The following is a 70,449-nucleotide window of genomic DNA, read 5'->3' on the forward strand; positions in this document are numbered from 1 at the left end:
CCCTTCCCCTCCTCCCTACTCCCTTCCCCTCCTCCCTACTCCCTCCTCCTCCTCCCTCCTCCCTCCCCTCCTCCCTCCTCCCTCCCCCTCCTCCCTCCTCCCTCCCCCTTCCCCTTCCCTCCTTCCTCCCCCTCCTCCCTCCACCCCCCTTCTTCCCTCCTCCTCCCTCCCCTTCTCCCTCCTCCCTCCCCCCTCCTCCCTCCCCCTCCCCCTTCCCTCCTCCCTCCCCCTCCTCCCTCCACCCCCCTTCTTCCCTCCTCCTCCCTCCCCCTTCTCCCTCCTCCCTCCCCCCTCCTCCCTCCCCCTCCCCCTTCCCTCCTCCCTCCCCCTCCTCCCTCCACCCCCCTTCTCCCTCCCCCTTCTCCCTCCTCCCTACCCCTCCTCCCTCCCTCCCCACTCCTCCCTCCCCCTCCTCCCTCCCCCTCCTCCCTCCTCCCTCCTCTCTCCCCCCTCCTCCCTCCTCCCTCCCCCTCCTCTCTCCCCCCTCCTCCCTCCTCCCTCCTCCCTCCCCCCTCCTCCCTCCTTCCCTCCTCCCTCCCCCTCCTCCTTCCACCCCCCTTCTTCCCTCCTCCTCCCTCCCCCTTCTCCCTCCTCCCTCCCCCCTCCTCCCTCCCCCTCCCCCTTCCCTCCTCCCTCCCCCTCCTCCCTCCACCCCCCTTCTCCCTCCCCCTTCTCCCTCCTCCCTACCCCTCCTCCCTCCCTCCCCACTCCTCCCTCCCCCTCCTCCCTCCCCCTCCTCCCTCCTCCCTCCTCTCTCCCCCCTCCTCCCTCCTCCCTCCCCCTCCTCTCTCCCCCTCCTCCCTCCTCCCTCCTCCCTCCCTCCTCCTCCCTCCTCTCCCAACACTTTCTCCTTCAAGCAGCTCCTCACAGGAGCCTGCAGGATGCGTCCTGGGTCCTCCTGGTGTTCATACACTAAACAAACAAGTGTGTTGCGTCTGTGGCGTCAGCAGCCTCGCGGCCATCACAGCCGTGGAAATGTGTCTTGCGCATCCTCAATGTTCAGCGAAAAATCAATAAAAATCCATTATCTAATATTTTAACTGTCACACACTAGAGAGACATTGGAAGTAAATCTCGCCAACAGGAAAACAGAAGCGTCCTCCACAGTCACTCATTGTCGGCGTTGGCTGCTTGTGACGCTGCGCCTGGTGGGCCACTGTCAGCAGTGGAGTGTGCAGCAGATCAGCCCCAGCGGAAAAGAATGTTAACCTGCTGGATGAGGCTTTCGTGGGGGGCCGTTCCGGGAACGTGGCCGAAAGAGGCTGCGCTGGCGCGATGGTCTCGGTCACGCTGGTGAGCGTCGATTTAGCCTCAAATGTGCAGACATCACAGATAATTAACACCCGGTTAAGAGAAGTACAACACTTCCTGCAACCACCTGGAGGATGCAGCGAGGCAAGAAGAGAGGTGCAGAGACGCCGCGGTATGAAGAGCACCCAGAAAACACCCGACACAGGAGGGGGGAGTTGAAATCAACGAGCCATGTTGGGAGCGTGAAGCTCCGAGCAGGGAGTGGCTGTGCCTGGGCGCTGGAGTCTTCCCAGCCTCTCCCTGCGCCCAGAGACGCCGGCAGGGCCTGCAGTGGGCGGTGCCCGGCCTGCTGCGGAGGGGAGACAGGGGCCCCGGGCTCAGGAAGACCGTCGGGGTCCTCTGCATCCCCCCTTATGTTACGCCAGGACCCTGCTTTCCCCCTCCGCGGAGCGTCCCACGCTGTCTGCGCCGCCATGCCAAAGCGCACTGGGGGAGCCTCTGTCCCTGCGCTGCCTGCGGGGTCGGCCACCAGGAATCCCCCCCTCACAGATGAGAACTGGCGTTAGCCTCATCTTGGGGCCCCATCCTACCCGTGCCTGGGGGCTCCCTGGGGTCTGTCTTATCACAGGGGAGTTGAGGGGCGCTGGGAGCCAGCAGTATCAGCCCGTGCACGTGAGATGCACAACAGAGGCGCTGGGCCTCGGGAGATCTGGGTTCCAGTCCGGCTCTCCCTGCCGGCCCCCCATCTCAGAAATGAGGGGCTGTGGGGGGGACAGGAGGGGGACAGGAGGGGGGTGGGGCCTGTTCTCTGCCCCCAGCAAGGCACAGCCTCTCAGGGGCGACTAAACACAGTTTGTTTAGGAGTTTAAAATACAGCAGTTCACTGTTCAAATCTGGAAACTATGAAGCCTCAGGCAAGAATGGCCCCAGGGCCCGCCCCCGCCAGCCCCACCGACGCTCGCGCCTTGGGGAGCCCAGCAGGCCAGGCCAGGCCCGGTCCCCATCCCTGGCGCTCTCAGCGTGCAGGAGAACCGTCCCCGGTGCTGGCGGGGCGGCGCGGGCGGCGTTCCCAGGCCACGCTGAGCCGCGCGTTTCCCGTGCTGAGAAGGAAAACGGCCGAGGACATCAGCGCCTGTTTCCACCTCGCAAGAAAAATGTTTCTAAACACATGCAGTGAAGAACTCGGAGTGAGGTTCCGTAGACTGAAATTCAGACACCTGCGCGCAGCTTTTCTAATCCCGCCGTGACCTTTTTCAGCTTTAAGCCCGTGCTTGGACAACGGTGTCTGGCGGTGGAGCGGGGTCTGGGCCACGGGCCTCACGGTGACCGCCTGTCCTCGGCCCACGTCCCCCCGAGCGGGCGTTTCCCAAGGACAGTCTAGCTGCGCCCAGCAGGCTGGGACGCGCTGGCCCGCACAGTCTGGGGAATGGACCCCGAGCTTCGCGCCGTCCGCTCTGGCCCTTGGCCACGGCAGCAGGGGGCGCCCGGTCCCTGGCTTCTCCTGGGCTGACTCCGAGGCTGGGTGAAATCCAGCCGTGTAGACAGAAGCTCGGGGTGCAGACCCTGGGGCACAGCAGCCAAGAGGACCCCGCGGCAGGGGTGCAGGGACTGGGGCAGGACGGGCGTCACTGGCTAGGGACCGCCCGGCAGCAGCCTCTGACAGGTGTGTGGTGCCCGTCTCACCTTCCCAGCTCTCGCTCCTGCAGCACCCCAAGAGCCCTGGGGCTGGCGGAGCAAACCCCCTCGTGGACTGCCTTTGCCAGGGACTGAAGGCCAGGCCCCCCAAGTCCCCTCTGACCACCATCTCCACAGTTGGCACTGCCCGGCCTACCCGAGCTGAGTCTGCCCTCACCTAGGACGCCAGGACCACAGGACCAAGGTGCACCCCCTCCCCAGCCGCTCCCACCAGGCTCCGGCCCTGTACACCCAGCATGGGGCACCGTCCATTCCTCCTCACGCTGCCCCTGGCCAGCAGGAAACAAGGAAAGCTCCTAGGAGAATTCTAGAAAGGTCACCTGCCGCCGAGTTGGGAGATCATCCTGGTTATTTCGGCCGCTGGTACAGGGACACCCCTACATCTCCCCATTGGGCAAATGGACCAATAAAACGTGGTGCCGCACACCGTGGAGTGTCTCCAGCCAGGAGCAAAGATGAAACGCAGCCATTCTCAGCGAACTGGAGGGAATCTGAAAAAATCATGCAGCAAAACAAGTCAGAGTGATTAAAAACAAGTATTAGACATTCAGATAAGACCGTTCAAGAAGGAAAAACACTTTCAAAACGACTGACATCAGCAAGCATCGTAGTCTGGGGTCTGCTGGCCCTGACCACTGCTGGGGTGACCGATGGGGCCAGTTCCACCTGCAGTCAGCGTGGCCAGGGTCCCCCGAGGAGCCAGTGTGTAAACATGAAGTTTGTTTTGTAAATGTGGAATTCAGCAAGTCATGATTGAAAATCCACTTCCTAACAACACTTGTTCTTAATCACGTTTGCACAAACTCCCAGGAAGCTTTAAGATGTTGCTACATAATTGCGGAATTTTGAGTTTTTGAAATATAGTTTGAAATTGATTTTAGACTAAAATATGAAGACAGAATTTTGTTCTCCTCCTAAGCAATCTCGTAAATCGCTCTGGGGTGCACCATTTCACACTGCCTGGGGATCTGACACCACGAGCTGCCTGTGTCTCAATTTGTGTGCGAAAATGTGAATCTCACATAGAGAATGACACACACACACTCAATGCACACACACTGACTCACACATGCAGATGTGCACACATATGTATGCACACACAGAGATGCAGATGCACAGATCCACCCATGCACACACTCATCCATAGACACACTGACACACTCACATGCATGCACATGCACACACTGACTCACACCTGCACACAGAGATGCACACGTGCAGAAGCACACCCACAAATGTACACACGTGGGTACAGACATGCAGGCACACACATGCACGCAGAGCCATGTGCACATGCACTCGGCACAGGTGCACACATATGTACACGTGTGCACACACTGCTCAGGCCCACTGACCACCCTGTAGGCACTGCAGTTGTTCCCGTCCGGCTCCTAGCTCAGCACTGGGCGCTGGTCTCGCACTACGGGGCTCCAGGCCTCTGGCCGGGGCGGTGCCGTCTGTCTGGACAGGGAGAGGCCTGTTTGGGTGTTATTGTCAGCTCCGAACGCCCTTTGTCTGGGCTTCCTTTAAAGATGCTGCGGTGCCAAGACCGCTCACATTAGGGACCATGAGCTCAGCGCCGGCCTCCGCCCCCCTGGGCCGCCTCTGCAGGGCTCAGCGCTGGGGCACAGGCGCCTCCCACCCTGCAGGCGGCCCTGAGACCCATCAGGGTGAAGAGCCTCAGGCTCTGCAGAGACAGGTTAACCCGCCGGCCTCCTCGTGGGCACGGGCTTTCTGGGCAAATGGCTCAGCCTGGCCGCGCAATGGTTCCGAGCTCCAAACCTCGCGCGGTGCTGCCGTTGTGGCCCCGTGGAAGCGACATCTGGTCCCCCGCGGAGCGCACATCTGCTGTGCCCTCTGCTGCCGCGAGAGATCTGCCAGCCCTAAGATGCCCGTGGTGGGCAGATTTTCCAGATCAGACCCCATGGGGCAAATAACTGAACTTTTTTTGATTGTACATAGTCAAAGAAGTTTTATTTTGGTTTTTATTCCATTGGACAAAAACCCAGAACTGTATGTTTCCCCAATATTTTAAAGGATCTCCCAGGAGAAAGAAACTAGCTTATTCACTTGGAACTAGCATAAATTCCCACTTCAAAGAACTAACTAGTATCTCCTGAAAGGTTACATCTTGGGATATTATTATAGCCCATATGGACTTAAAACCCTACTACCTAGAACTCATTTATTCTCTCAGGGTATAAATTTAAAAGAGCTTTTTTTTTTTAATTTAAGAAAGAATCCCCTAAGCCCCTCTGTGCCAAGAAAGGACGAAGCGATGGCCTGACCTGATCCAGCCGACCTTCTTCCTTACTGATATTTGCAAAAAATCAATTTTGAAAATTCAGACATATTCAGACTCGCCCTGGGGACGAGTTTCAGTCCCTAACTGCTCCTCAGTAGTATGTGGCACCTGCTACCAGCCCTGAACTCTCTCATCTTCTCTGCCCGTCCCCTTCATACAGGTAAGTATGGCCCAGAAGTTTCACCAAAGTCTACATGTAGTAAAAACTCAGTCCTTGCAGACACGGAATTGAAGCAATTTGATACTTTGGCTTCCAACACACTGTGGTTGTCATTATCACCATCCCCGCCATCATCACCACCATCATCACCACCATCATCACCACCATCATCACCACCATCATCACCACCATCATCATCACATCATCATCACCACCATCATCACCACCATCATCACCACCATCATCACCACCATCATCACCATCATCATCACCACCATCATCATCACATCATCATCACCACCATCATCACCACCATCATCACCACCATCATCACCACCATCATCACCATCATCATCACCACCATCATCATCACATCATCATCACCACCATCATCACCACCATCATCACCACCATCATCACCACCATCACCATCACCATCACCATCCAGAGAAATATGTAACTGGTACTCAAAATCAGGCAGCATATTAGAAATAATAGGGAAAATTTTAACTTTTTTTGTCCAGACCCTAAGCTTACATCCCAGTTTCTATAAAATCTGAATGATAGGTGTATTAGTGTCATTCGTATTCTGCATAATGCCTCCCCATTGGTGACATTAAATGTCATTAAATGTGTGTGGAGTGTGTGTGTGTGTGTGCACGTGCACGCACGCGTGCGTGAAGGATGGAAGGGAGGGAGAGATGGACAGAAGAACAAACAAAATTTAACAATTGCTGGCCAGGCCACTCTGTTCTTCCAAGGAGTGAGTTCTTGGACACTTGCCGAAATTCCCATGTACAAAATGAAAACTCAAGGACACGGAGTGTTTCTTGCCAAAACTGTCTTTCAGTGTAACACCTGTTATTGTCTCAGAACAAATATCCACGCAACAGACAGTGTTTGAAATCATAATAGTTTTAATTTTCAATTAGCCCTTGGTTATGTATTCAACCCAATCTTGCATACTGAAAAACTGAGGCAAGAAGGGAGCTTGAATAATGTGCATAAAAGCAAGGAAACCCCAGAAGTCCTCCAGAGCCGCAGGGTAGCGGACGGACTAGGGCTCAGTCACGCCTCACACGCCCCGTGCCCAGTTTACCCTGGGGTTTTCTTCTTTCTCCTGTTTTAATAATAAATTTCCCAGGAAACTGCCCCATAACTGCCACATAAGGGAGACAGATATTCCAAAGAAAAGAGCAATTTTACCTTATAAGATACCTTTTAACATATGCACGCGAATCTCATAAATTGTCACAGTAGCAACATCGAATAAAACGTAAGACCGAATTCGGAAAATGCGATTTTGCAAAAATCCAATATAATAAAATTAGGTGTGTGCCTCTACAGAGCAGAACCTGTCAAGGAGAAGAGAGTCCGCGCGCCTGCGGACGTGACGGGTCCTGGGCGCTCCCAGATCTGCCTCATTGCCCCGCTGTACCTCATTCTCTCTGGGCGCGCTCCCCGGCGCGACCCTGCGCACTCCGACTATAAAAGTCAGTGATATTCCTTGTGAAAATTTTGGGAAAAGAGAGGAAAGTATGAAAGAAGAAAGTAAGATTTTCTGGCACTGTCACCACGTGAGTAGAGCAAATAATCAGTTTGCATTTCTGCTTGCGGAGTTTGTTTTCTGTGGAGAGCGCGAGAAATAGTTTGAGGACCCAGGAATAGGAACACGATGGTTTCTGTCACTTTTGTTGATAAACTAGGAGATTAGGATTTGACATCAAAGAGGTCCGGAAAGGGGGGGCAGGTGCCGGGACCCCCCTCTTAGGCTTGGGGGTCAGTTGCTCTGAGCACCTAGTTTCTCTGCTCGGGGCCATTTTTGTCACTGGGCTGCCCTGGGAAGGGTGTCCACCCCCCCCCCCCACAACTCGCGGGGTGCCCGACCAGCGGGGCGAGCGGAAGGCACGGAGCAGGCGCATGCAAAGCCAAGCCTGTCTCTCCTGACAGGTGTGAGCGGAACAGAAAAGAGTGGGATTCAGAAGCGGGGGGCTGGAGGCCTCCCCACACACCCCGCCCTGCTCTGGGCGGCAGCGGACATGGATGGAGCTGTCAGCCCCTGAATCAGCGGAGGGAGGGAATGAAGGGGGGGAGTCGGGGTCTTTGCTGGGGCGCCCTATGCCCACCTGCCAGGCATCCCTGCAGACCGGGGCTCCCGGGGGCTGTGTCCAGCTCCCTCCAGCCGCTGGTCGCCAGCGCTCCCCGCAGCCCACCCACCCGGGGCCTGCAGGGCCTTCGGAAGAGGCTGGCCCAGACTGGCTTCCCATGCTTCGGCGAGCTCCCTCAGCCAGTGTGTCCCCACAGCCGCTCCCTCGCGCTGTCTGCCCCTTGGCTACCTGAGGAGCGGCTGTGGCAGGGAGGGTCTTGACCCACCCAGAGCAGTTTCCTCTACAAACCCTCGGAGGGGCACGAAGATGGGGAGTCTGGGGGCATCAAGGGCAGACCGGCCCTGGCGCACCCCTCTGAGCGAGCCTCTGCTGCGGCAGGGACGGCGGCGGAACCTCCACAGGCACGAGACCCAGCCAAGGAGTCAAAGAGCTGGTCTCAGACCACCGTGGGGTTCGGTTTTCCCTTCCAAGCCTCCCTGGGTCCCCAGTCTCCTCTGTGGTGTGATAGGACGTCCCCCTTATCTGCATTCTACCGTCATCCATCTACCTGTCTGTCTGTCCGTCTACCCCTCCGTCATCATCCAGCCAGCCAGCCGTCCAGGCACCCACCTCGCTGTCACCCATTTCTCCCCCTCCTCCCCTCGCCCCTTCCGTCCCTGTGTCCACCCCAGACAGCCCGGTGAGCGGCGCGTGGCAGGTGTCCCGGGCGCTCACCTGCTTCTGGTTCTCGTGCAGCTCCTCTGCCTAGAAACTATTCGTGGAGAAGTGTGTGTGCGCGCGTGTGCATGTGCTCGTGTGTGCAGGCGTGTGCCTTTCATCAGTCTTCGGAACACTTGCAGGAGTCCCAGAGCTGCTGACCGGCTCCCCGCGCGTTTATCTTCGGAGGAGCCTTCTCTTGGGCTCTGGGTCCGGCTGGGCTTTCCCTGTGGATGAACCCCCCACCGAGCTCCCAAACGTCGTGCCATCGGCGAGTAGGCAGACATACTTCTTCTTGCTCCCCTGGCGCTCCTTATATAAATGTGCCCCGTTTGTATAAATATTAAAACGGGGTGATGGGTGCGAGCGCCTGCCTCCGGCTCCCCCTGGGGACGGGTGTCCAGAGGGATGCAGGGCAGGCGCGGCCGGCAGGGGCCCCGGGCGGGCACCGGTGACTGTTCTCAGGGAGTTTCTATGGCTGCAAAGGCCTCGCCGCCACCGTGCGCGTCCCTTCCCGCCTGGAGCCAGCAGCATCTCCCTCGGACGTCACTGCTCAGCTTGAAAGGTCACAAACATGCTCCAGAGAACCCCGCGCGCCCCGCCTGGGCATGGTGATGGCTCAGCGGCTGCGGGACAGCGGGGCGAGTGGCCCGGGGCGCCTGCACACGCTCAGTCACCCCCGTCGCCGCAAGCCCGCTCTCTGGTCCAGGAGAAAGCCCGGAGCAGGCGCCGGCGTCCCTCAGGACCCGTGGCTTGCTCGCCGCCTTCCAGCCGGCCCTTCCCTGCTTCGTCTCTGGCCCCGGGCGCTGCGCACGGTTGCTCCCGAGCACGCCCTCCAGCCCCTCCAGCCTCCTCCCGGCCCGGACAGGAGCGCGGCGGCGCCGCACGGCACGGCCCCTGGTCATCGCTGGGAAACGTGGCTGCCACCTGCCTCCTGCGCGGAAGGGAAAATCTGTCTTCTCAGTAGAATCCCAATGAATAGGCGTAAAAGGAATCAGAAATAGCAAACGCCATTTGGCAGACACCGTGGGTGGCAGCGCCGCCCGGTCTCTCTCTCCATCAGCGGAGAGGCCTGACCTTTCTGTAGAATTCCGGTGGGTAAATATAGAAGCCGGAGGCACAGAGGACGCCCGCTCGGGCACCCCGCAGAGAACACTGCGCAGGAGGCATCCCTGGGGAGCCAGCGCCCAGGACACCACGAGAAATGGGGTGTGCACTTGGTCTCACATGATCTCCTACTGACCTTGAGCCAGCAGAGGAGGCCGGCTCCTGGCAGCGGCCCCGGAGCAGCCCAGGGGAGCTCCTACCATGTTCCCGGGCATCCCCAGCCACTGGGCGCCAATCCGCTCCCCGGCCCTGCGCCCCCCGAGCGCCCCTCTGCGAGACAGGGGCTCTCTCCGCCCCGGGGTAGCCCTGATTTTAGGCAGGAAGCATATTCCCCTACTTTCGCCTGTTAGTGGCAGGGCTGTCTCCTGATGCCTCGCACTGATTTGGGTGCTGGGGAAGGCCCTGAGCTGTCTGCTGAGGCAGGGCTGGCTCTCCCGTGGCTGTGTGGGTACGAACCCTCCTGTGTCACGAACAGAGAGCAGCCCCCCCACCCCGCGTTTTCCAGGCTCTGTAGTCATAGACGGTGATTTGCTTTGTTTTTCCTCAAGGATAATGCCTTGTTTCAGAAAAAACTTGATACATAAGCCTCTGTCTAGCATGACTTTTTAATTTTGTGTTGTTTGCTGTTTCTGCGCATGTCAGGTGCTTCTGACTCACCCACGTAGCCCGGCTTCCCCTCACCAGGCCCAAGGGGCTTGTCCCCCTCCCGGTCTCCAGTCCAAACAGAAATGCTCCTCACTCCTCTTTTCTCAGCAGGTGGCTCTTCCACGTCAGGTGTCTGAGCCCCTGATAAACTGCAGAATCATTGGTCAATAACTTCCACCCCCCAAAAAAATGTCCCATGGGAATTTAGACTGGAAAACCTACAACATAGGCGAATGTTGAGAGAAAAAAGACCTGTAGTCTGCTTTCTGAAGGTTTAGCTATTATTTAAAGTTGTTTTATGTCTCTTTGGGGAGATGGAGGTTTTGTGATACTGAATGTCGTAGCACCTGTTACGCTAACAGAAAGCAGACGCGCGCCAGTCAACCTCTGAGGCAAAAGTAAAACTACACCCGCCTTTGTCCACCAGCTGCCTGAATTACATGACATGGGCCTCTTAGATGTCCACCACGCGGCTCACCCAGCATCCCCTCACCAGCCCCCGACTTCATAGTTCCCCTGGTCGTCTGGGGTGGCTTCCGGCAGCCCCCGACACAGCAGCAGGCGAGAGTGGCCCCCTGTGCCAACACTGGACACGGACACTCGCGCCAGAGACTCCCGAGGCCACTCTGCTGACGGCCGAGGCAGCGACCTGTGGGCAGAGGGTCCCAGCACCGCCCACGTGGCCTGCCCCACAGCCAGATGCCGGGCAGGGTCTCTGCACCAATAACAGCTAGACTCAGACCATCTCCAGCCTCCACGACGTAGCCTGAGGTCTGTATATTTAAATATCTGTTATCAAAGCCACACGTATCATTTCTTGGGCTGTGTTGTTCACTTGTTGACTTGATTTTATTAATTACATCACTTTCAACCAAGGAGACTTGCAGGAAGACCAACCTAAAGCTGAAAACGTGTCTCTGTGGCCAAGTCAAAGAGTCACATCTTTCCAGTGTTTTCTTAGAATCCAATCTCAAAAAGTTGTTTCCATCTTCAATTCCTATTAAGCAGCGTCATGTTAAATGTGAAACTTTCCACTGTCAATTAAAGTGAATATGAATTTTGATGTATTTTCAAAGTATCTTTGCAACTCTAGAGTCATTACACTTCCGTTGACTTGCAGATATTCTTTCCAGTTTTCTCTCTTCGGGCAGGTCATTTAATTTTCTCTGGTGTTTATTTGGCACATACCAATACGAGATTTATCAGAACTGGTGGTTAATTGACTTAATTTGTATCTTTTATCCACTCCCACCCATTTAAATGTGACAAATACTTCTTAATGTTGACTAAAACGCTGGATTTTTCTCTACAGGTTTATCTTGATAGCACCTAGACAAAATCCCGTAAGGTTTTATGGTAAATCTTTCTCTTTAAATGATTTACCTCATGCCCCAAGAAGAAGATTTGTTTAAGAAGACATTCCTCACAGTTCCCCAAGTCACCAGCAAACATGACTTTTCCCAGCACCGCGTGTCGTGGAAGTATCAGCACGGGTATGTGACGCCTGTGAACAATCACGATTGAACTTTTGCTGCCTTGAGTGTTATGATTTTTTCAAAAGGAGCAAACTTTCCTCGATTAAAAAGAGGCTTCCCACACTTTCAACAAACACTCCTTTGATAGCAGGTTTTATTTAATGCGTAGTGTCTAAAATACTCAGTAACTGCTAACTACTAAACGTCCCGGTGGTGGGTCCTGAATAGCTTCGTCTGCTTTATCAACAACTTTGATCAGAATGTTTCCAGGCTAAGGAAGCTGAGCGCCCTGGTGCACCTGCCTCTCCGAGGCCCCGCCCCTTCCCTGCCGGCTTGTGGCAAACAGGTGAGGGTGGTTTGGGAGGACAGAAGGGACGGGCTCCCGGTGCACCCAGGCTGAATCCCGGGTCCACCCAGGGGTCCACCCGGATGCTTTCTGTGGCCCCAGCTCCGCTCGTGTGTGCTGTGTCCACTCCAGGCCCTGGGCTCGCTTCTGTGGCATAAACACAGTCCCACGAGCAGCTCGTTCGTGGTCACACCAGGAGAGCGCCCAGGTAAACGCTCTGAGCTCCAGGCCCGGCACCAGGTCCGAGCCTCCCCCCCGCAGGGTCACTGGGCCCGTCCACCTCCAGTCAGGGCGCATTTTCAAGCACAGCTGGCGATCTTCGTGAGGCCGCAGGGCTGAGTGAGGGGCTGGCGCAGCGCCCCATGGATGGTGGCTGCCATGGTGCAGGCGGCTCCCAGGTATACCCTCTGCGCCTTCTCCTGCCCCCTGCTCTCTCCGCTCCCTCCTGCCCTCTGGGCAGAGCCTGTGCCAGGTGGGGATGAACATCGCTGCTGAAAGCCAAGCGCAGCTCCTCAGCACTGCCGGCTCCGACACCGCCCGCTTCCCGGCGGGAGGGCCCCTGAGGACGCTCCCCCGGGCAGGCGCCCTGCACCCTGGGGCCTCCCCCGGCTCGCACCCTTGCTGCTCCCGGCCCCCTGCGCTGGTCCTTCGTCCTCTCTGGACACCAGCGTCCTGTGACGAGGCCTTCCCAGGAGCAGGAGGCGCAGAGGCCTGTCCTGGGCTGGGCTCCGGGCAGGCACCCCATCTGTGTCTGACACCCCTTGGTGCATCCTGGCCTCGCCCACGCCTGACCCTCCTCCTCGCCCTCCCTGCCCTTGTCCCGCCGCAGCAGCGTCCACCCACCTCTCACTGCTGCCACCCAAGGGCAGATGAGAGAAGACAAGCCGTGTGAGTGACCGCGGACCCGGCAGGGCGCAGCTGGGAGCCCCACAGCACGCACAGGCTCGGCAGAGGAGGGCGGGCGGCACTGCCCGGAGAAGCCAGCCTGGGCCACTGACCACGGCCATGAGCCCCCCGGCCAGGACACCGCGGCAGAGCAGGGCTCCCGGGGTGCAGGCTGGCCCAGAGGGCCACAGGGCGCAGGAGGGAGTGTCAGAGGAGGGGTGGGGGAGGCGCGGGGGGAACCCGGCACCCGTGGCCCTCAGGGCCGTGGTCACCGCTGCTGGCACCCTTTCCCCAGCCTACACCCACGCCTCACACCCGGCCAGGGGTCTCCTCTGGAACCAAGGCCCTTTTTTATTTTTCTGTTTCTTTTCAGTGGCTTGGCAGCCCCTGACAGGACACGTTTGTCCGCCACGCAAGTACAGGGGCTGAGGAACAGCCCAGGAGGCCTGTCCAGCAGGCACGGGACCCAGGCGCGGCAGCCGATGGAGAGCCCAGCATGGCCCGGCACTCTGGCCTTGAGGACGGCCGCCTGGGAGCCGTGAGTTTGTGCTCAGAACAGCCAGGAGGCCTCAAAGTGTGCGTGCAGCGCGCAGCTCCCCCCTGGATTTAGGGTAAAGTAACAAAAACATGTAGAACAAGGGTCGGGGGTGGGCTGTCCTGTGAGACAGGGAGCCGAGCCCACGGCCAGCCCGGGGCCCTGGCGAGCAGCTGCCCTTGCAAGGGCACCTGCGATGGCCGCAAGGTGGCCACGCTGTGGCCCACAACAGTGCCGGGTCGATGGCTGGCCAGGTCCTCGGATGCCCAGCCGTGCGTGGGAGTCTCATTTTTCTTGGGGAAGTGCAAGGGAGACACTGGGGCGAGGGGACACACCGCCGGGTGGAGCCGCAGGCAGGGACGGCTGGGAGGCCGCGCGCCCAGCCAAACGCCAGCGTTGGGAGATTAGCTGCGGCTGGGGAGGGGCCTCTTTGTCAGTGTTGGAGGCTGAATAGCAATAAGATTGTAAACTACAGAGCCCCATAATGGAAGGCGGCCCCGCATAATGAGGTGCGCCGTGAGTGACATGCATAATTCCAGCCGCTGCGTGCGCACCGTCTTTGCTGCCGCCACAGGCTGCCCTCCCGGTCGAGCACCCGCGCCGCCCTTAGAACACACTTGGAGCTATTTTTCAGGGTTGCTTCGAGTTGTTGCCTTTTTCAACCGTCAGGAGACACTTTCTTTGGACAAGCGCATCCTTCTGGACGCAGCGTCTTTGTGTAATAAAATGCACGTCATCCAGGATACGGCCAGAAATGTCTCCAGGGAGGAAGCTGCATGGAAGATTGCCTGTCGAGCTAATTTCATCTGTTATGAGCCACAATATGCAAACGACGCAGGGAAATGGTCTGATGAGTGTGGGTTCTCACGGCTGCATATTTATGTGCCCACCCGCCACCGCCACTTAAATCTTTTGAGAAAACCAAGCCCGCTGGACCAGGGCGCGCCTCTGCGGGAGAGGAGGCAGGGGAATAGAAACAAAGACAGTGCAGGCAAAACAGAGCGTGTCTGACCGCCTGGCAGTGGGTTTCAAAACTCCACAAGTTAAAAACAGGCGCCCCCACAGACAGGCCGCCGCCTTGTCCAGCCTGTCCCTTCTCCCGCCACACCCTCTGACGGCCACGGCCCCAGCCAGCCGGCGTCCTGTCCAGGGTGAGCGCTGGGGCCCCGGCTTCCTCCCACTCTGTCCTCTGCTGTTTGCTGAGAGGAGCAAAGACCGGCTGTCCTGGCTGCAGACGGTGCCCAGAGCATGCTCTCTGGAGCCAAGCGTCTCTGCCCAGCAGGAGCCAAGCTCGGACAGGCCTCCTGCAGGCCCGGCCCAGCTCCGCGCCCACCCGGGAGCTCCAGGCCTGCGCCGTTCTCTCAGAGGCTCCCTCTGGATCACTCGAAATCTGCTGGATTTCACTGGAGGCAGAAGACGAGCCAAGTCCCCCAGACGCGCTCCCCCTTGGTGCCATCACGGCAGGCGCCTGGGGGTTTCACGCGTGTGCACAGCAGATGCAGCGCAGCCCAGAACAGTCAGGATTCCCTGGGACCCGACGCATGGCCAGCGCCCCTCACGTCCCTCCGCTCCGTCCCAAGCTGTCGCCTGCGCCTCCCAGGAAGGCCCGTCTCTTGGGCCTCCCTTCTCTGCTCACAGTGGAGAGCTGCTGCTTCGGGGAAGTCTGCAAGTTTGACGTGTCTCCAAGAGGATTGGCATCATAGTTCAAGAAGAGAGCAGAGAGGCCTGCCGTGGAGAGGGGTTGGGGTGGGGAGCCCCGCACACGATGCTGGAGGGGGGGCCCCACAGGCGGAGATGACTCTATCGTTAGAATCACATAAATCAGACCTGAAAGAGACCTGTTAGTTGGTCCCGATCATCCCTGAAGGGGCCGGCGGAGGATGGGCCCCTCCGGAGCGCCGTCTACACCTCGTCTGCTCATGTTTAACAGGCTCACAGGGCGCCTCCCTTCATTAGCCGCGTGGACGGGAGCTGGGCTGTGATTAAATAACCAGGGGTCTTTGATCTCGGCGGCTGGAGCTCCGAAACTGTAATCATGGTGGGAACGCGCACGCGCCTGTGCGGAGACCAGGGCCGGGGAATGGCGTTCACTCCCGGGCACACGTGACCTTCTCTGCACACGGCCCGGCGCCCCCGTGCCCGCCCCCACGCCTACGGACGTGGAGAATCAGGAGTCCAGGGAAAAGACCCGTCCTCCGAGGGAAGGTGGAGACCAGGGAGGTGACATTTGTGAATTCCTGACCTGGGATTCCTGAGAAAGCAGGAGAGGCGGGCTGGGAGGAGAGGGTCCGCCCCCCACACCCCAGGGCGGGCGCGTGGCCAAACGGAGCCAGTGGTTGGTGCGCAGGGGCCCTGAGATCGGGACCGAAGAGGCTGCTCGGTTCTCCCACGAGGCCTGGAGTTGGAGGACAGGGCAGGGCCAGGCAGACCCGCACACACTGCACGGGGGCCCGGCAGGGAGGCAGTGGCCCTGGGCCGTCAGACTCCCCCAGGGGGGACCACCAGGTATCCCCCAGGGGGCGATGGAATCGGGCTACCCCAGCACAGTGTGGGCTCAGGGCAGAGACGCCCCTCTCCACCTGCCGCCGCCCTGGAGCAGGGTCAGCGCGGCCTCGTCCCGCCATGCCCCACGGCCTCCTGCAGTCGCTCCGGCTCCGGGCTCTGCCACCCCCTCTGCCTAACCCTAGATGCGCTCCCGGCTGCCCCCGACTTGAAGCAGCCAAGTCCGCGTGTTCCCAAGCTTGGCCTGGTTTTCATGCCTGGTTTTCATGATGGCCAAGCGCCATCTCCCCGGTGCTCCTCACGGTCCTCCAAGGCCTGCCAGGCCGCCCTCAGCTCTCACGTCTATCCGAGGTCGCGCTGGGCTCCGTGGCGTGTTTCTCTTGTGTACGCTGGCGTGCTCGCCTGCGTGTCCGCACCTCTGCACCCCTGCACACAAGCCCGTCTGGGCGTCCACGCTTCTGGGTGTCTGCACGTCTGCACAGGTGGCCCTGGCCTGGGAGGGACTGACCCCCGATTCTGACTGGGGGGGAGTGACATGACCAGGAGAAGCTGGGCTACCCTCCTCTCTGACGTCGGGCCGCAGCTCCGAGCAACGGTTTGGACTCATGACCTTCCCGCTGATGGAGGCTCCGTCCGGCCACAGCCCAGTCACGGTGGAGAAGCACCTGCTCCCAGCTTGCCCCATGTGCCAGGGCCTGGGGCCCTGCGAGCTCAGCACCGACAGTGGCGTCGCCTGCGCAGCAAGAAACCTGGCTCAGCATCGACTCCCGGCTGGCGGCATGGCCAGTGCAGCCGACATGGGGTCGCTGGGCAGTGAGCCGACTGCACGGGGTGCCTGCTCAGCCCCCCAGGAGTGGCCAGGGAGCAGCCCCGAAGCACGCACCCCCCACCTGTGACCTATTCATTGAGAGTGAAATTAGCACTTTTTTCAATGTAAGTATTTTTAAGTGATTAGGTTGTTAGCATATGAATATATATTAGGATGCTTATTAAATACGAAGCATCAGTGCTTAGCAAACACACGCTGCCCGCCGTTCCCGGGGGGCTGAGCGTGGGGGTGAGGCCTCCGGGACAGAGGGGGCCATGAGCAGAGATCAGGAGGGTCTTCCTTAGAGACAGCTGCTGGTTAGAGACCTTGTTTGCAAACACCAGGCGCTGAATCCTGCTGGATTCAGTAAAATAAATGAGCTTACTGAGAAGCTCCACTTACTGGGAGCTCACAGTCACCGGAACAGTCGGAAACCCAGGCTTCCACCAAAACTTCCAGGAGCCACTTCCGACAGGAAGCCTTCCAGGACCCCTTGGGGACACTCACAGCCTCTCTCTGCTGGAAGCGGAGTCCCCATAACCTGCCACAGGTCACGGGAGGACGGAGCGTTGTGTGGCCCGTGCTGGGGACGCCCCGTGGGCAGCGCCCGTGAGGCTGGGTGGGCTCGGAGGCGAGACCGGGGCCGTGTGCTGAGGGTCTGCGGCGGCCGAGTGGCCTGCTTGGGCAGTGAGCTAAGCGTCCTGGGCTTTGGCTGCCCTGACCTAAGCATGCCAGGCACATCCAAACAGGCATCCGTGGACAGACACACCACCGGCCTTCCTCACTCGCGTGCTCCTGCGCCTGCGTAGACAGACGCTTCGTCCCAGGAGGGCCTGGCTTGGGTGGGCTCGGGCACGTGGGGGCGCCAGGCTGCTCCTTCCTGCTCCCGGGGGCCTCAGTTTTCTGCTGTCGTTTCCCACATAGTTTTATCTATACCAGGTGATGCTGTAAACGACTAGAGGGGGTTTCCTTGTGTGGTGCACACTCAGTGGCCCTTTTCGTCTTTTTGTGGGGGAGAGAAACATCTTACCTGTTGGATTGCTTTTCTGCTGGTGTTTTGTGTTCAGATGGCCCTCGAAGGTGTCCCTCTGCCTACCTCTGGCCTCCACAGAAGAATCGAACATTGAAAGTCTTTTATTTTTTGTTTTAAAGATTTATTTATTTATGCATGCAAGCACTGGGGTGCAGACCAGAGGGGTGTGGGGGGTGGTGATTGGACTCCCCAGAGACAGAGTGGGGAACAGAACTGGCAGATCTACTGAAATCCACTGCTGAGGGGAGCAGCGGGCAAGATAGGAGAGGTCTGCTGCACCCTGTGGGTAGCTCCCTGGCCAGGGATCGAACTCTCCAGAGGCTGCGGACAGCTTCATAGGCTGCGTTTTAACCCCTTGTGCCACGAGGGAGGCCCCATTTGAAAGTCTTTTAATCTGTTTCCATCACTGTAGGGAGGTCCCATCACACCACAGACCCCCACACACACCTGGACACACAGATGCCACCGAGACACAGGAGGGTGGCTCGGGGCTCTGTTATAGGACAGGGAGGGGGCAGCCCAAACCCCGCAAACCTGCCTATTCTATGTAGGGTTCTGCCATCCGCCGCATCAACACAAAACATATGAGACTTTAATGGGAAGGAACTTTAATTAGGAAACAATACAGCTAAGGCAAAGAGTCTAGTTTCTAAATGAAGCACCCAAAGTGACCCGTCCCCTCGTGGGTAAAAGTCCATCCATATGGGATCAGCCCAGAGCAAGGCCCCAAAGCCTGCCACAAGTCTAAAGCATCTTCCAGTGGGGACCCACAGAAAAGGGTCAGAAACAACCAGACAAGCCCGGAAGGAAAAGAGCAAAATCAACATCAAGATAAAAGCTGCCATGGTCACCTCCCCACGGGTCTCACCCACATCTGTGTCCCCCCGTCCACGACCAAAAGACAAGCGCAGTTTCTTCACGTGTCTCTAGGCTCCATGTGCCTCCTCCAGGTCTCCTGGCTCCATCCTGCTTCCTTCCTCAGTCTCTTCTGCAGCTTCTCCTCTCCCTGCTCAGCTCCACCCTCCCTTGGGTGGGGCAGGGAACCTCCCCCTTTCCTGGGGACCCCGGTTACAGCTCCTTTCCATTCATTCCAACAGATGCTGCTAAACCTCAGACAGGGGCCCCGTCTGCGTCCCCACCGCTGGCGTGTGCCGTGCGGCGTCACGTATCTCACCAGGACGCAGGACTCAGGGACAACGCAGGATGTGTCCCGACACCTGTGTCTCCTGCGATGGGCCTGTCGCCTCCTCCTCCTCGAGGCTGGGCGCGAGTCACTGCCGGGATGACCTGGTCGCTGAAATTGCACGTCGCGGCCAACGCTCCAGGACTCGGGCACAGCCCCAAGGCTGCCGTGCGGCCAGTGCCCAGCAGCAGGGAGCCACGGCGCCCTTCAGCGCACCGCCCCATCGCGGAGCCCGAGCGCGTGTCCAGTCCTCTCTCAGGGTCTCCATCACTGTGACGAGGGGAGGCCTGGGCAGGCCTTGGGCAGGTGGGATGTGCTGGGAAAGACGTTCTGGCGTGAAGCTGGTAGGTGGACGCAGACCCTGCCGTCACTGCCCCCCGCCTGGCCACTCACTGCCCCCAGCCTCACTCACCCACTGCCACCCTCGTTGTAGGGGAGCCCACCCTGGGCCGTGGGCCCTGGCTCGTGTCCACGCGTCAGTCCTTGCCAACCTGGCAGGCTCCTCTCCCGGGCCGTGTCATGGGGAGGGAGCGGGTCGGGGCGCCCCCTCCGCGGTGTCCACAGAAACTGCCCGCTCAGGTCCTTTAAGTAACAAGCTTGGGGGAGGGGCAGGTAGTTCCTGCCACTTTTATGAAATTAAAGCCACGAGCCCCGTGATTTACGCCAGGAACACGACGCTGATGTTTCTGGCGTCTGTGGCAGCTGCTTGCAATGAACTGTGGCGTCTCCATTCTGAACTCGCGTCTTTCCCTGCTAGTGTGTGATTCCGCCCTGCTCCCTCTTCCCGCCATGTTAAAATAAAGGGCAGCGGAGTCCTGAATTCACCTGCTTGCCGGCCTCGCGGGCCGCCGGCGTCCCCACATGCTGCATCCAGGCGGCTGGGCCTCTGCTGCCCACCACAGAGGCTGCCGAGGCGCCTGCTCACGTGGCTGCTTTCCAGCCGATGTGCCCGCCGGGGGTTCCCTGGCAGCTGACTCCCGGGACTGACCCTGCCCTGCGGGCCCTGAGCCCTAACTCGGCGCCCGCACCTCTGCGTCTGGCTACCCTCGGCCCCCGGCCGCCTGCTCCGGGCGGCGGGACTTGCCGGGCCGGGCCGGGCCTGCACCAGGGCGGCAGGAGCACAGTGTCCCGGCGCCTCTCCCGGCCAGCGCGCCCTCGCCTAGGGCCCCTGCGGAGGTGGCCGCCTCCTGGGCACAGGCTTTTCTGGATGAATTCTTAACTAGCCTCGCGGGCCCCGAGGGCCCTGGCGGGTGACGCTGTAACAGCCCGCGGAGAGGCGCCCGCGTGAGCAGTGACGGGCCAGCTTCCCGGGCACCACGTGTTCTGCGGAGCGTTCCAGAGGCACAGGACATGTCCTCCCAGCCTATTTTTAGAAGCAAAAGGATAATACATGAAAATACCTGTTTCGTTTTCTTTCCAGGAAGAGAATGGCACATTTTTTCCGTGGAGCTGCCACTCTCTGTGTTCCTGGAGACGACTCGGGGCTGTGGCCCGCGTGCTGGGGGGCGGAAGGGGGGGTAAGGGGGGGACCGTTGACGATGGCCACACATCAAGATCAGCAGCAAGACTCCCCCGGGAAAGGAGGGACTGTCTTGTCAGACACACGAACTGCAAGGCCAGAGACGCCTTCCATTTTGCAAACTGTTTTTACTGGAGAAAACCATTATTTCCTTGCACCGAGCTGACGGCAGAGGCTCACCCGGCCAGGGGTCCCGCGACACTTTACACAAGAAAGCCACAAAAGGGGCTCCTGCCGCCTCCACTGTGCAGCGGGAAGGCACGAGCCAAGCGGACACGGCAGTGGCAGGCAGGTGGCTCCGCCCGTGGGCGCCCGTCCCTGCGCCACCCAGGACAGCCCTGCACCCTTTTCTCCCCGAAGACAGAACTATTTCCTGCTCAGAGAGGCATTGTTTGACTTTTTAAAAAATCTCTTAACTGCCTGGCTGAGTGAAAGACAGTTGGAGTCTCGTATCTGCTCGGCCACGGCGAGGGGAACGGCTGGAAGCCAGGACTTGGAGAAAGGAGCCTCGGCGTGGGGCTGGCTGACCCATTTCCTCGTGTGTTCTGTTCGTTTTTGGATTCGTGTCTGAGTGGGTGCGGACATTTCTCATCTGTTTACGATACTCTGTTGTTCTTCACTCGGGCTGAAGTGATTTGCCACACATGAGGCCATTTCAACTGGAAAAAGCCATAGCAGGTAGTTCCTGGGGCTTGGGGTGTCTTCGTGGGGGCGTCATTCCCCTTTCTACGCTGCCGTGATGATCTATTCAGAGAAAGCACTTAGCGGCCACTTGAAACATAGGGGGCTCTCCATCAACCATCAGCTGGCGACAGTGGGACAAGCACTAGGAGCCGGCAGAGACGGCCTGCATGTGCCCCAAAGTGAGACAGAGGGGGCCGCATGCACCCCATTTATTCCATGAGAAACCCCTCTTGTTTCTGAACAAGCCATCACAAAAATCATGTTTCAGTTCTTACAGTGTGTGAAGTGGAGTGAAAGTTTCAATTGCTTAGAAAAATGAAAGAAACTCAGTTCAGGCTCAACATGGCCACGTCCACGCAAGGCCCACTCGTGGCTATCGCCTCGCAGTGAATCCTTGACATCGCAGAGGTTAGAGTCCAACTTGCCCTTTCCAAGGCGACAGGACGCAGGACAACACTCTCTCAGTCCGAGTGAGCTGTGACCTCCTCTCGGGGAGGGAACTGCGGGACAGAGCAAAGTTCTCGAACCCACACGGGGCACGGGGAGCTACGCAAATAATGCGTGGGAAGCGGAGAACCGTTGACCAGTGAGTGACCAGGTGTTTTGTGCTAACGTTATTGTAAGCGCCAGGCAAGCACAGGACGAGGGTCTGGCCACATGATCCCGAGAAAATATTTCCTAAAATATTAAATTCATTGAAATTAGATTTGACGTCCCTCTGTCTATTGTCCTCGGCCTGCAAAGCCTTGTCACCCGTGCTGCCCCCTGGGGTCACTCAGGAGTTCAGGCCAGGCTCCTCCTCCAGGCAGCTCTGCTTCAGGACCCCCAATGCTTGCCCTTCCTTGCTCCTTCTACAGGTGTCAAGGGTTAAGAATGCTCCACACGCCCCTCAGGCCCCTCCCACACCCACTGCTGCCCTGGAGGCAGCAGTCCTCTTATCCAGGAGGCCCGAGCATCCAGGAGGCCCAAGCAGACGCCCTTTCGCCCCCTGAGCTCATCACAAGCCCCCCGCACCTGAGCAGAGATGAACCGTTGATTGGGTCCTAGACCGCAATGTGTCCCAAACATGAATGATCGAGTGTTCAAGGAGTACAATTTTATCATGTCCAATAAATGCACAATAATTAAGCCAATAAACAATTGTCCAATAAAGAACCTTTAATTAGTAGATTCTGGGAACTTGGAAACATGACATGACTTGTTGAGAGGAAAATAGGTCTGGTTGCCACTGGCATGGGGTGAATTTGAGCCCAGCGCCTGGCATAGCACTGGGGGGACACGGCGAGGGGCTTCCTCCCAGCGGCAGAGCGCCAGGTCCCCTGGGCGCCACATGCACGTGGAAGGAGAACAGCCCGGGGAGGGCCCTCCGGGCCCCGTGGCAGTGACAAATGGCTTGAGCACAGGTCAGGGAGACAACGACGCATCTAATACCGTTGCGGGAGCTCCCCTGGCGCTTCTCGAGTAAGTGAGCAGCTGAGTGAAAAGCCAGGGTGCTAAAGCCCTAGCAAAGGCTCCCTCCGAGGAGGCCCCCGCACCGCTGACGCTCGCCCGACACCGCAGGCCCCGCAGAGCCCAGCGCAGGCCTCGGAAACCTGAAAACCGTCTAACGGGGATAAAAGGGCGCAGGTCTTACTGCAAAGGAATTTGCATTTCTTTGATTCCAAGGAAGATGGACTTTTTCACTTTACTATTTATATTCTATTGTGAATTTCTATTCATATCCTGGACTCTTTCATGCATTGTGGTCTTTACAATATTATTGCCTCTCTGAGCAATTTTACTTATTACAGGTTTTCACCATTATCTGGTTTATTTGATACAAATGGGAGGTGACAGCCATTCCCTATTATTTTTTAAATTCCTGTTGCTTTTCATCTTTTAAATGAACAGCATTCTTATTCCAAAAAGTCTTTCAACCACTTCTTCCATCGTTTCATGTCCTTTTTTTAAAGATTTTTTAAAATTTATTTTATGCACACAAGAGCTGGGGACAGGCCAGAGATGCAGGAGGTGAGAGGATTCCCCAGAGACAGAGCGGGGAGCAGAACAGGCAGATTGACTGAAATATGCTGCTGAGGGGAGGAGCGGGAGACAGGAGAGGTCTGCTGCGCCATGTGGGTTGCTCCCTGGCCAGGGATCGAACTCGTGCTGCAGTGGCTGCAAACATCTTCATAGCGCTGAGACTTCACCCCTGCACCTCCAGGGAGAACCAACCCATCATTTCATTTCTTATCTGGAAACCTTTCTCAAAGTGGTGAAAAACACTTTTTAACTTTTTTCCTGTTCTTTCATAAATTCTTGGGATTTTTTTTTAGCTTTCAGCCAAAGATTATGTTGACATATGACATATAGTATGTGTTTAAATAATGTTCTCTCTCAGGCTACATAATAACAGAAGAAGTATCCAGTTGCAGATATACAGTTAGTCCAGCTCATGCTGAGTCATTCTTACAGCACCTGCAGACACTGGGTGCTGCCTGTGTGAGGACCCCGAGAGGCCGGCCGGTTGGGTGCCTGCCCTGGGGAGGGGGTGGACAGCAGGGGCGTGAACACTCCTGTGCCTCGATTTTCCTTTTGCAAGGCTGCAGGAGTCCTTTAAATCAGGTCTCTCCAGCCCAGCTAGCAAGTGCACATGGACTGGTGTGGATGACACGGAGTTTCCTCGCCCACAAGAGCTCAGCCTCCTGCATGGTGCCCAGGGAGGACGTCAGTCACCGGCAGCGTGACTTACCGGGAAGAAATGAGCTGCTTCTCAAGAATGCCCCTCTCTTGCCCGCTGGTGACTGCCTATCCCGCACCCACAGGTCTTCAGTGGTTGTGCGGTCACCGGGAGGGTCTGCATCACAGCACCGGTCCAAACACGCAGATCAGCCTTGGAGTGCCCCACCCAGCTGGTGAGACCTGCCTCCCCAACCCGGGCCCACCTCCAGCCCGGCCGTCCTGCTTCTCTCTCACTCTCCCGCCTCTCGGCCCTTTTGCACGACGGTCACGCGCTACAACAGAGCAGAAGATGAAAACAAGATAGGAAGACACCTCAAGACAAAGGCTATTCCCAGAAAACACTGCAGCTCTTAAAGCCCGGCTCAGCCAGAGCCCCTGTGGTCAGCACTGCCGAAGCCCTGCGTGCTGCCCGGAGCAGGCGGAGGGACAGTTTTGTGTCCACAAGTCTCGGGCGGGTCCGCTGCAAGCGTCCTGGGGGTTACCCAGCTCGCGCGGTCCCTGCCAGCCTCACTAGCATGTAACCATTAATTATTAATCATTTAATTGTGACAACCACCACTGAGAAGGGCTTTAAAAAAATTTTTTTTAAAGATTTATTTATTTATACATATAAGCACTGGGTACAGTCAGAAGCGCGGGAGGGTGAGAGAATTCACCAGAGCCAGAGCGGGGAGCAGAGCAGGCAGAAGGACCGAAGGACACTCTGAGGGGAGCAGCGGGCGGCAGGAGAGGTCTGCGCGCCATGTGGGACACTCACCTGGTGGCCGGGGATTGAACCGGAGCCGCAGAGGCTGCGGGCAGCTTCGCAGCCCAGCGCTCAACCGCTGCACCACGGGGGAGGCCCCTGAACATTTTGTAAATTGACATTATCACAGTGACATGGCAGCGGAAGGCTCACACTGCTCGGGTGCACGAGAGCCACACAGCTATCTCCACGTTAAGCCACTGTCCTCTTTACGCCAGAGGAGGCCTTGTCCGCGTGCACGCAGTCAGGGTGTGTGGATTCCAACCGGCGAGTGGGAGGAGGAGATGGGCCCGCCGGGCCGGGGCCGTGGGAGGGCGACGGGTAACCCTGCAGCCCACGGCAGCTCGTGGGACTGAATCCCACTGCAAGAGGCTCAGGCCAGGCCGGGGTGGCCTGGAGACACGGACAGTCGGGGCGCGGAGGGGGCCCGCTGTGGGCCATCACCAGGAGACCAGAGCGCGCTGAACACTGGAAGACGCTCCCAGCGCAGGCGAGGGCAACGCCCCAGCTGTCTGCGGGCATTCTCCTGGGCAAACCTCAGCCGCGGGCCAGAGATGCAGGTGGACAAGGGGGCGTCACTCTCTGCTCCGGGCTCATCTTAAGAAGCTGAAAAGAAACAGGAAAGTTGGCTACTAAACCAGCGCGGCGTGGCCCAGGGCTTTGTAAGCCGAGCAGCAGGAGGAGAAATGCTGATTCCAGGCCTGGCTGCTTTCCAAGGTGGTCGCCAGTGGCGCACATCTGACAGGTATCCGAGGGGGCCCCCTCGGCTGTCAGGGAGCTGCCACCTGGCGTTTGGGTCCCCACATGGCCAGGCTTGCTCCGGGGGGGAGACTGGTCTACATGCGGCTCAAAGTCTGCCTGACTGTCCATTCTTCCCGTCCACTCCCTCAGCAGATGTCCGTTTGCCAGGCTCTGCGCCTCGTGTGGGAGAAGCCAGGACGGGCGGCGACCGTGTGTCCCCCCGGGTGCCAGCTGAGCCCTCCGGCTGGGGGAGGGGCGGCTTCCTGCGTTTTCTGCCTCTCTCTGTGGTCTGAACACAGAGCTGTGGGCTGCAAGTTTTACCCTCTCCTTTGCTCGTTTTCTGGCCTTGAACCATGGAATCCCTCGATTTCCTCATCTATGTAACTGGGAAAAATAGCCTGAAACTCTCCGGGATTAGTCAATTAGGCATTTCAAAGGATTTGAAAATCTCTTTCATGGTCTTCTCTGTTAATTTACTGAAAGTCTTATTAATATGGCTCATCTGTTGTAGTTTTGTAAGTTATAAGCAATAAGTGATCTGTTCTTTGTAACATTAACCACTATTGATCTTTATTCTTGATTACATTTACTGTTAAATGAACCTCTTTGCACTCCTGGGGTTTTACTCTCTACTCCAGGCTGCTGAGGAGTCTGGGAGGGCTGGGTTGTTGCAGGTCGGCTTCCGAATCGTGCTGGTTTTGTGTTTTTGAAGTGGCGTATGTCTTCCATGTATTTCAATATGGAGGAGGGCAAATTTGCTGGGTCAAGGGAGAAACAGGACGGAAGGGGGGCAGGGAGGGAGGGAGGGAGGCAACAGATTTATGTGCTCCTTGGAGGAGATGCGAGGCGTAATAGTGGCTGCCCAAGCAGATGAAGATGATCCAGTAGATACCGAGCAGTGATGATCGTTCGATGCATTTGTATATGTCGAAGATGATAAAGCAGAACCTTGAAATTATCATCAGCCAAGAGGGAAAATTAAATAAACAGAATTGACGGGTAAAATATTCTAATAAATTTCACGAAGACAAAAACATATCAACTCTCCATGTCTAGGAACACAAAGTACAATGAAAATAGTTCCTGGACTGTAACTGTAGTTAAGTAATGAGTTTTGTGACTGAGCTATTTTTAAAATAGCACTTTGTTTATAACAATGACATTTTATAATCCCTAACCTCTAATTAATGAAAAAATAAATCACCCACCTAGCACATTGGCCCATTGCTGAATTACCGGCACTCCATGACCAAATCATGCTTTATTGCATTTTAAAATTATGAAAATTGGGCCTCCCTGGTGGCGCAGTGGTTGAGCGCTGGGTTGCGAAGCTGCCCGCAGCCTCTGCAGCGCCGGTTCGATCCCCTGCTGCTCCCCGGCCACCGGAGGAGGGTCCCGCATGGCGCGCAGACCTCTCCTGCCGCCCGCTGCTCCCCTCAGCAGTGTCCCTCGGTCCTTCTGCCTGCTCTGCTGCCCACTCTAGCTCTGGTGAATTCTCTCACCCTCCCGCGCTTCTGACTGTACCCAGTGCTTGTATAAATAAATAAATAAAAATAAATCTTTAAAAAAAAAATAAAATAAAATAAAATTATGAAAATTACTTGCACTGACAGTATTTCCCCAAGTTTACATTTTTTCCATGTGTGCTATAAGATGACTGTTTATTTTTATTTACTCTGCCAAGATATTATTCCTTTATGGCAGCAAGAAAAGGCTACTTCCCCTTTTTCAGACCAAAACATTTTATCTAAGAATTTCCTGACTTTTCCATTTAACTCACCAACACATTCATCCTGTTCCCCAGCGTGTCCTGGAATAAGTCCAGGAGCTGCGAGCTCTGCCCACCTCTTCGTTCTTAAACAACCTTATTTACTGGTAAAATCCTCAAAAGGGCCCAAGTGGCAGCCTCGGCCCCACCAGCCTTTATCCTGCCCGAGCCCCAAGCGCCTCATCAAATATTAACCGGGCCTGTCTTGGGTAAGTTATGGTGTCCAGGCCTGAGCGTGATCTGTGAGATCAGCCAGAAGTTGCAATGAAGCAGCAGAAGGTGCAGGGAAGGCAGTTTCCTGGAGCGGCCTTGCAGGGTGTAAATTCAAGCCTGAAAGCGGGGCTCATGGGTTCATCAGTGAGGCCCAGGCCCCGACTCTGCAGAGGGCAGCCATGTCCCGGGAGCAGTGTCTGTGGGTTTGTCCTACAGCCCTACTCCTTTGCGTCCCAGCAGCTTGTGGGGGTCGGGCAGCCACCTAAGCTCACACTAGAGGCACGTGAGGGCAAGCTGCTGAGGCGTCTGTGTTTGAGAGCCCCTAGGCCTGCCGCCCCCAGGCACGCAGCCTGCTCCCCTTCTCCTGCAGGGGCTCCCGCGCACCCCAACCCTGTCCTGGGATGACACCCTCGCCCCGAGGCTGTCCCTGGAGGACGCGGTGGGCACGCAGAGAACAGCCCTGTCTGGCAGCTGCCCGAGGAGGTGATGGGGAAAGCGGGAATGAGCCCAGAGGCTGCAGGTGCACAGGTGCAGGGGCGCCCCAGGGACCCCCAGAGCAGGGACCTTAGCCCTCAGCAGGCCCAGGCTGCGGCTCCCGGCGAGGGACCCCTCGGGGCGCACCAGGCTCGTCCCCCTCGGTCCTGCCATAGGGGCGCGGGGCTGCGCGGTGCAGACCCCAAGGGCTCAGGCCTGACACGGGGAGACCTCGTGGCCGGGGGGGGGGGGGGCTCCCGGGTGCCCGCGGCGCCCCATCTTCGCCACCAGGCCGTCGCGGGGCGTGGTTGCAGCAGGCGCGCTGGAGGAGGGGACCTCGCTGGGCCTTTGCCCCCTGGCAAGGGCCAGCGGTTCGAGGGGCTTCGCGGTGGGCAGCAGGGGTGCACGCTGAGAGCAGTCTGGCTCGGGTGCCACCTGCTCGCCGCATCTGCGCTCTCGCCTGGAAGCGCCAGGGTCCAGAACAGGGTCCGTTTCCAGACAGTCCAGATAAGCAGCAGCCACGCTTGAGGTTCGGTTTATTAAAAATAGACCAGAGTCCTTTTCTAGGGAAAAATCACAACTGCCTTGACTGGGGTGGACCGTCGGGACAGCAGCCGCTTGGGGACGTTCCTTGCTCACAGACAAACGCCACACAAAGTGAAAATCACAATCAACAGGCAACATAAGCCAGAGACACTGAGGGGGCAGGAGGGAGGAGGAGCAAAACAAGTGGGGGGACTTGTCCGGGGCCTGTCACCAAGATGAACAGGCAGACATTGTGCAAAAGTGGAAAAGGTTGTAAAAAATATATAACATGAAAAAAGAAAAGCATCAAACAAGGCGATCGTGGCTTGCTGCGTGAAGACATCTTCCCAGCGCCCGCTCGCCACAGACGCGCCCTGGCCCGGGGTGTCTGTGCCCGCAGGCGCCGCCTGTGTGGCTGGAAGCACCAGCTGGAGCCCCAGGGACGCCCGCGCGAGGACTGCCTGGCGCCTCATTCTAGCACACGTCTCCGCACCTGCACCCGTGAAGGTTCTAGAAATGTTCCCTTTCCCTGTTTTAGCTTCTGTTTCTCTTCAAGTGCTACAAGTTGGTTCCTTCAAGCTTGTGTTCTTTTTCACTTTAGTCTGCATTTCTAAAAATTTTGCTTCATATTTATAATTATCTCTTGAATTCTTTCGCCTCTTTTCTGATTGCTTGTTGTAAGTCTGGTTTACGTCCTTTTTTATGTCTGGTGTTAGTTTTCCAAGAGTTCAGAGACGAGATCCGCTCTCCTTAGAACCGGCCACAGGCCCCGTGCGCCCAGAGTCTGGAAACTGCCCGATCCCACACCTCACTGCTCTGCCTCCCGGCTCTTACCGGTTCTTCTACCCTCGCTCTCGCGTTGCTGCCTTACACGCCCCCCACGCGGGCCTCCAGAGCAGACCTGTGGATGGATGGTCTGCTCCAGCAACTTGTATCTGGGCCTCGCTGGGGGGACCCTGTTACTTAATGTTACCTTAAACAGTTGATTTAAATCAACTGTTGATTTAAATCTTAAATTAGTTGATTTCTCTTGGGTCATCTAATTGCTATTCTTAGGTATTCTGGAAGGTCAGAAACCAGACTGGCAGGATCAACACCACCTTCCCAGAATTCCTGATAATCCTCCTTTGAAGGTCTTCCAGTGCCCTCATATGCTTACCTTGCTGCCTCAACCACATTCTAGATTCTTATAAGGTAAGGAACTCTGCATTCTTTTAAATTATGTATCAGGATAAGCACGATATGTATGACTCAATAACTGTAAATTATATTACTTTTTTTTAAAAGATTTTTTATTTTTTTTTTAAGATTTATTTCTATTTATACAAGAGCTGGGGTACAGGCCAGAGTCACGGGAGGGTGAGACAGAGTGGGGAGCAGAACAGGCAGATGGACCGAAATACACTGCTGAGGGGAGCAGCGGGCGAGACAGGAGCAGTCTGCCACACCATGTGGGTTTCTCCCTGGCCGGCTGGAATGGAATCCGCACTGCAGAGGCTGTGGACAGCTTCACAGCGCTGCACTCAACCCGCTGCGCCACCGGGGAGGCCCAAATACTTTTAGTTAGTATAAATTTAGAGCTAGAAAGAACTTAAGGGGTTAACTAGTTTGATGTTTTCCATTTATAGCACTGGGATTTGGGTTATAATTTTTTTCCTGAATATGTCATTACCTTATTTTTGTGTTTTAATAGAAGTTATTTTACAATATAATATGGTAAGAGCACCAGTACTTTGACGTTTCTGAGTTTGGGGCATTTTTGGAAAAGCATTCCCCTTCCTAAATAACTGTGAGGTCTTCATGTGAACAAGCATTATTTGTATGGCTGTAGGGATTTTTCTTTGTTGTTTTTAATGAATGTCTGACCCAGCTGAAAGTTGTTTTGGTTTGGCAATGAGGAAGGGAATCTCACGCCGTTGTTTCTCCTGCAGATGGTCATTCAATTGTTCCAGCACCATTTATTAAATAATCAAACGGTCTATTCCCAAATGGTATAAATACAATCTTCATTACATGCTCAATGCAGGTCTGTGTTGGATGCACTTGGGAAGTGACTTATTTTTGTCCTTGCTCTCCCGAATGTGTATCTCTGAGTCCTCTCTTCTCCACCATGCCTCCGGCTTCTCCACAGCAATGTTACAGATGGTGATGAGAGTGAGGGTCATTGTTTCTGAGAGGAAGGCTCCTCTTACACTCAGTCCTAACCTGGACTTGGGCTTGGCACCTAGAGATCCTGGAGCTGGTTATCACTGATCTCTTCCTGTTTCGGCAAGAGTTTGTCATACTGAGAACATGTATACTTTTTATAAACACCCTTTCCGCTTTAGTGGAGATAAACTTGTGATTTTTCCTCTTCCTGCTATCACCTAGAAATATATTGATAGATTTTCTAATATTGAGGCATGTAGGGTGAGGTAAAAGCATCAGGCTTTCCTGCCTGCCCGCCATGAGGCTGGATGACAGAACCCTACGGTCCCGAACACACGCCTGATGGCTGCACCTGGAGCGGGGTGTGGGCCTAGGGAGATGGGCTTCACCTGGGCTGAGACTGGGCTTTTAAGGGCGGCGTCACGGGGACACCAGCAGCAGCAGAGCAGCAGGAGAGCAGAGCAGCAGAGATCACCCGAGAGCCCCGACAGAGTGGAGACTTGCTGGGGGCCGGGAGCCTGCCAGCCTCCCGGCCCTCCGGCCCCCCGCCTGCCGTGTGCCCGGTCAATCCCAATAAAAGCCTGAAAAGCCACCGAGGGCTCCAGGACTCGCTCCTCCCTTACCCTGTCCGCTGGGATCATAGAAAACCTGCCCTGCGTCCCCTCCGGCCGTTACAAGGCATTTTGTAATCTTAAAGTAACCCCCTTCACTGGGTGTGTCTTTTAATATAAATTTGGATTCTATATGCTAATTTTTCATTGAATCTTTTAATATCTTTATTATTCACGAGCTGGCCCGCAGTTTCTTTTTCTCTCCCTCTGCACTGGCAACGCTAGCATCATGAACAGAATTTGGAATCCATTCTCTGATTTCTGGAGCAGGTAGTCGGACTCAGGAGAGACTGCTGGCTGCTTCTCTCCCTCTCCAAACCTGCTGTGCCGGGGGGGGGGGGGGGGGGCGGCTCTTTGTCAGCGGCTATTGTTTCTTCCTTTGATAATTTGTCTGATTTCTTTATTCCTGACATCTGGGGTCAGTTTCGTTAGTGTTCCTAAATCATCCACTTATCCCGATACCCAAATTTACGTGCATAGATTTAAGATCACAATAGTCTCCCATAATTTTTTGTATTTCTTCTTCCCCATTAATCATTTTCCAATTTGTATATTGATACTTTACCCCATTTGACCTTATGAGGAATATTGAGGAATATTGTCAAGAATATCGTGTGTCCACTTTTTATTTTTTCAAGAGTCTCATTTTTAACAATTACTTTGACTGCTATTTCCTTTTCCAATGCATGAATTTCTATTTTTATATTTTTTTAGTAGCCTCCATCTGCTGCATGAGGTGGACTTTAAAGTTCTTTTCTATGTTGTTCAATTTCACATCAGTTTCTTTGGTCTTCACTCCTGGTTACTAACACGAACATTTGAGGCTATTATTCTCCGAGTGTTGCGTTAGTTGTGGGGCACAGATTGTGGCAGGTAGAGCTTCATTATCATTCCCTCCTACATATTGTGTAATTTGGGCTTTCACTTTGGTTCCAGTGTTTATTTTCTATCCTGGTGTTTAAATGTTTTGTTTTGTTTTGTTTCCATTTTGGTACACGTAGGTAAGTACAAGCACCAGTGGTTTGTGGTTGTGATTGTTGTTTTGTAGCTTTAAAATAATTTTGTAGGTAATTCTGTTGTGACCAAGGAATAAATGAAAACCTGCTCCTAACAGTTCTGGCAAAAACGAATGAATCCGTGAGAAGATCTTTCCTCCGGCCACACCTTCCTCTGGCTTCTCTTTTCTCCTCACCTCTTCTGAGTGCACATGGACATGATTTAAAATTCCAGGCTGTAGGGGCAGGACTGGACACGGTGCAGGTTTTCTGATCCAGCAGACCGGGTAAAGGAGGAGTCCGAGTCCTCAGTGGCTTTTACAGGCTTTTATTGGGATTACCAGGTACACGGCAGGCAGGGGTGCTGGGGGGCCGGGAGGCTGGCAGGCCTCCCAGCCCCAGCAAATCCGCACTCTCTCTGGGCTCTCTGGCCTTCTCTGCTTCTGCTTCTTTGCTTCTCTCTCGGCTTCTCTTCAGCTTCTCCTGGCATCCCCGTGACGCTGCCCTTAAAAAGCACAGTCTTAGCCCAGGTGAACCCTATCTACATCTGCCCACACCCTATTCCAGGTGCCGCCATCAGGCATGCGTTCAGGACCGCAAGCATCCATCATCCATCCTGATGGCGGGAGGGCAGGAAAGCCTGACACTTTTCCTTACCCTACAGAGGCCAACAGTACTCTAAAACACGGTACCTCCTTTTTTGAGGTGTTTGTGCAAAATGCAAACAATAATGATAATCAATAATATTAACTCCTTTAAAATCAGATAGATTTACCAGTGTTGGTCATGAAAGTTGACGTTAGCAGCGATCATTTGACCTTGAACTTGCATCTGTGTTCTGTGGGTGAGGGCCTCACACCAGTGATTGTGCTGATGATAAAACCTGTTGTCTTGCCTGACCATGACCACAGCTGAGGAGTCTTCACAAGCCTTGATAATCCTTATCTCGTGTAAATGAACGGTGGTGAACTAGTTGAGCCGTGAGTGTCCCCTGGCTGAGACACACTGACCGGGGCTCTCACCCCACCTGGCCGGACAGAGACGGTGCTCGCGGGGGAGAAGCACCTTGTGACATGGGGTGGGCAGGTGTGACGTGTGGTCGGCAGAGCGAGGTGTCGGCGCCGTGGGCACAGGCCTCAGGCCCTGAGGGATGGACAGAGGCTGAGTTTATATTTCTAAGTCAGGCCCGCTCTTGTCATAGAAATCTTCTTAGGGGAGCCTTCTCACGAGACAGGAGACCTGGAGCAACAGGAACCTGGATGGTGGGGAGACATGGGACATTGGCGAAGATGCCGTAAGCTCTTTAAAGCTAAAAACGGGGCTTGTTGTCATCCCGGTAGGGAACGGTCATGAACATACTCCGAGGACTTGACCTGCACTTTCCACTGACTCCCAGGACGACCCTGCACGGTGCATAGTTACTTTATCACCCAAACTCTACCCATGGGGAAATGAAATGATGGAGAAACGACAAATAAAAGCTTGTTGAACTTAGCATGTAACTCACACTCGCACATCGAATTCTGTACCAAGGCTGAGAACCAGTAGTTTTATCTCCTGCCAGGCAGTGAGCGCCTGCAGAGGCTGTCCCTGGCGGGTGTAGGTGCCCAAGATCCAGCAGGTGGGGTAAACGCCTCCAGGGAGCACCTCCCCAGGCCAGGCCCCTTCAGCTCTGGGGCACCTGTAGACCCTTCACCCGGGCTCTCCCCATGGGCCAACACCTGGCAGGGTCCCTCCCACAGATGTGACGTGGCCATCCAACAAGCCCAGTCAAGCGATTTCCTCCTGTCAAGCTGCATCTCCCCTGCAGAGAACACCCCTGGGTGTTCCGCGGCGTTCTCTCCTGTCAGCGTGGGCTTCCGAGCGCACGTCTGCTCCCTGCTGGCCAACCCTCCAGGTGGAGGCTCGCACCGTGGGGCAAGAGGGAAGCAGACGGAGCCCAGGAGACCACGGTGGCACTAGTCCGGAGGAGCCCTCGTCACCACGAGTGCACCTGCCAGGGGGAGCCCTCGGGAGCAGACGTGATTTATTTTGCAGAGCCCAGGGTGGGTCAGAGGGCAGCCTGGGTCCACCGACTGGATGGGAATCGAACCTTCGAGCTGCGCTCTTCACCACCACCATCACGGAGGGCGTTGGAGGGACGAGGCAGGAGGGCTCCACTGTCCGGGGTCAGTGTCTACATTGTGCCCAGCGAATTCTTCGGGAAGAAGTTGCCACAGGCTGGGGATGCCAGGAGAGGCTCCCTGTCCAGACCTGGTCCGGGTGACGGGGGCCATGCGGCACGGCCGTCTCTCCAGCCTCCGGTGACATCGGACCCGCTGCCCTCGGACCGTCCTCCAGGTTAACTGCGTGGAGTTTGGGCCTAAAACCCACCAGGGTCCTCGCCTTTGGCCGCACCTCTCCCCAGAGCGCGGGTGGCGCCGGTCTCTGGGGCACCCAGTGGCATCACTGCCCCCTGACCCAGGGGTCCTGGCCACCCCGGCGGCCACCACACTCCCCCTCCGGGACATTCGGGAGGGTGGACGCAGGCGGGCAGCGCGCGGCTCAGGATGGAAACAGACCCTAAGTCCGTCCCTAGCAGGGCGAATGGAGGCTGGACCCCGCCGGGCGGCTCCCACCCCCGGGCTGGCCTGGCCTCCTGCACGTCACCCGATCCCGAGCGGGCGGGCGCGCGTCCACGGTTGCCTAGCAACGGGCCGCCAACTGCTGTGCGCAGCCTGGGCCTTGGGAAACCGGCCTTCTGGAAGGCTCCGCGGGGCGGGGCGGGGGCTGGCACGGCCCCCCGGGGCCGCTGCCCGCGTCATCGGGGATGAGGTAACGTGCCGTGTTTGTGAAGAAAGAGCAGCTCGATTTTAGCCACAGAGGCTAAAGGCCAGCACGGTCCCACCTGGGGAACAACCCCCCAGTCCCCCAGGGGAACAGCCCCCAGTCCCCAGGGGAACAGCCCCCCCAGTCCCCCAGGGGAACAGCCCCCCAGTCCTCCCGGGAACAGCCCCCCAGTCCCCCAGGGGAACAGCCCCCCAGTCCTCCAGGGAACAGCCCCTCCTCTTTGTCCTCCAGGGGAACAGCCCTGCCCCCACCAGGGGAACAACCACCCCCCTCCAGGGGGACAACCCCCACCCCGTCTTCCAGGGGAACTGCCCCGTGGGCGCACCTGTCCTCAGCGACGGCAGGGAGACCCCCGGGCTGGAGCCCCGCGTGGCTGCCACCGAGGGGCCGGCAAGCTGGGGAGAGCCGCATCCTTGCGGGGCGCCTGGCAGCCCAGAGGACCCGGCCAGGGGACGCGCGGGCCCCTGAGCTGTCCGGCAACGACCGCCCGCCGTGCCCAGGGGAGGCCCTGGAGGCGAGGGCTGCGCAGAGCAAGGGTGGGGGGACAGCCGCGGTTTCACTCCGTGGGGCCACGGAGCAGCAAAGGGGCCCACAAAGTCGAACCCACCGAAACCAGAACAAACCCCAGAAACCTGACTGCGAGCGGCCCCCCCGGGAGGTGGGAGCAGCGGGGGCCGCGGCAGGAGTCCCCTCCTCCTTCCTGTGAAAGGGCACCCCGGGGCCTCCCCACCTGGAGCCGCGGGCAGTTCAGCTTGTCCGCCCAGTGCCATCCGGCCGCCTCTCTGGCCCCTCTGCATCACGAGTCTGTTGGGTTGCCAGGTCCTGGGTCACACCGGGCAGGGGAGGCGGGAGGGCGCAGGCCAGGCCGCCTGGCCACGGGGCTGGCTTGTGAAGTCACCTGGCGCCCAGGAACAGGGCCCCGGGGGCGGCTGACCTGAGCCTGGGTTACTCAGGACCCGAGGCCGGGGACAGGTGGGCCTGGCTGGTTCTTCGGAACCGAGGGTGAGAAACAGGAAAGGAGCAGGGGAGCCTGTCCCTCCCGGCGGGCCCAGCCACAGTCGTCTGAGTGGGGAGCGGGTGCAGCGCCGGCCGTTGCACGGAGCCTGTGAGGTTCTTCCAGTTCGGGGGTTATTTTCCTTTTCTGTTTTGCAGTTTATTTGTCGAAAAACTGTGTTCAAGTGGCCGTTGCTCGCCTATGATATTGCTTAAAATGTTGCCCTGCCAACCCTCTCTGCCAGGCGTGGCGTTGCTCTGCGTGAATTACTCCGCTGTCTGGCGGCCCCGTCCCGCTTTCATGACTGTGTTTCATTGATAAGCCAGAAAACTCACCCAACAGCTTCCCTCGTCAACTCTGACTGGGCTGTGTTCGCTCAGGAAAGCAGAGCTAGAGCTTGAGCCTTTCCCTTTATGTACCAGTTTTCCGAATAGTTATTTTTCTGGCATCTTCTGAACTAATGTGACACCCGGTGAGTACAAGATTCTTTTTTTTTTTAAAGATTTATTTATTTATTTATACAAGCACTGGGTACAGTCAGAAGCGCAGGAGGGCGAGAGAATTCACCAGAGCCAGAGCGGGGCGCAGAGCAGGCAGAAGGACCGAAGGACACTGCTGAGGGGAGCAGCGGGCGGCAGGAGAGGTCTGCACGCCATGTGGGACCCTCGCCCAGCGGCCGGGGATCGAACCGGTGCTGCAGAGGCTGCGCGCAGCTTCGCAGCCCAGCGCTCAACCGCTGCGCCACCAGGGAGCCCCGAGTATAAGATTCTTGATGGACACGATGAGCTGGGGCTCCCGTGTGTGAGGCATCCGATGCCCTTGTGGATGGATTCCTGGCATTCCGCAATCCCTGCCAACCTCTGCAGCCTGAAATGCGTGCACACACACTTGTGCATGCACACATACACACACACACACTTGCGCGCACAAACACACCCCCCACCCAGGCCAGCTGGAGCCAGGAGAGCTCAGGCACACTTTGCCGGGGTTAACTCCTTGCAGGAGAGGGGTGAGCCTGCGCTTGCCTCACTGCCCCTCTTCCTCCCTTCGAGGGGCTCCCACCACGCTCCCCCATGCTCTGCGTTTGAGAGGATGCCTGCCCCGTCCAGCCTGAGTGCCCGACCTGGGCACTGGCCATTTGTGCCACCTGTGGGCAAAGACCTTCCTCACCACCTCCACCAGCACCGCCACCACCAGCAGCGTGTATAATATTCTGGGACAGCGTTTGAGCCTCACACTGCAGCTCCTCGAATCTTCCTTTCTTCTCAGGAAATAAATGCAAAAGGGGATTCGCTTCCAAACGAGTACCCGTAACCTACCCCAGCATCTTGGCAGATTTGGAGAGAAGAAGTTGTATCATAATCAGCATGCAAAAATTCCCATTCTACTTCCTATTTATTAAGCAAATGTTCTTGGAAAGGCCCTTACGTTATAATTTATACGTTGCATATACATACATATTCTTGGAAATTTACTCAGATTGTTCTGCATAATTTTTAATGCCTTAAAATGCTCGCATTTGCATTTGCTACTCTTCTGAAGATTAATAGAACTGGCAGAAATAATCAAATCAAGAGCAGTTTCCATGCGGGTTGCGGAACACGTGAGCCATGGTTCCCGTTCATTCCTCTCAACACAGTTGGGCCCGAAGCCTCAAAGACTGGAGGAAAAGGAAAAAATCTAAATTACAAAATAACTTGCATCTTAGCCTGTATCTCGCCTTTTTTTTTTTTTTTTTTTTTTTTTTTTTGTCTCTTTGGGGTGTAGACTCACTTCTGCCCCCTCTGGAGAAGGTTGGATGGAGCCGCTGCGGAGAAAGCGGACAGGAAAGAATGACAGGTGCTGCGGGCTGGCCCTCTGCTGGAAGGGGAGACAAGAGCACCCCACTTCCCAAAAGGCGGCCCTGAGCCTGAGGCACCAGCGTCCATGAAGCCAGGGCCCCTGGTTCTGGGCATGGGGACCGTGGGACGGTGCCCCCTGGAACTTGCCAGCACCCGTCTTCTTTTCAGTCGTCTCTAAAGCACAGCCTGCCGCAGTCAGCAAAATGCCAAGGAGCTCTTGTAGTCTCTGCTTGGCCAGGACGGCTCCCGCGGGCGCAGGGCCCCTCTGAGGCACGCGGGGAGAGAGCCACGGCGACCCGGCCGGCCCTGGACGCACCCCACAGCCCGGGCGGGCCGCCCCGAGCTCCCGCAAGAAGCAGGAACAGAGTGTGGGGCCCTGAGGCTGGAGAGCTGCACCTCAGATTCCTCAGTCTTGTCTCTGGGAACCAGGCTGCGAGTTAGCTGGCGGCCTTGGGATCCGGGCTCGGGAACTGCAGGCACGGGAGGGCGGGGAAAGCAAAGTGGTGCCCGTGCGGCCTGGAGGAGAAGCTGCTCTTGCCCCCCGGACAGTGGCACGGCGGCTTCCGATCACTTTTTTGTTTGAAAACCAAAGGGCAAAGGCCCCGGCGTGCCCCGGCGGGTCCGTGTCTTCTGGGGGCGCCCGGCAGCTGCTCCCAGACGTTCCTCTTTGACTCTCCTTTCTCGCTCAGCTGGATGTCAACATGGAAACAGTCTGCGCGAGAGCTGGGCACGCGGCTCTCTCCGGGCACCGCGCGACGGGCGGGGGCAGCGGCGCTGACAGCCCTGAGCTGGAAGGGCAGGACTGGGAGACTGACCGTCTCCCCTTCCCGAACCCCGACCTGCCTGCACCCCGAGCCTGGCTGGGAGCAGCGCCCTCAGTCTCGCGGCGCGCGTGGCCCCAGCCGGGCCAGCGTCTCCCGAGAGAGCCGCCCCTTGACCCTGGGGACCCGCGCCCTTCCCGAGGCGCTCGCGTCCTTGTTCTCCGGGACCCCACGGTCTCCAGCGCCTCCCGGGTCCCCGCTGCTCCTGTCTGACCTTCCAGCCAGAGGCCAAATGTCGGTGATCCTGCGACCGTCCCCTTCGCGCCTCTCCCGCAGCACGGCCTTGCCGCGGAGCCTGCCCATGCCCACCGCGTGATGTCTCTGCGCAGGTGCCTCTCCGAGGGGCTGGGAAGTCGTGTCTCCAGCACGGAGCTCGCCTCTGAGCTCCAGACTCCAGCTCCCCACACGGTCCCTGCCGGCCGGCTCAGAAGACCAGCTGGACGGAGCGGGGCCTTCCCTTGCTCTCTCGGGCGGCCGCTCGCGCTCTGCTGCTTCCCGCTCGGGCCTCGGGCCCTCCCCGGGCCCACCTGCTCGCTTGCCCCGGCTTCCCTTACAGACCTGCTCCGGCCGTCGCTTTGCTCTGCCCTCCTTCCTCTCAGATCCGCCAGCTGCTTCCACGCGCGGCCGGCCCGGCGTCTGCAGCCCAGGTGCCCGCTCGCTCCCCGGCCCGGGAGGCAGGTGTGCGGTGGCCGCCCGACCTCGTTGCCGTTGTGGTGTCAGCGACGTGGATTCTCCCGAGGGGGACGTGGCCGAGCTGTCATCGGTCACACTTTGCTTGTTTCCTTTGCTATCAAGAACGGCTGGGGGGGATTTTTTGTCTCTATTTTCAAAAAGAGGTTGCAAATACTTGAAACTTGAAAAACACTTATTGAACTTGCTTAGTGTAGGTAAGAGGACTCAGGCTTTCTGATAAGATACAGACAGACTAATTAAATACAGGCAGACTCAGATTTTTAAAAGTCAGTTTTAAGTATATTTCTGTGGATGTGTCTATTTCGTTGGGTTTTTTATAAATCTCAAAAACCTTTTGAATCTGTATCGGCGCCCCCATCGCAGCCCTGTTATTGAGCTATTCTGCCCACCCCACCCCCATGTTCTTTGATCAATATTTCCAAGGGAATTTTGCTGTCTTTCCCAAGAACCCGTTCTTTACATTGTTGACCATTTTTTTAATTTTTTTTTATCTTTGCCAGTACATTTATTTCTGCTGTTACCTTTGTCACCTTTCTACTGCTTAGGTTTCTCTTATTTGACTATCCCTGACTTCTAAATGGAAACAGCAGCTTACAGACATCCCACTAACCTCTAATCCAGCCCCTGAATCCCCTTCAGGGCTTACTTGTTCTGTCTCCCACATATTTTGATATGTAGTATTTTCATTATTGCTGGCTGTATCCTTTACATTTATATTTTGATTTTTCTTGAATTGACATTTGACATGTGAATTAGAATTTTTTTAAGATTTCTCAAGATATGCAGTTTTTTAAAATTATCTTTGCAGCTTGATGCCACTGTATTCCGAGAATGTGGGCTGCTTTATATTAATACTCTGAAATTCATTTAGATTTATTTTGTGGCACAGTACATACCAGTTATGTAAATGTTCCTTGTAGTAATGAAAATGGTGGCATTCTCAAATTGTTAAGCAAGTGTTCATTACATACCCATTAACTCCTGCTTGTTAATTGTGTTGTCAAAAGCTTTGTCTGTACTGAATATTGTCTGCCTGATCTATCAATCTCTAATCAAGTTATGTGAACAAATCCAAGTCTATGAATGAATGCCTTTAGCTGCATATAATTTGTAAATTCTTTTGTTTTTACTGTGTGGCTATTTTATTGTATCCATAAATATTTATAATTTCCATACCCTCCTGAACAATTTAAACATAAATCAAGATATAGTGACCCTCCAATGTGTGCTTTTTAGCCTTTTTTTATGTGAGTCTTGCTATGTTAGATTTCTTTTGATTGTTAGTCACTAAGCACATATTTTTCAGTTAATCACCTGAGTATCTCTGTATTCTTACACTTTAGGCACATATCTTGCATAGGGCCTATAATTTCATTTTTTAAAACTCCACGTGGAAACCTCTGTCTTTCACCAAGCAAATTTGTTCCTCATCATTACTAATAAATTTGGATTTATTTCCACTTCCACATTCTGTTCACATATACCTACGTGTATCAGATGGATACATATCCACTTGAAATAATGTCTGAAACCAATGTATGTGCTTGTGGCATGAACAAGGACTCTGGGATACTCTCTTAGCCTCCCTCTGGCTGATCAGCTACTGGTGTCCACGTGACCTCATGGTGTCGATGTGGCCCGGACGAATTAGACAGTCAAATACAGACCCGAGTTGGGCTGACCTTGCCACTCGCTCCCGAGTCCCTTGCTCACTGCGCTTTCCCCAGAGAGTCTCTTCATTTGTTCTGCAATTGGTCCTACAGAAGTTCCTTTATGTTTCTTCTTCTCTTATCTCACTCTTGAACTCGAGAGGTCATTGTGTTGCCTACAGAAATCTAGACTGACCCTTGTGTTCTCATCCCTTTAAGTCCATCCCTCTATCTTTTCCTGGTGTGCACCCGTGCTGTCATGTATTTAGTCAGTTCTGGAAAATTCTCAGTCATTAACTCTCCTTTCCCTCCTCACATTCTCTCCTTTTTTTTTTTTTTTTTTTTTGTCATTTTACCCAGTGTCTGATCCACGTGCTGTTGTGAAATCTTTGCTGCTTGCGACTTGAGCTTATTCTCCCTCTTGGTGAACTGTTTCCCGATGGAGTGGCAATTTGTTTATTCTTATCAGCTAACCTTTGGCCAAATGTAATTTATGGAAATCCTGAGGGGCCAGGATTGAGGATTTTTTTTCCCCATCTTGAGAGATTCACCTTCAAATATTTTGGATGCCCCCTGCCATATAATTAATCCCTTGCCTTGGGAGCTCTTTGAACTTAGGGTCATATGAACTGAATTCCAGGTCCACAAGATGCCAAATGTATCATCCCACATCCTCAGAGGGGACAGCTTTCCCTTCATAAGGGGACAGAGCTGGGTAGGTTCCTCGGGGCTCCTGGGGGCAGGCAGGGGGTTCCCCGCCATTTCTCCGAGGCGGCGGCTCCGTTGTCAGAGACTTTCATCCAAGTGCTGCTTTGCAGACAGACCGGCAGGTCGGTCTCTCACTTCCCCGAACTGGGCCACTGATGTGGGCCTTTGTCTCCAACGTTGCTCGCTGGCTTCTAGGGTTGCTTTCATCCAGCTCTCGTTGCATTTTATTCCGTCTTTCTGGCCCTTGAAGAGGAATTCTGGTGTGTGTGTTGGGGAGGGGGTGCATATTCTTGTAACCTCCTCTGTGGACCCGTGAGGAGGCCCGACTGCCCCTCCCTCACTGCAGCAGCTGAGCTCGGCGTCTGACTCTGCTCTTGGCCAGAGAGGGGCTCGGGGCTGGTCCCTGCAGTTTCTCGTGCATCTCCTGACGAGCACGGCTGGGCTCGTGCCGGATGTGCTGGGACGTGCGTGTTCCCAGCCGACCGTCAGCTCAGCCCTCCGCTGAGGAGCCTGTGCCGGCCGCCGTCTTCTCTCCTGCCCGCACGAAGGGCTGGGTGCATCGCGGCACGCGCTGCGCTTCCTGGTCCAGCCGGGCCCCTGCAGCTTTATTTTATTTCAATATTTCCCTCTTCGTGGTTCACCGCGGACCCAGTCCTTCCCACTGCAAGGAACCAGCACAAGGGTGTCTATTACATGTCCTTGGCGACAAAGGTATCCTTGAAAGACGCACGTCTCAATGGGATCTGCCATCGCGGGGATAACTGTGCCGCAGAGCCTGTTGTTTCGCTCATTGCTGTTCTCCAGGTCCCTCCATGTTGCTGAATTTAGCTTCTCGCTGTGGTAGGAAATGCAACCATATGTTTTCGTCAAACGCACGCTCTGCGGCTGGCGCGGGGCCCCTGGGTCTCCTCCACCGGGGCCGCTGCGCCTGTGCACAGGCCTGGAGTGTCTGAGTCACAGAGTGTGAGCAGAGGCCCCTGAGAAAATACCACGGAGCCCCCAGGACCATGAGCCTGGACCCTCTCCCTGCACCGTTGGAGGCGCCGCGGCTGCTTCCCGACTGGCCGCAGGAGGGCGGGCCTGCCCTGGGCCGAGCAGGGCAGCGGGCGTGGAGAGGAAGAGCCGCGGGTCACGGGAAGTCCTCGCGTCACGCCGCCGAGAGGGCCTTGGCCACGGCGCCGCGGGTCCCCGCCAGCCCGCCTCTCCCCTGAGCGCCGCGCTTCCTCGGGAACCCCTGGCGAGGGCCTGTGTCCGCCGCCCCCACGGGACCGCTCCCTGGTGCAGGGGCGGGAAGGGCAGGAGGGGCCAGGGCACCGGCTCGGGGCTCTGGGGAGGCGGGCGCTCATGTGGGGTGAAGATGTACCCCCAAAAGGACAAGCAAAGGACTGGCAGATCAGTAACGCTGGAGAAGAAAGGAAATGAAGATGCGCGACGGTGGGGGCCTTCCCTGTGCTGTCGCAAACGGCTCCAAGTCGGTGGCCTGAAAACAACAACAAAAACACACTGACGGCCGCCTGCGAAGCCCGAAGTCCCGAGTGGGTCTCGAGGGCTAACGCCAGGCTCAGCAGCAACTTCTGGAGGCCCAGGGAGAACCACCTGCATCCACCCAGCTTCCCGAGCCAACGCGGCCCCTGCCTCGCACGGCCTCCCCCTCAAAGCCAGCGATGGGGGCAGGTGCTCCCCGTGGCACTGCCCCCTCCCGCCTACTCCTCAGCGCCCTGGTGACGCCATCAGGCCCCCCACAGCCACCGGGGCCTTCTCGTGTCGAGGCCCTAAGCTGTTCCCATCTGCAAAATCCCTTTTGCCAATCAATAGCACACCCGAGGCCTTTGCGGGAGGAGGGGAGAGGGTGCCTGCCACGTGTGCAGACAGACAGGAGGCTAGACGAGGGGGTCCGCCGGACCTCCTTGCCCTTCTCCCCAGAGAGCACATTAGCATGTTGGGCGGCGGGGGCGGTGGGGGGGGGGGGAAGCTGAAGGCTCATCGGGGTGCACACCTTCCCGGAGTCTGAAGCAACCCCAGCAACAGCAAGTCACGGCAGCCCCTGGAGCACTGTGGGGGGCGAGCTCGGGTGGGGGCTGAGGGAAGAGTCACCGGAACAGGCGTGTGAGTCACAGGCACCCACACCGGAGCGTGAGTAAGCAGCAGCGCGTTGCTAGAAAGGTGACGTATGAGGATTCAGGGGCTATTGTGCGCCAGGAGGAACTGAACCAGCGGTTGGTTCTGAGCAGAAGCCTGTTCCACGATGCCAGGCACTTGACGCCCCGATCCGGCCCTCCTTGACTCTGCTTGTGGGGTTCAGCCTGCCTCTGGGCTGGTAGGAAGTGTGCGCAGCGGGTGGGGGCCCCCAGACCTCACCTCTCCCCACCCCAAGCCAGGGCGCCGGTTGCCAGCACTTTCATCAGAAAGCCCGGCCTGGCAGGCGGGTGGAGCGGGCTGGCTGCCAGCAGGCAACTGCTCCAGCCCCGCGCTGGTGCCCCCGGCTCCTCTGCTTGGGATCAGGCCCCGAGTCTATTTCTTGCCCAAACAGCCCCAGGTGTCTCTCCGCAGGCGCCTTCCTATCACCACAGCCCGCTTCCCTCCCTGGCGGGGGCACCGGCCTCAGGCCCACCCGCCCCCGTGCCCAGAGAGCCAGCAGCAGGGCCTGCCGCCCGGGCTGCGCGGCCGCAGCTCCACCCTCCAGCTCCTTCCCGCGATCCTAGGCCTGCTGCCCGTGTCGCTTTCAATCCCGCTGAGCGAACTGGTCAGCAGGAGACAGACCAGGTGACGCTCCCGTGCGGAATCCAGAGGGGAAGAGGGAACAATGAGCCAAACCCAAAAGGACCCTAGAAATCGGCCTGCAGAATGGGGGGGAGCCAAGGGCGGGGTCCCATGGACAGGGGTGGAGGGTGAGGGGGCCTTGGTGTGGGGGTGGGGTGGCGACACATCCGAGGAGAGCTGAACTTGTACCCCAAAATCACTTACATTGCTGTCAGACAACGCTGCCTCGATGTGAACGTATTAAATAAATAAATAACATTGGAAATGAAAAAAGAAAGAATTGGTTCCTGATCCCAAAGGCATAGAGAGCCAAGCCCTGGGGGTCCCATCTGAGGAAGCCACTCCCGGCGCCCCTACGAGTCATGGCACAAGCGCATGCTCGGTGAGGACTTCCAGCGATGCACCCCCATCTCTCTACCTGCCCCCAGACCCCCAAAAGGAATGGGCCAAAAGAAAATTGTTGCCTCCCCTCCTTTTGCCCCCAGAAAACCCCGTTCCCAATGGTGACCCCTTTGTCTGCTGAGTTATGGCCTGAAGGGCAGGTCCCCGGGCAGGTTCCACTGTCCTCTCCAGGCAGGTTAGGAGAGAAATTAAGGGTCTGTCCCATTGGTTGATTTATTTCTACCATTTGTGGAACCACGTAGGAGAGAATTCAACTCAGTCCCCATTTAGCCCAAGAAAACTCAGCCCACAGCCAGCCCCGTGCAGAGGCTGGGCCCCACCGCGGCCGCGGTCCGTGCCAGGCCAGCGCCCGGAAGTGGGCGTCCGGACGAGGCTGCGAGACTGTGGGGTTTTTTTGGCTTTCAAAAATGTCTTTAATCATGTCTTTAATCATTCATCTTTTATTCCTTTAGCCTTCCTAAATATTAGAGGTTAAAGTTAGTATTTGGAAACCGAGTGCCGGCTCGGGGACGGGGGCGCCTCCGGTGGCCTGCGGGGCACCTGCGGCTGGGTGTGCTGGGTCAGGCACTCTCCTTCCTGGAGTCTCACCTGTGGGGCCTCCTCACCTGGCGGCTGCTGGCCGGTTCCTTGTGACTGACAGCTAGGTGGGCACTGCCCAGCAGGCGAGGAAGGTGGTGGGCAGCCCAGCGGCTGGAGGTCGGCAGAGCAGAACAGTCCTTGACTGTGGTCAGCAGCCGTGGCTATCTCCACAGACCCCTGGCCACAGCTGACTGGCCCAGACCCCAGGCCCAGCGCCTCCGCCCCCGGCCGGTGAAGAAAGCCAACACAGTGAGCCCCATCCAAGCTGGGGCTCAGCTCCTGTCCCCCGGTCTCCCTAGTGACCTGCCTCTTGGGCTGAGAGAGAGGGAGTGGCCATCGGAGCGCCCCAGAGAGCTCGCTCCAGAGGCAGCTGTCCACTTCAGCGGCACGGCCATCTGTGCAATGCCCCATCCAGCAAGGACAGTCCCTGCGCGTGGGCCTGGAAAGTGCTCGCCCTCTGAGGTGGGCTCTGCAGGTGAGGGAGGGTGTGCTGCCGGGCAGCTCTTTGGTCTGAAACACGCTCAGTGTGAAGAGAAGTCTCTGTGGTCGCCTGCCCTACACCTCCTCCTGGGCCAGAGAACTGATCTCCTGCTCCACACAGCACTGAGGAGCCCCTGGAGGGCACCCCGCCTGCCTGCAACGGCTGTGCCGCCACCATGGTCACTCAGCAGGAGAGGGCAGCGCGGCTCGTCTAACGTCGGCCCCGAGTGACCGTAACAGGCCCGGGTGTCCTGGCCTGGGGACCCGGTGGGCGAGAGGTGCCAGCCACAGAGCAGAGGTACCAGGACAGCCCAGCCCAGAGGGTGTACTGGACGCCCCTCTGTGCCACCTGCACCCTCCCTCATCCCGCCCTTCTCGCCTTGCTGCCCGCGCAGGGGGTGAGAAGCAGGAAAGCTGTAAGCTGAGCGGGACCGCAGAGGCAATGGAAATGCTAATCAGGGACACAGATCCCGCTCTCCTGTTTTATTAATGACGTCTGTACCATATTTGTAAAATAATCTACATAATATGCTGATGTCCTGAGAGCGGGAGGGGCGCCCCCCTTTGTATAGGGAACCACCCCCTGCCCCGCGCGAGAGGGGCTGCAGAGGCTTTAGAGACCCTCACTGGTTCAGGTTTCATTTGAAAGTCAGTGGAGATCAAAAATTTAAGTCTACTTTGTGGGGGTCGGCTCAGCCCCCAGGTCCTGCATGAGCTCATGAGGCCACAGGCAGGTCTGGGAGCAAATCTGGGGGGACCGGTGGAATGAATGTCACCAGGAAGGCCTGGACCCCACACGGGCCGCGGGTCGGGTCTGGCGTTCCGCCGCTTTATTCTTCCATCTCTTACCTGATTTGTTTCTGGCCAGGGAACGCCACGCCCTGACTCGCTCTCCTCAGCAGAGGGGCTCGTCTGCTGTGCCAGAGCTTCGAAGGCCTCACGGAATCAGCAGGCGAGGAGCCGCCGGGAAGAGGACCTGAGGGCCCCGCGAGGCAGGGAGGGGCGTGGCTCGGGCCCTTGGCGGGACGCTGCTGTCTTTGTTTTATGGGGGGGGGGGGGCGCGTGTGGACGGCCCCGCGGGGCTGCAGTGGCCGGTGCTGTTTAGGATTTAACGAGTTCCGTTTGCTTGACACTGAGTGCCGGCACCTGGGTGGGCCCAGTTCTGCCCTTTTAACCAGAACCCTCCAGGTCCCGGTCTGCTGATGGTTTGTCCGTGGGCCAAGTTCGCCCGCCAGTAGCCGCAGCTTCCAAGCTCGGGTGCCAAGGACCCATGAGGCTCTGAGGCGGAGTAGGCCAGGCTTTCTCGGGAGCTCTCCTCCTCCCAGAAGCATCCTGGTTGCTGGAAATCCAACCCTATCTTCCCCCGTTTACTTTAAACGGATGGGGAGCAATTAGGGACCTCGCTCTTTTTTGCTTTTGAATTCTAGAAGATCTGCTTACGAATCCCAAGGGGCTGTTTACAAGTGGTCAGACAAGCAGTGATGACAATAAATAAGAAGGAACAGGGTGTGAATGCCCACCCAGCCCCTCCCGTCCTGGGAGGCCCGTGGCCTGGAGCAGCGGCTGAGAAGGCTGTCCCGGAGGCAGCCGTGTCGCAGCGTCAGGGAGGCCAGTTACGGGGGTGCCGCGTCCCGCCATCTTTGATATGAGCTTAGTTCCAAGCTCTTTCCAGAATTGGCTATTTCAGTCGCCGGCGAGACTGTACACGTATGCGGGTTCGTGCCACCACCCCACGTCTGTCGACCTGTGCCAGCTGCTGGGCAGAGCTGGTGTCCCGGGAGGTTAAGGAAAACTTCTTTCTCCCTCTGCTTTATTTCCCAAAGTCAAGTTTCCGAGCCTAGTCGTTGCGTGTTGTTTCCTGAGACAGTCCGGGTTCTGTGAAAAGGGGGAAATAAAATGGGCCGGGCAGTATCTCGACACCATCTCTGTGCGGCTGTAGTTTTCCAGACGAGGGTTCTCCTGGTCCCCACATCGCGCCTGCCGATCGGCCCGGCCCGGCCATGGACCACGCGGCGGCAGCGCGGGCTGGAGGAGGCGCAGTGGTTCTCCCCAGGCCAAAGCAGCCCTCCCTGAAAGTTCCACAGACACCAGCCAGAGTCTGACACCGGCCTGAGTTGGGGGGAGCCCGAGTCCCAGACTCACCTGACGCCAGGGGACTCATGTAGGGGGAAGGCAAGGCCGGCACACGGGTGTTGAGCAGCTTCCATGTTAAAAGGCACAAAACAAACTAAACTGTGGACTGCGCGTGCCCCCCAGATCCACGTTCTGGAATCCTCTTTCTCATGTGACAGTGATTGGGGGAGGCCCTTGGGGGGTGATTAGGTCACAAGGGGGGCACCCCCAAGGATGGGGTTAGTGCCTTCCAGAGAGAGACCCCCGGAGCGCCTGGCCGGTCAGGCCTCCCCTCGTGAAGACAGCGGGAAGTCCATGGCCGGAGAAGGCCCTCCCCGCTGCGCCCGCCCCGCTGCGCCCGCGCCTGGGCTCCGGCCTCCGGAACCCCGAGGAAGGAGTCTCTGCCTTTGGTGAGTCCCGGCTGCGGCATCCCCACAGCACCCCAGAGGGGCAAAGGCAGAGGCACCTGCTGGGCAGGAGCACCCTGCCTCCGCCTGGACGGACGCCTCCCGCGGCACGAAGTACGTGAAACGCGCCCCGTCCTGAATGTTCTGCCCACGAGCTAGAGGCGCGTGGATGAAAATAAAACGGCTCCAGACAAAATTAATAATTATCACGTGTGCTTCATGCCGTTTCCCTTAATTACATAGAAAATCACTGTTATGCTCATGTCATGAAGACTCCCCATATGCGATGTGTTGTTCTGGCAATAATAACACACGGACCGCTCTTTCTTAATTCCTCGCAGTTTTTAGAGTTTTGTGGGCCACTTTCGTTGTCTGCGCTTGGGAGCATCGCCTGCGGCAGCGACAAAACTACAAATAAGATTCCTGAAGCCATGATTGGAAACAAGCCGTGATTTCTCCACACTGCTTGGAACATTAGGATGTGTTGGGTAAATCATTTTTATTGAAGAAAAGTGAAATCTTTTTATTTCATCATCTAACTATTTTTGTGTGTGTGTGTGGGACCCTCGCCGGTGGCCGGGGATCGAACTGGCGCTGCAGAGGCTGCAGGCAGCCTCACAACCCAGCGCTCAACCTCTGCGCCACCAGGGGAGGCCCATCTAACTATTATTTAGATGGTAATTCTCACTTAAGCCAATAGTGGGATCCAGAGCGTAATTCTTAAATTCTTACAGGTTTTTCAGTGCAGGGATTTTTTTAAATAAAATCTAAGACAGAAGTGTGTTGTTCGTGGTGAGAACAGCCCTGCAGAAATTACACAGAGCGCTTCTCAGGGTCATCATGCAAAAGACACTGTTAAGAAAATGACATTTTCTATCAAAATAATGAAACAGATTGAAATGTGCTTTTGAAAGTTTAATTAAACTTATTAACTACTTCTATTAAAAATATTTCACTGTCTCATGTTCCATATCCATTGAGCTCCCACATTTAAAAATGGTATAAATGGTTACAGGCTTCCAGCTTGAAACACGGAGACCCACATGCAAACTGAGGAGCCTTTGACTTGCACCTGTTGCAAAATCCATCTTCGACAGCAGTTGTGCAATCTCCGTCAACTCACACATGCTCTGGGACAAAAATCGGTAGCAGAAGTGGAGAGCGTGGAAGCTCAGCATTCTGGGAAGTGACTCCTCATCGTGCAAGAGCCTGTTGCTTTCGTGCTGAGAAAGATTTGACAAGCTCATTCATTTCTTTCCTTTCACCTCAGTCCTTCTGCCTCCCATCCCTCTTTTTCCTCAAAAGGAGACCTTTGATGCCTGATGCACGCAGCATAAGCCAACCCTTCCGCGTGGGCGCCTCTACGTCGAGGACGAGCGGTACCTAGAGGGAGGACTCCTGGAGGGCTGTCTGGGTGCACGATGAGCTGGTTAGAGTGATGGGTTGACTGGGACCATCTGAGTGGGTTGCTGAGCTGCCTGGACACCTGGCAGGCGAGTAGGGGTGACTTATAACCGTTTTGTGCCAACCGGAGGCCGTCACTTGTACTGGCCCCTGGAAGCCTCTCACATGGTACCAAATGGAAGAGTGAGTGACACAAGGAAAGACAAAGCTGCCTGCCGGGGAGGCGGGCAGGTGCGCCAGCCTCCCAGGATGGCAGGGGAGTCTATATCAGAAATGGGTGAATCCGAGGTCAGGTAGACTAGTTTCCTAGCAACAGAAGCCCCAGTTTCCTGGGCTACACAAAGCTCACCCAACTTTTGCCTAAGACTTGCTTCTGCAGGTGCTGAAGAGACCTATCTGCAAACGCATGCGTAGAAGCCGCTAGCCCTAGGCTGCACCCCAAGCTGGCCACAGGAGGCCAGCGGGGAAGGGGTGGGGAGGTGGGGAAACAGGCTTATCAGAGCAAGGGCAAGCTACAGGCTTCAAAGTGCCAGTCACGTGAGGGCCAGCCTCCCCGCGCCCCACGTGGACCCCGCCACAGCCGCCCTCAGCAGGTGCACGTTTCCTTGTCCTTGGCCCTTAGAAAAATCTCAGCTCCTTTGTTCTGGACTCTGGTCCCCAAGACCCCTAGAACCACTTTCCCTTTCTTAACCAAAGAGGCAGATTTTAGTTTTTCTCCCGCCTCCTCACCCACTGATTTGCAATTAAGCTTCTTTCTTTACTCGAAATCTGATGTGGTGGCACCAACACCTGCGTGCCGGGGAGCAAGCCCATTACCGGTAGGAAGGTCGTGAGTGTGAGTGGGGAGGAGGTGCTATCAAGGGGCCTCCCTCTCCAGATTCGCCCATGGGGCATTTTCTCCTGGGAGCAGTGCCCACTTGCGCCAGTCTGGCCTCCCCGTGTGATGCGTGCTGTCTGATTAGGATGATTGTCCACTTTGAAATAGTTGTTAACAGCTTCAGGCTTTGCTTCCGAGACCTCTACACTTCCTTCATCCCAAAGAGAAGTACCAGAACTCGAGGGGCTGAGAAAGAGGAAGGTCAGGCGGGGAGTTCCTGGGAAGGCACAGTAAACAAAGATATGCAGATTAAGTTCTGCTTCTCGGGAGACAAGAGATAAGGAGATTAGATTTAAATATCTTTATCAAAAACAACCTCCACCCAACCTCCCGACCTTCTGACCCCCCCCCACAGACCCCCCAAAATCAGCCTTTTGCCCAAGACATATCTTGGAGTGACAGATGTTTGCTCCGCTATGGCCCCAATGAATGACTGTACAACATTAACATTCTAATGAAAAGCACTTCAATATAGTTGCTGCTTTTTATTGCGTTGTCTCAAACCATATGCAAGTAAATGCTATTTATTTATTGTTGTGTTGTACGCACAATGTAGTTATTGTTTTGATGAACTGCCTGACTTAGTGAGCCCCAGGTCAGGGGTAAGTGAGGGGAGTGGTCCCTACGGGGACCTGCCACGGGAGCCAGGTGTCCAGCGCAGGCCCTGCCGGCTGCCCCCACCACACAGAAGCCGGGGGGACCCTGCCAGCTGCCCCCACCACACAGAGGCCTGGGGGCCCTGCCTTCCACTCCCAGGGGCTGCACAATAATCAGAGCTTGGTGTGTAAGTCATGCACTAGCCGCTTTATCCTGCTCTGTTTCATCACAGTGAAGTCTTCATTTGGTGTTCTGTTGTTTATTTATAAGGAGTCTTACAAGATGGAGGCTTCATAAAAAGAGGGCAGGACAAGGTTATTCTCAAAAGAAATGAAAGATTGTTCCAGGCACAACCACCTCTCCCCAGGGCAAGCCAGGGTCTTCTGCAGAGGAGCTCTGCAGGGCTGGCCAGGAAACCCCACGTGGACGGGTGCGGAATTCCACTCTGGGAGGGGCTGAAACTGCTCTTGGAGTAGGCATCATGCTGGGTGCGTCCTGGCACACATGAATCCATTTTGGGCCTGTTTTTTTCTTAACAGTACTTATAGAGAGTTTCCATGTCGTTATTGAAGCAGAATTGACGTGTAATAAACGTCCTATCTCTAAAGCGTATCATTTGATAAGGTTTGGCCTGTGGGTGCCTCTGAGGCCATGTTTACAGTCAAGAGCATGAACTGGCCCATCTCGCCCCGTGTGTCTCCCCACCCCAGGTAACCGCCCCTGGCGCCCCTCCTCCCGTCACCATCCCCTGGCAAGGCGGACCCGCGTCTGTACATCAGATTTCGCGGCCACAACTTCCTTGTTTGGACGAGAAGCACGGGCTCCCCACGCCCCAGATCCGCCGTGTGCGCGGCTCTGGTGCTGAGCGGGCCCACCGCGTGCACCCCCACTGCTGCGTCTGTTCCCCCTGCTGGGGTTTGGGACTGTTTCCCAAAACTGTTTCCCAAAACTGAGACATTGCAAACGAGCCTGTTCATGTCCTCATGTAAAAAGATGCTTTCACGTCTATTATTTTATGACCCCAAATATCATTGATTGTGGTAAATGTTCTGTGTGTGCTAGAAAGGAAATGCTGGGTCTTCCCATCGGTCTATAAGCCTCCAGCAGGTTACTTGGGTTGGCAGCGTGGCTCCAACCCTCTACGTCCCTGCCAGTTTTCTGTTTATATTTCCGGTCAGTTATTGAGGACTGGTGAAATCTCTGACTACGGGTTTCCTCTGCTCCTTGCAGCGCTATCAGTTCTTGCTTCATGTTTTGATAAGCTCTGTTAGGTACATAAGGCTTTAGGATTGTTATGTTCTCTTGATGACTCAAGCCCTTTATCAGTCCCAAATGACATTTAAAAAAACTCAAGCTCACAGATCCAGAGAACAGGCTGTTGTTGCCAGGAGTGTGGGCGGGGCATGGGCGAAACGGGTCAAGGGGTCAAAATGCACGGCTGCCCACTTGGCAGAGGCGAGTCCCGGGCTCCGTGCGCAGCCTGGTGACCGCAGTCCGCAGCCCCATGTTGTGTATTTGAAAGGGGCCAGGAGAGTGAGCCACACCCGTTCTCATCCCAGGAGGAAAAAGTGTGACTCTGCGTGGTAGACGGTGACAGGGCCCCGCTCCGGCCATTTCAGGACATACATGAGTGTGGAGAGGACACAGCTGCCCGCCTGAGGGTGTCATGCAAGGTGTCTGTTGTATCTCAGTCGTGAAAGTGGCCTTTGTTTTATTCCCTCCGTGTTGTGGCACCTGGGTGTGGAGCCTCCAAGGCTGCATCGTGCCACTGGCCCTCAGTAACGTCCAGGAGCCGGCGCCGTGGGCCTGGGTCACGTCTGGGGTGCTGAAGCCCGCGTCCCCCAGCTGAGAGCCTGGACGGCACCCGTGCCGGGACACTGACTGTCGCTTGTCCCCCAGGAGCGCCCTCTGGCAGGTGCTGCTCACCTGGCCCCAGGGCGGTGGGAGGTGAGGCCTGGCCAGTGGACGTGTGCACCGGCCCCCCTACACGGTGGCCCCTGGGGCACCCCCCAAAAGGCTCCTGGTTTCCCTTGGTGGGGTGTCCTTACTGTAATAGCTCTGTTTGCATCTAGTCACCGCTACATGGGGACCCCACAGCACCTCAGACCACAGGGCCCCAACTGAGTCTCTTTTCTCAGAGCCCGCCTCTCCACCTTTATTCTCATTCTCAGGTAATTAACACTGAAACAAGCACACGCACACACACGCGCACACACACACGCGCACGCACACACCCACAGCCCACAGAAACCATTGCAAATGCCACGAAAATTCATTCTTATCCTCATAGTCTCGCCCCAAACTCTCCTGTGAATTTTGTATCTCCCACGTACCCTGTCCCAGCCGCCCCATCCCCAATTCTCCACCCAACCCATCTCACCCCCCGCCCACTACCCCTCCTACCGTCTCCCTGGCTTGTCCCCACATCACACCTGTGCACCAGTCCCCCTGAAAACCTCACTATACCTGCATTTCCCTTTAAGTGATTCAAGCCAACAAATATGCTACACGTCTAGGTTTACATCCAGAAAGTGTTTCTCATCTTCTGCGGCAGACCTGGAGGTGTCCCCAGGCCCGGGCGCCTCGTGCCTGCCCCTCCCGCCGCTCCCCCGTGCGCACACCTGCCGGGAGCACCTTTGTCTGCGCCTCTGGGCGGGATCTGGGCGCACAGACCCACCTCCTCCCCGGGCTGCGGTGCCCCGGCCCTCACACCTCACCGTGATGAAAGCGAGCAGGGGTTTCTCACTTCCCCGCCTCTCCTGCGAGATCCGTGTCCCTTGGCCTGTTTCGCTCCTCGCCCAGGCGCCCCTGGGGCCTGGAACCTGTGCCGGCATGTGGCTGCCCCATGGGGTCACCCCCCTGGAGTCTTAGGCACCCCCTTCCGTGCACAGGGCTCGGCTGCCAGCGCGCACCCTCCGCTCTGCCCTTGGGCGCGTGCCGGCGCCAGGGTTATCTCGCTAACGCTCTATGCGCGGGAGGGGCGTTGACCTGCCCACGGAAATCATTATTTCTGGGAAAACAGCCTGACTTCCTGGCAGCCTGCGGCGGGGAGCGCCACCCCCGCAAACACCTCGCATCCCCATCACACCCAGGGACGCCCGCTGAGAGCAGCCCGTGGCGCAGAGGCCCCGCATCCCTCCGGGCCCTGGGCCCGCTGCTCCCACACAGCGCGGACGCGCCGTCCAAACAGTAACCCTTTCCCTGAGCTCAGGCGACGAGCCGGGACAAGATGAGAACTAGGAAGATGCTTTGTCAGGAAACTCAGCACATGCAGGCGGGACGGGGCCTGTGGGCTTCACCCTGAACCAGGCCGGGCGTCCGAGAACCGGCCCCGTCCATCCAGGATCTTGTGCACCAGGAAGCAGACGGCGGCAGCGTCGGAAGAGTGGCTGTTCCCGCCCCTCCTGCTCTGGCCGGTCGGGGCCCTTGGCCATCCGAGGAGCAACTAGGGACACGGAGCCAGGATCGGGGGTTCCCGCGCGGCCAAGGTCACCCGGGTTGGGTTTTACCCCGAAGTGGGAACTTTCACTAATTTTTTAAACTGGAGAAAATCTCGGTTTTGCTTTAGAAATTCTTTGCCTAAATCTCAAGGCGAGAGCTCGTTTTCGCCGGTGGACATTTTCAAAGTCGGCGTTTACAAAAGGAAGTGTCCCCAAGTTTCCCTCAGACACACGTGTCTCTAAATAGAAATCTACACTTTGTAAGCTTAACCCCCCCTCATCCTGCTAAAGATAAATTTTAAAGTCCTCTAAATGAGCGTGTCCACCTTCAAAGAAGCCAAATAAACCTCACCCAGGTGACCACGCTTTTCCCGCACGCACTTCAAGTTCGGGGAGAAGCTTCTGAAGGCATCGCCGCCAAGTATTTGGAGCGCAGGATGGCGTGGCTGCTCCCCGCCTAGGGCAGGCCCCCTCCCCGGGCGCGCACACACAGTGCAGAGAATTTCTTTCCGCTGCATCCTTTTCAAGAATCCACATCGCCGCCCGAAGTGTCTTTAGTTAAAAAGCAGGCCTCAGCGGGCCTTCCCGGCGGCGCAGTGGTTGAGCTCTGGGTTGCGAAGCTGCCCGCGGCCTCTGCGGCGCCGGTTCGATCCCCGGCTGCTCCCCGGCCACCGAAGGAGGGTCCCACATGGCGCGCAGACCTCTCCTGCCGCCCACTGCTCCCCTCAGCAGTGTCCTTCGGTCCTTCTGCCTGCTCTGCTCCCCGCTCTGGCTCTGGTGGATTCTCTCACCCTCCCGCGCTTCTGACTGTGCCCAGTGCTTGTATAAATAAATAAATAATAAATAAGTAAATAAAGCTTGCCTCTTTAAAATAAATAAATAGGAATTTGTTTTTAAAAAAAAAAAAAGCAGTCCTCAGCGCCCAGCGCCCGCAGCATCTGAGCGGCCTTGCCCGCGTCCGCCCTGGGCTCTGACATAGCTTTTTAGTGGGGGGTTCCAGTTTATTAAGCTCCCCGCCGTGAGCGCGACGAGCACGCTGTTCCCGGGCAGCCCCGAGCAGCGCCGGTGTCTCCAGCGGCCGAAGAGGCGTCCCTTTGCCTCTGAGCCACTGAAACCGGGTCGGGAAGGCAGGGGCTCGCGGGCCGTGCACCTGGCACCACAGTCGGGGATGGTTTCTGCTCCCCGCTGCCCGCCGGAGCCCCCCACGCCGTTTGCACTTTCCCAAGCAGCTTCTGCGCCAACGAAACAAGAGCTTATGACTCAGTCTCAGACTTTGTTCCTTCAACTAACTTGTTTGGTCGGAAAGAGGTTTCCAGACCCTCTCGGCGGGCCCGTGCCGCGGGCTCCACGCTGCTCGTGCGGGGTGAGACGGGGAACCTGGTCGTCTTGGGACGGTTTTCCCAGGTGCAGCCTCCCTGGCCAGAGGGCATCAGCTCGCCCACCGGGGACACCCCGGGGCGGCCACCGTCCCCCACGCCACTCCTAGCCCGCTCGGAGCACAGGTCACTGGGCCCACCCCCCGTGCCGCGCGCCGGGGAGAGCCCACGGGTGCCTGGGAACTCAGCCCGCACGTCCAGCTGGAGCCGAGCTCTGGCCGAGGCAGGGCAGAGGACGCGGCGGAGGCCCATCCCCGGCGGCGACCCCCACGTGTGCCTGCCTGCCTGCCTGCGTCTGACCCCCACGCGTGCATGGGCCCGCCTGGAAGGCGGCGCAGGTGCTCCGAATGGGAACAGAAAGCAAAACTGAAAGGGCCGTGGCCCAGGCCCTGGCTCCTGGCCACGCTGCCCGCAGCGCCCGCTGCCTGCCTCGGTGGCTCGTGTTCTGCTGCCTCACAGGACCGTTTAGGGATCAAACAAGAAAGAACTTAGCAAAACTAACAACCACCTCCGTGCGGCTCTCCCGCTCCCTTGCCGGTCGTGTCTTCTAGAGCTTTCTCAGCTGCTCCACCCCTGCCCCGCCACCCCCTGCGCTCTCCCGCGCCCCAGGAGCTGGAAGTCGCCTTTCTCTGTGCCTGGCCTCCTCTGTCCTCAGTTTCGCCGTCTCTCCTTCCCCGTCTAACGAGGGCGGCCGGCCCTGAGCAGGGCGTTCGGGAATGTTGGCGAGGGGCCTTGCCGGCGGGGAGAGGCGGGCAGAGCCAGGCAGCCCTCAGTGGCCGGCGAAGCCAGATGCACAGGGTCGTGCCTGCTGGGCACAGGGCAGGCTGTGGTCCTAGGCCGGTCACTGGGCAGGTGGAGGCTGCACGCTGGAGAGAAGTTTCTCTGAGAAGCTCCATCTGCTTCTGTAACACACAGCCCAGCGCAGGGGCTGCGTGGACTGAGAAGGCGCCTGCCGTCCACAGTGCTGGAGTAAGTATACTGTGGAAGCGGCCGTCCGCGGGTTACGGTGAGGACGGGGGAGCAGCAGGGATGGGGCACGCAGGCAGAGAAGCAGACCCGAAGGCGCAGGATGCGGGCCTGGCTCTCACGTCCTGCGAGAAAGAAGCAGCAGGAAGCTCATGTAGCTGGCACCTGCCATCCCTGCCCCCAGCACCCCAGTTTGGAGAGCTGGGTGGCGCTCGCGTCTGCACTGCGCCCTGGGAAGTGTGGGTGTGGGGCACGCAAAGGAAGGGCTCAGGTTGGAGCAATTTTCACCCTGGATTCTCCTGGGAACTTTAGAGGTTGGGTCCCTGGCATGGAGCCTCTTAGTCTTTCTGGAGGATTCCAAGGTCGGGCGGGAGCTGTTGTCTGCAGGCCGGGGTGGTGGCGTGGGCAGCACGGGGGTGGGGGGGCCGAGCACAGCCCGAGGCTCAGCGGGCGGCTGCACACAGAGGACGGGGCCCCTGGGCCACCGCCCCCTCCTCTGTAAACTGGGGCTCGGTCCCTCCCCGCGGTGGATGATGGGGTCTCGGCCTGGCTGCAGAGGTTCTGGGGACACGGTGCGTCGGGTGCGCAAGGGAGCCTGTGAGCTGCGGCCAGGAGGCGCATGGTCAGTACCTTCTCCCCGAGGGGGGACGCCCGGCCGGGCCTCCTGTGTCCCTTTGCGGGAGGACGGTTCTGGCCGCCTGCGCCTCTGCACCCGAGCCCTGGGCGCCTGCCTCCTCCACATCTCCCACAGCCACTGCCGCGGCCAAGTGTCCCCTCGGCCGGCCAGAGTCCATGGGCTGGGTGTGTAGGAGAGCTGGGGGCGTCTCCATGGCTTTTCGATTTCCCGCTCTCTCCTCCCCGAGAGCTGGGGTTGACGTTCTCCAGCGCTCCCTCTCTGAGGTGGGCATTTCCTTGGCGCCCACCAGCAAGTCACCCTCCAGGGAGTGGACGGCTGGTCTGCGGGTCACGGCCACGGCTGTCCCACCCTTCTCCACCCCGGTGCCACCCGCTGTGATGAAGACGCAGCCAAAGGCTGAGAACCAGGTCGCGGGCCCCACGGACCGAGACGGCGAGGACGAGACGGGCCAGTGATCGTGTTTTAATGCCGCGCGGCATCTAGGGCACTGGACCTGGTGAAGATGTTCAACCAGACAAAGACATCCGTGTCAATCAGGTGCGGTTTTTCACACGCTTATCATGTGAGACGCAAAGGCCATTGGCGGCGGCTCCTGGGCCCGCCCCAGCACCTCCTGGCCCCCTTGGTCGGCCCTGGGCGAGCAAACAGGCCTGTCCCTGGACCACGGCCGCCCACGTCGGCGGCTCTGTGGGGCGAACCCGTCTGCACCACGGAGGAATGCTTATGGGAAATGCGGGGAGCGGAGGAGTTTCAAGCCCAAGGCGAGGAGTGAACGTGGCATGCACGGGCCTCGAGCACACTTCCCAGAGATCCTCTCAGACAGTGTTTCACCTCGAAAGCTTTTATTTTAAAACCAATTTAAAAAGTCAATAATCATTAAATATGCAGTCTGTGTGCACTTCCTGCTTTGCATTTATTCCAGATGAAGCCATTAGTGCTGTGTGTCGCGTCTGTGGGACCGGGGTGCTGCCGGGGCTGGGGCGCCGGGCCCCAGCAGGGAGCCGTTGCTGCTTCTCCGAGGAGGCATCACACAGAAGCAGCGCGAGGCCGGTGGGCGCCCTGAGGAGCCAGCCCTGCCAGCGTCCCAGACTCTCCCCAGGTGCCCATCGGGGTCTTCTCCCGGCTCTGACACCCCAGACTGCCCATCCTGGCCCCACCTCGACAGGCCGACTCCCGGGTAGCCTACATAGGGCTGCGGCCCCCGGCCCCTGTGCCCCACGTTCAGCGAGGTGACCTCCAGCTGAGGGCACGCCCGAGGGAGCGGTGCCCTCTGGCAGGGCACTGGGCACAGAGCGGCGCTGCCGGGGCTTGGCCTGGGAGCGAGCCCTCGGTCAGGCCGCGCCCTTATCTGCAAGTCCGGGAGCCGCACTCCTGAGCAAACACGCCCCGGGCCCCTCCTCGCTGTTTGCCTTGCAGCTCCGTGATCTCAATGGAACACGGAGCGGGGGGAGACGGCGCTGGGCAAACACGGATCCGCCAGCACCTACGCACGAGGGGACGCCGGGGAGGGATGTTGTTGTGTTTCAAAGGAGAGACGCGTCACTGGTGACATCATGCACCTGTGCCCTCGGAATGTTCCAGGTGACAGCCCGGGAGCGGCTGCCCACCTGGCTGCGCCTGAGTCTGCCCTCAGGCTCGAGGTTGTGGCGGGTCGGGCACTCGTATCCCCACGGCCTCCCAGTCTGGGGGGGCGCCGGGCTCCTGGTGTGTCCTTGGGCCCCTGCTGGGCTGTAGCCAGACTCTACACACACACACACTCACACACTCACACACTCACACACTCACACACGCCCGCTGCTGCAGAAGGCCGAGGGGCCAGGACAGTGCGGGAGCCCCGTCCCTCCCGCGCCCCCACCCGGCAACCCGGGCCCCGCAGCCCCGCCCACACCAGCCACGGCGTCTCCCGATGCTGTTTTGAAAGGCCTGGTGAGACGAGAATTAATTTTGAAAGGTCATTAAGTCTACAAATAAAAAATCACATTTGCTTTGGCCGCGCCCCCACGGCCAGCAAGCCCTTCCCTCCGGCCGGGCAGCCTCTCGCTCCTCTCAGCCTCCTCCAGCCAAACGCCAGTTCCTGGGAACGCCTGCCAGAAGGAAGCGCAGAGGAGTGAGAGGATGTGGGTTCTCAGGGTTCACTGCCTTCGCTCCCCCGACGCCAAGCCGCCTCCGTTCATCCTGGGAGAGCCCGGCTGCCCGGGACGGTGGCCAGGGCCAGGCTGCCGGACACCGCCTCGGGCCCTGGGGGCGCAGGAGGCAGCGTCCACGCACACGGAGCCCGTGCAGGGAGGGGAGCCGGGACCGGCTGCTGCTGAAGTTTCTGGAATGGCCATGGCTGAGACAAGCTGAGGAATGGCCCTGGGTCCAGTCCCCAGAGCTGGTCAAACCCAAGGAGCACTGGTGGGCGGGGGGACCCGCATGGCAGCCTCCCGCCTCCCCACGCGGTTCTCCACGTTCTGTGGGGCTCAGGACATCCTTCGCCTCCTCTGTGATCCTCGAGGCCAGCGTGTGCCCGCGGCGCCAGGCCTGGCAGGGAAGCGGCCCCCGCCGGCCCCTGCCCGGCCCTTCCTGCTTGACTGCCGCCTTCCGCCTCCCTCCGGGACCCCTGACCGGCCAGAGTCGCTCGCCCGCCTGTTCCTCTCTGTCCCGCCTGTGAGCGCTGCCTGCGGCTGCGTCTCCCTCAAGCTGAGGTCACTGGGCGCCGGCACCGAGCCCGCCCAGTGTGCACTTCATCTCCTCTGGCCGCTGGGTGCGCGGGGCCGCTGCAGAAAGGCCCCCTCAGCCTGGATCACCCGTGCGAGTGCACTGAGGAGTGAACGATGGGCCCCCCCATAACTCGGGCACCGCCCCTGTTCACCCCATCCTGGGACACGTCTGCAAAGGGTCCTCCGAGGGAGGGAGCTCCTGCCTGACCCAGGCTGGGGTCAGCTGGAGCGCGTCTGGGTCTCCACCCCAAACCACCGGGTGTGGAGAGGCTTGGGGTGGGCAAGGGATTGGCTCTGGACGCCAGCCCAGCGAGGGCAGGCCGCTCAGTCAGAAATGGTGTTGGTGGGGGTGGAGGATGCGCCCCCTAAGGACTGGGGAGACGCCGGGTGAGCGGCGTCATGGGTGACACTGCTCTCGGGGAGAATGCCGGGGTTTTCCCAGCAGGTCCCTGGTGGGCCAGCGATTCGGCCCCGTGACAGATGTCAAACATTCTGCTTGTGGCATTAAGTCACCCCTCCATCTAAAAGAGGGTGAAGGAGGAGCCCCCTTAAAAAGCTGATCTAAACTGACAGCCCTAGCAGGATACACAGTAATTTGGGGGTGAAGATAGAATCTTCCCTCAGGTTTGAAAAACAAGGTCTTGTTCACATTTCCTAGTTTCCTACTGACATGAAAAATCGCCTAAGAAAAGCAGAAGTCCCAGGGCTCGGCCTTCAGCTCGGAAATTCCCCCTCCCCTCTCATTTCTGTGTGTGTGCTGGTGTGCGCTGGTGTGTGCTGGCGTGCACTGGCGTGTGCTGGCATATGCTGGCATGTGCTGGTGTGTGCATGTGTATAGGTGGGTGTGCCCATGTACGTGTGTGCACATGTGTGTGCCTGTGTGTATCTGTGTGCTCGTGCACCTGTGTGCATGTGTGTGTGTCCGTGTGCCGGTGTGTGAATGTGGCCTAAGAAAGAAGATGCAGCCCTCGGTGCACCGCCTCTCCAGCCCCTTCTCCCGACCCCCCCACCACCACCCAGTGGCCGTGTGTGGTGCTGGCGCAACACCGTGCGGCCGGCGTGTGCGCGTAGTAGGGCTGCTGGCGGGGCTCGGCACACCAGACCCCATGGGTCTTTGGAACACGCTTGGCTGATCCCGTGAGTTGGGAGATGTTTCAACTGCACGTAAGTCGTGTCTCCTCCAACACTCACTCGCAGAGAGGAAAAGCGGTATAAAGAGCAATTTCAGCACTTGGCTCACCGGGCTCCCCGCGTGTGCCCGGGGCTGTGCAGAGCGCAATGCGCACATTCAGGTTGCGCGAGGCCTGCGTGTGTCTGTGTGTTTGGAAAGGCAAATGGCATTGGACATGCTGCTGGGATGTAGTGAGCAGAGCGCTGTGGGGGCCAGCAGAGGCACTGTGCCCTGCTTGCCGTGCTCCCCCCACCGCACCCCCAAAGAGAGGCTCCCCCGGCCCATGCCCCACTCGCCACACGCCCCCCCGCAGCACCCCAGATGGGGCCTCACCTGGGCTAGCAGGCCTCGCAGTGGCAAGGAGACGTGGGCGGGACACAACCCTTGTTCTCAAGTGTGAAGAGATCCCCAAGGAACTCAAATCGGGGTTGACAGGGCCACGGGGGCCAGGCAGTGGCCACGCTCTCGGGAGTCTGTGAGGGTTTCAGGAGGAGAGGCGCACTGGGGCGCGGGGCACCCGGCCCCATCACCAGACGACCCAAGTGGAACACAGGGCCGAGGAGGAGGAAACTTCCCACTGGCTGCCCATGCAGTCGCCTCCCGGGCGGCTCCGCTGAGGCTCGGGTCCCCGCAGCCCGCGCCCTGCTGGCTCTCCCCGCCCTCAGAGCAGACTGGAGGCCGCCCAGGCGCTCCTCACTTGTCTCCGGACGGCCAACCCGGGCCCTCCCAGCCTCCGTGGCCGCGTGAGCCAGTCGTCCTCACACGCATGCTCTGGTTCCATGCTCCGGACAGCCCTCACCCGCCGGGAGGCGGGGGGAGCAGGACCGGAGGGTTTGCTGTATTGTTCCTCACCCCAAGCCCGTTTCCTTGTCTCTAAGACGGAGATCGTAAGCTGAGCCGTGGAGTCGTGTTGGAAATGCGAGCTGACGTGGCTGCTCGGCCCTGCGCACGCACCAGTGCTGGGGACACTCAGTCCCGACAGCCCCCTCCTGCCACCACCTGCCGGCAGGAGCGCCGGAGGCTGGGAGAGCCCGCAGGCGCCTCCTGGAAGTCAGGCCACAGCAGGACAGAGCCGTGCAGGGCACCCCTCTGCTGGGCCTCGCTCACCCCCTCCTCAGCGAGAAGCCGCCCGTCTGCACGCACGGGTGAGTCCGTGCCGCGGCCATCAGCAGCGGTCCAGGCAGCCTGAGACAGCTCGTGGCCCATGGCAGGTCCTGCGGCTCCTCGGCTGCCGGTGCTGCCCCTTCCTGCAGGGTCCCCGCTCCTGTCAGACCCCAAAGGGCTCCAGAGAGCACCCAAGGAATTTCAAGACCTTCCAAGTGGGCGAAGCGTATCTTCAACACCAGCGGACAATCTCTAATACATAAAAGCACTTTCGTTAGAGCCTGGGGTGGGGCCACCAGGAAAGCAGTAAGGCCGAGGCTGGACTGGGGTGCAGGCCAGAGGTGCAGGGGTGAGAGGATTCACCTGAGTGGGGCGCAGAACAGGCGGATGCACAGAAACCCACTGCTGAGGGGAGCAGCGGGGAGACAGGACAGGGCTGCGGCGCCTGTGGGTGGCTCCCTGGCCGGGGATGGGACTCAGACCGCAGTGGCTGCGGTAGCTTCCCAGTGCTGGGACTTCACCCCTGCGCCCCCAGGGAGGCCCTTCCAGGCTGGTCTCCAAGTGTGTCTTTGCTGGGCCTTCAGCCTGTCCCGCCACAAGGACGCGCCTGCCGTGTGTCTTTCTCCTCCTGACTTATCTTGCCACATCGACCCCCCAGCTCTGTCCAGGCGGCCGCAAATGGCAGGGGTTCCCCTTGTGCCTCCCCTGGCTGCCTCCTGCGTCCCTGAGACCAGCCTGACGCCTGACCCGCGGCTCCCCGCAGCCCTCTCTGCGTGCCCAGCGGATCAGCGCCCCAGAACCGCGCAACACTGGCCGCCCCGGAGGACATCGCCTTCTGTGGCTCATGACGCATCCACAGTGCAACCCTAAGGCCCTTCAGAGCATCCTGAGCTGCACTTAGGAGGTTGGAAGCGTCTCCGTCATCTCCCGGGCGGGCCCCACGTTCCCGCACACCGGGGGAAAAGCAACCGCTGGTTTCTTTCTCTAGAGTCACATTCTTATTCCTGGGCTGCTCTGAAGGCGAGAGAGTGTTTCAGCTGCTTCTGTGGTGAGCTGCATGGCCTGTCCTTCCCGGGGTGTTGTGCCGACTGCCCCCTCATCCCACCAGAAGCGGGGGGAGCCAGGAGCCCCAGGCTGCCCCGCGCACGCTGTGGGCGAAACCACCTCCCTGCCGGAGACCAGAATGGAGGCAGCGCGGGGGCGAGCGGAGGGGACCCGCGTGGCCTCCCAGCCAGACCCCGCTCAGCGAAGGCCCCTCCGCACCCGCCCGCTGCCCGTGCATGACGCTGGGTTCTGAGACACGTGGCTTCCTCCGTGTTCCTGCGCTTGTGCAAACCTGTTGATCGGATGTATAGAACAAGTTGTTTACGGCAACTCCCGATTAATCATTCACCACGGCCGCGGGCCCTTTGTACCTGTTATCGTGGGGCGTTTGCTTGGACGGCCTCTGCCCCTCTGCTCCCCAGCGGCCTGTGTGGGCGCCCGCTGAAACAAGCTCCCTGCTCGATGTGCCCGCGGGGCTCTCTGGGCCCTCCCAGCTCTGTTGCTCTCGCATCGCGCTTTGTAGGAGACGCTCAAAGAATCACCTCCACGGGCAGCCCCACAAAACATCACCCGGGACAGGGGTTCTCGCCCCAGATTACTTGCCCATCGCCAGGAGACGGTGATGCTGTTTTGATCAGTGATGGCCATTCTGGCACCCAAAGGTCTTGCAGGAAGAAATGTCTGCAAAATGTGAGGCCGGCCCGATGGGCTCTGCCTCAGCTTGCTGGGTGGGGCTCCCCACGACCGGGGAGCAGCCCCACTACCTGATGACCGCGTGTGACTCCCAGACAGCCGCACGGGGCAGAGGCAGGCCAGCGCGTGTCCTGCTTCGGCTTAATCATTCACCACCGGGACACTCGGATGAGCAGCCGCCTCGGGTTCGCCTGCACGCACGCGGCCCACAAACGCTGACTGCCAGGCTGAGGCCGGCGAGTTCCAGGAAGGCAGCATGTCACGCTGGACACGGCCGTGCCCACGTCTGACTTGAAAACAAAGTTGTAAAAGCACGTGCCGCGCGGGTGGCGGAGAGCTCAAGGGCCGCCACCGGGGCCCTGCTATTCGGGGCCTCTTCACAGAACAGAGAGCGGGCTGCAAGGAAGGGCTGGCAAGATTCCGACGGGACAAAACGCCAAGGAGGCGAGGCGGGGGCTGCGGAGCCAGGGCGGGGCGGGGAGAACGAACCCCGACTCGGGCCGGACGGGGCTGGGGAGCAGGGCTGTCTGGAGGTTTGAGGAAGGCCGGGTGACGGTCTGGAATCCAGTCGCAGGCTGGATGAGCCGCCAGCGCCGGGGAGGTGCTGCGTCCTCAGACAGCGCTGGGGAGTGAGAGTCAGCAGAGCTCCCGGGGATTTTCTGTACATCACTGTGTGGCTGTAATGAATTTGCTACTGAAAACTACGACACAGGCGCTTCCTACCTGATGCCGGTGTCCAAGCCCACGCAAAGCATCAGCGAGGAGTTCTCCCAACGGGTGTCCTCGGCCTGGGCCCGGCAGCTCTCCCCTCGCAGGGCGCGGGCGGCAGGGCGCATGGAACCACTCGCTGCGCTGCTTTCAGCGTCCGGTGCTGACCTCCCTGTTCTTTAAATCAACAAATCGTCACGTTCCGGTAACGACAAGCTCTGTCCATTCAATAACACGAGGGACAGAGGAGGAGTTTTGTGTTTTTGCTAAATTTGTTTTTTAAGATTTATTTATTTATACAAGAACGTGGGTGCAGGCCAGAGGCGCGGGAGGGTGAGAGGACTCCCCAGAGACAGAGCAGGGAGCAGAACAGGCAGACGGACGAAATCCACTGCTGAGGGGAGCAGCGGGGAGACAGGAGAGGTCTGCTGGGCCATGTTGTCAGCTCCCTGGCCGGCCGGGATGGAACCAGCGCTGCAGAGGCTGCGGACAGCTTCACAGCGCTGCGCTCAGCTGCCTGCACCCCCGGAGAGGCTCTAAAAAATATGTTTAAGACTGCGAGTGCTCTGACCCAGAGCGTCAAAGGGACCCCGATTCACAAGGGCCAAGACCACAGAGCCGGCCCCCTGCTCCGCAGCCGCCTGCCTTCCCGACTGTTTCTAACTCTCAAGTGCGTGTGTCCACGGGGGCGCTGGCAGGGACGGCCAGTGGAGCCCGCAGGAGTCTCGAGTCCTCTCCCGGAGCCCTTAGTTCCTATAAAAGCACTCACACCGCTGCAGCTGCAGGCTGCTCCTCCTGAACGGACGCTTCTGGAAGCTGTCCTCGTTCTCGTTTTGTCCCGACTTGGGGGGCGGTGTGTGTGGTCCCGCCTGTCCACGCAGAGTCCTTAGTGTCGCTGACCGGCTCGTCCAGAAGGCCCCTGGGGACAGTTCTGCTCGTGCCCGAGCTGTGCCACCGGCGGAGCGGGAGAGGCAGCGGGGGAGCAACTGGAACCACAGGGGACCCCAGAGCTGGGTCTCTGCCCAGGCTGGTCCCGCCACGCTGCCTCCACGGGTGACAGGAGACCTTAGAGGTGCGGGACACACCCCCCACCGCAGGGCGTTATCTTGTGCCTTCAGGAAGAAAAGGGGGCCAGGACACCCCTCTTGTTCCTGCTTTTCCACATGCCTTTAACTCAGAATGAACCTGAAGCAAGGTGATGCATTCCCGGGCACCTTGGTCTGCTGGCGTGGAGGCCCCCGGCCCCCCGCCCCCTGCAGCCACCAGAGGGGACCCAGAGGCCGCCCGGCCTGGGACAGCGCCAGCTCTGAGAAGCGCCGCCAGGTCTCGGGTGTTACTTGGGGCTTCAGTGAGTGACTGCGTCGTCTTAATGGCATTTCTACCAACTCATAGTTCAGCCTGGATTTGGGATTATAACCCCAGAGTGTGAGAATCAAAACCAGCTTTCCTTGTACACAAGCGCGAATGGCTGCAGCTAAGTGGGACATGGAAATAAATTATTAATTTAGCCAGTAATCAAAGTCCAAATAAACCCTTATCGCAAAGTCTCTAATTATTCTTTTGTTCTTCCCGAAACCGACCTGAGCAGAGAGAAGCGGGTTGGCCGGAGAGCCTGCGTGTGGCCTGGGGTGGGGGGGGTGACTCGTGACCCCAAAAGGGCTGGCCTGGGGTGGGTGGAATCATCAGCTTCTGGGCGTTCTGCCTCACTGGGGGCCGACCCGCAGGCCCTAGAGGCTCTTGATAAGCATTAATTGAACAAACAATAGAAATAAACTGACTTAAATCCAAGCCCTTGCTCCATCTTAACTGTCTTGATCGTACAATCACTTGCCATCACCAGTGGAAAACAGAAGCAGCGGTTAGCACGGTGCAGAGGAAATTCCACTTTCATTTTTGTTTCAAACGAAAACACGACAGGTTGCGAAGGCCGAGGCCAGAGACTTTCTCCAGCAAGGTGTGGCGTGCAAACTTGCATCTCTCTTGCCAACAATCTCTGGTTTGCTCTGGCCACGCCCCCGGTATGATTTAAATCCTCTGTTCCTTGTCCGACAGCCCCAGGCGCCTGCTGGGACTGGAGGGGAGGGCAGGACGCCCCGTGCGGGGCCACTTCTTGCTCAGACCACCAGCCTTCGGCATGGAGCTCTGCAGGGAGAGGCTCAAGTCACAGCTGTGGCTGAAAGACAGCCCTTGCCGGCCCGGGGGCTGCTCTGGTGGCCACAGCAGGGCACCCCCGCCTGCAGGAGGACCCTCTATTTCCCGTCTGACTTCTCATATGATTTTCAGCACACGCTCAGGGCTCTGTTCACATGCGGCAGATTCACGAGCAGGAAAGTCCTATTGCAAAGAGCAGGTTCAAAACCTTCAAATTAATGCATCGATACGGAGCTCCAGTCAATGCTGTCTGTAAGACAAATCAAACGTCGCGTTGTAAGAACGTTTATTTCATGGGAAAATCTCCAAGTGAATGTCTTTTTTTAATTTATTTATGCATCAAAGAGCTGGGGTGCAGGCCAGAGGTGCAAAGAGGGGTGAGGGGACTCCCCAGAGACAGAGTGGGGAGCAGAACAGGCGGATCCACTGAAATCCACTGCTGAGGGGAGCAGTGGGGAGACAGGCGAGGTCTGCTGCGCCTGTGGGTAGCTCCCTGGCCAGGGATCAAACTGGTGCTGCAGTGGCTGCCAATAGCTTCATAGTGCTGGGACTTCACCCCTGCGCCACGAGGGAGGCCCAGTGTCTTTTTTCTAAATTGTGGCTGTGGGTAACACTGGCTGGCAAGTCTGTATGTGATGCCAGGGCAGGTGCACAGCAGGGTGAGGCGGCCCCTCTTCAGGGTGAGGTGCGTGTGGACCACCACCAGGGCCCCAGAACCCCCACCACCGCCTGCCGGGCCCCCTCCCTTCCCACGTCTCCTCCTCCTCCCAAATAAGCGTCTTTGCTTATTTCTTTTCCATTGAAGATGTTGCAGGCGAAGGGAGCCAGGCTCTGAGTTCCCACAGGGCGAGGAAAGATTTTCCTTTGGTGACCAAGGTAGAGAAGACATTTGGGGGCCTAATTCGGAACCAGGCTCTTGCAGGCCCGTCCCCCGCAAACCAGCGAGGTTTCAGGCATCACTTGAGGCGCAGGCTGCGGCTAAGCAGGGCCGGGCACAGGGGCGCTGAGCGGGGTGTCTTCCTCCCCCACCTCTCGCCCATGTGGGCCTCCTCGAAGGCTCCCAGCTGATCTTCAAATCCACGATGGGGCTTCTGGGGAGACGGCCCACGCCAGGGATGCGGAGGCCCAGCAAGCTCCTGAAGAGCTTTCCAGACAGCTCATCTTCCTGCGCTGCAGGTGTGAGCCGCGGCTGGGCAGGAATCTGCCCGCGGGTCTGGGGAGGAGCCCGCTCGGGGCAGATGCCTGCACTCGGCCCCTGGGGCAGCCTGAATCCCCTTCCCACCCGGGGGGGCCTGTGGGGAGGTAGCTGAATGGGATCTCAGTGCCCGCCGTGTCCCCCAGATGCCCCAGATGTCCTGTCTGTATGCCCGGCCTCCCAGCTGCCAACTGCTCCCTCTCCTCACTGCTGTCCAAGACCAGGGGGTGTTCACACGGCAGCCCAGCCTGGCACAGAGTGGACGGTGAGAGGGTTGAGCCTGGTGGGGTGGGCCCCAGCCACCCCCTCACACTCAAGTCTGGGCAATGCAGAGACGCGGACCAGGAGACCCACACGCTCACACAGTCACACAGTCAGCTCCTTATCCGCGGGTTCGCCAATCTGCCTGCCGGCTGAAGTGTATTTGCCGCCCTAGACTGTCGCGAGTGGGACCCCGCAGTCAGCGGAGCTGCAGTGAGCAACAGGCCCTCGCCGCCCCCACCCCACTGTGCCGGAGCCTCCCCGGCCCCTGGCTGGATGCCCCGCTTCCACCGGTCGGCCGGGCCGTCTCTGTTGCACTCTTGAGCTGCTGGTGCTGCCGTTCCCGCGGCGCACGACATCGGGCTGAAGTGCCACCTGCTGTTCCCACGCACACGGAGGCACCGGCGACACAGGTCTGGGCCCTGGAGGCCCCTTAGACCCCCCCGCCCCGGCCCCGCCAGGCACCTGCTGCGCTGAGCCGTGTCCCTGCTCCCGGCCCCACGGCTGGTGCTCTCGTGGGCGGGGAAGGAGAAGCCGGCGCAGCGGTCTCACGACCCTCCGCCCGCCGGCAGCCGGGCTGTACACGAGAGTGAGAACACGCTGCTCGGCCTCCACGCTGCGCAGCACAAGGCTTCGGTCGTGTGCAGAGACCGCTGGACGGAGCTGGCCCCGCCGTCCCGGCAGCACATCCGGCCCAGGCACTTCTGCGGCAGACACACGCCTGTCTGTGCGGCCCCGCAGCTGCCCTCGGGGCGCCGGCCAAGCCCAGAAATGGCGGCGGCGGGGACACGGCTCGCCCGGCGCCCCACACAGGACTCGGGGTCACAGCGTCTCCTGGGCCGGGGCCTTGCAGCGTCCGTCTCGCGCTCATGACTGCATGTGTGTTTGGTGACTAATGTGTAGATGAGATCAATTAAATGACCTCATTCTTCAATAAAGTGAAGGAGATCAAATAGGTTCGTGCAAGTACTAGCCAGAAACTCCCTCGCGGCTGCCCCCGAGGCTGGGCTCGCCACCACAGACGGGCTCCAGAGTTAGGAGGGCGGCCAGGGTGACTGCCCCGCTTGCCGGGAGCCCGGGGCCCACGCCAGCCTCGCCAGGGTGCGGCAGGGCCTGCGAGGGTGAGGCGAGGGTGCCCAGGCCGGCCCCGCCTCTCTCTCTGCGGTCCCTCTGTCTGAGGCGCTGGAGCTGCCTTCGCCAGCAGATGGGGGTGAAACCCTCCAGCCCCCGAGATGGTGGGGACCCCTGCAGAATCCCCATGTAGCCCCCTTCTTTAACTGTCAACAAAACACTGTGCCAGAAGCAGCCTTGCAGTGGCTTTCTAGCACCATTCACACTGAAATGTGACCTCAACCTCTAAACCAGATACTGCAAACCCCCCACCCCGTGCGCGACCCCACCCTGGCCTCCCGGGCCTGAAGGAGCTGGCTGGCGTGAGAGGCGCGCAGCGTCCTGAGACGGGGCCAGCAGCTTCCAGGGCACCTCCCGCTGACCGGGGCACACCCAAAAGCTATGAGCCACTTCTTCCCCCATTTCTTCTCTGGTTTCTCCTGAGCCCCAATACAACCGCCTGATCACCCCCATCAGGTGGAAACACGCCCCCCCCCAGCACCCGCCTGTCGCTCCGTCCCCCCGGGGCAACTCCACTTGACTCTCCGTGACCGATGGAGTTTCTGTCACTGCATCAAAGAGCTCCGGGCTGCAGCCTCGGCATAAACGGGGCGCTCAGGGAAGGGCCACTCCCGAGCTTCAGAGACAACACGATGAGCCTGCTCCGGGCTGGCCTAGCGAGAGGTGCCCGGGGAATGGAGACACGTGCCCCACAGCCTTTTGCTGAGAGACAGGGTTGACGATGTAGCAATGGAAGGTCAACCTCAGGCCGGGGTGAAGCTGTGCGCCAGACGACGGTGTCGGGGGCCCGGGGCCAGGCCGGCAATGGCCGCTCGGCAGAGGCTGAGGCCAGCAAGCCT

This window comes from Talpa europaea (assembly GCF_964194135.1).
Source record: "Talpa europaea genome assembly, chromosome: 6".
Classification (NCBI taxonomy): domain Eukaryota; kingdom Metazoa; phylum Chordata; class Mammalia; order Eulipotyphla; family Talpidae; genus Talpa; species Talpa europaea.